Below are 72089 nucleotides of genomic sequence, written 5' to 3'. Positions count from 1 at the left end.
AGTTTGGCGTGATGCAACATTCTTGGAGGCCTCAGAGAGGACTTCCTGAAACTTCTGTTTCAATCCTTCGTGCTTGGCTTTTTGAGCATTTCCTTCATCCGTAGGTTCTTGAATATCTTTTTCCTCTATTTTTCACGTACTAATTACCAAAATACTTGTCTAATTATTTCTGATTTTAATGTTTCAACAGTTACCCAAAGGATTCAGAAAAGATCATGCTAGCAAGGCAGACGGGGCTAACCAGAGGCCAGGTACGACAGAAAATGGAAACTTATTTATGCTCTATTTGTTTAAGCGGAAAAAGTTTTTTGCATTTTCTTAAATTTGGTACGACAAAAAACAAAAAAACAGAAAACATTTTCTATGGTTAAAATAAAACAAGCTTATTTGAACATAAAATATTTTTCACTTTGAAAAGGTGAAAATTATTTTATGGACTAAAGTCTTATCAATGGCACCACATTACTACCACCGCCACGACCACTAGCACATAAGTTTCAAAGTTGCGACTAATCATAGGAAAACATTTTATACCGGAAACGTTTTTTTGGAAAAAAGTTTTTCTTAGCGAACATTTTCCTTTAGAAAATGTTTTTCTCCGAAACAAACGGAGCGGTAGTTGCTCTTTTATCAATACCTTAATAGGTACTAGGTGGACTTATTTTATTGTCCACATCATTTTTTTGGCATACTCATCGATCTGATGTTTTAATCAGGTTGCAAACTGGTTTATAAATGCCCGGGTGCGTCTCTGGAAGCCGATGGTTGAGGAGATGTACAAAGAAGAGTTTGGTGAGGTAGACTCCAAATCTTCACCCGAAAATGCATCCAAAGCAGCAAGAGACAAGTCATGGCCATCTGAGGATATGGTTGAAGAGTTGCAAGAAAGCACGACGACCAAAGCTGCAGATGGTGGGCAGTTGGGCCAATTCGATGACTCAAAGTCCGATCTTATCCCTGATGTGGGAATGCAGGGGTGCACGGCAAGACTAGGCTTTCAGAACGGTGCTTGTGGAGATAACAACATTGATTGTTTGCAGGATGACCAAAGACCTAATATGGATAACCATAATCTCTTACCGGATGGGATTATCAGTGCTTCTGCTTCGTATAATATCTCGGAGTTGGGTAATTTTTCAGTGGGCGAACACGTGTCGCTCGCTTTGGGGTTGCGGCATTGTGAAAATGATTCTCTGTCCATGTCCGGTGCGATTCAATTCAGAGGGGATTTCACAGCAGCTTCATCTGTGGGCTATGACACATCCGTTAAGCCAACAACGTATGATCACTAGCCCCCCACCTGTTGCCATATTTTTGTGCCATGAAAACTGATTTTCTGCTATTTTGCGATTGACAAATCAATCTTCTTGTGAGGAGGAAGCCGTAGTACGATAAGAAGGAAAAAATCAAAAAAAAGGGAAAGAGAAGAATTGCATTAGTTTGCCTTTCATCTTGTTTGTCAGCCCATTGAAAATGGAAATAAGCAGTGTAAATATGGATTATTGATATGGGCTTAAATACATACCATATGTTGTCTGTAATATAGCAAAAAGTTTGGTAAGATTGTAAAGATACAGTATGTGTATACATCTATGTAATTTTGTTGAATAAGGAGACTTGTACACTAGAATAAGTGTGACATTCATGTACCATCTATTTTGAAATAAATTTTAGTATAACCCCTCCAATGTGAAGTTATTTACTTCATTCCTTAACATTCAGATTACAATTTTTCATGTGGCACTAGTGATTATAATCACAAAAATAATTAACTCTTCTAGGGCTATTATGAAATCTCTCACTCACTCATGGGTGCTTTGAATTTTTGGAGACAGGTTTCCAGTGGTATTATCTTCCCTAATAACCATTAATGGGTTAGAGGGTCCTGTTTTTGGGGTGGTGGTGTCCCATTCAAGGTCCATTTTGATTATTTAAATAGTTGAAAATTAAGAAAAATATAAACAAATGAGAAATAGAAAAAATATTTACAAATTCAGAAAAGTACAACATTCATTTGCACAATTTAATACATAAATTACTTGTACTCTCATGATTTGCAATTATTTTTTTAATTTCTCACTTTTTTGATATTCTTTTTTTTAAATTATAGAATTTGATATGACATAAATAACTATATAATTGAATCACACATCTTTAAAAAATGATTGTAATTTGAGAATAGATAGTTTATTATTTTCATATAATATTAAATCATCTAATTATGAATATTATTTGATTAACTTATTTTTTTATATGAATAATTTATTTAATAAATTTTATAAATTAAACGGTTCAAATTATCAAAATAAACTCAAAGTGGAGGCGAAAAACTCCAATTCAACCTTCCATCCATTTAAGGAACTAGAGACTTCCATGGTGGTCAAGCTTGTATGGATTGAACAGGCATGGTCCGTGTCCGTAAATTCATCACGAATTTCCATTTAATGATTTGATTGGTAAGTTTTTGTGCATAGATTATTTATAGGAAATTAAATTGATTTGATTATGAATCTTGTTAAAGGCACAAATTAAAGATGTACTAAATAATTTCAATAATCTCTATTTATATTGGGAAGATAAAACAAAAGTAAAAATAAAATTGATATTATTAAAAAATTATTTTTTCCCCCATTTGTGTTAGGACAAAAACACAAAAACTACAATGTAGGTTTTTTTTTTTATTTTTTATTTTTAACAGTACTCACACAGTGAGAGCCCCTCAACATATTTGTGTTGCAAAATAAAACTTTTTGGTTGCAAAATATTTGTATTTGGTTGAGTTTTAAAAATTAAAAATTAGTTTGATACAAAAATAAATACAAAAGGATATTGTTAAATTATTTGTTTCTCAAAATAGAAAATTATATAAAAATACTGAGTGTTTATTCGTTTTTTTTTTTTTTTTATCAAACTAATTTTTTAATTTTAAAAAAAATTCTAAATATTCAATCAAATTAATAGTGTATTTTAACAAATTTAAATTAAAATTCCAACAAAAACTCAAAAAATGGTAACTATTAACACAATCACGATTCATGAACAAAAGTTAGCCGTCTATTTTCATTTGAACGAGTTTTGGGTTGAAGATTTTACTTTGGAGCTTCTTAATGCACTGTCTATTAGTATTTTTATACATAAATAAGTTATATATAATTTTTCTATTATGTTCTTACAAAAAAAAAAAATACAAAAAATAAGAGATGATAGGAAGAGATAAAATAAAATAAAATAAATAAATAAATGGACAATTTGGTCTCATTATAACAACATTTATTGAGTTGAGACAATTTTTAAACTTTTTATTCTTCCTGTACAAGTAGGTGCAACTATTCTCATTTAATACTTCCTTAGTCATATACTAACAAAAACCTTTGATTATTATATTTATGGGGTAGAAATGACTCACTTTATAAAACAGTAGTTTAGAAATTAATTATTTTAATAAGTTTCTTGTTTTTTTACAAAAATACATATAAAAAAAAAAGAGTAATATGATGTGATAATTTGTAATATTTTTTGACTAATTAAACAAGGCCAAAGTGTGTCATGCCTACAAATTTCAAAGAGACCTTTTTTAGTCAAGAAAAAATAAAACCATGCATGTCTCGTAATACAAGGTAGATAATATCTTAGTATGTGTTGCGATAATGTATTCGTACAATATCTTTGTGTGTGTTATGAGGTGGTCCATACAAACGGTGCCATATCGGGAAATCTAGCTCCACCATGCACACTCGGCAGCTGATGTGGTGGGGGTAAAAATCTATCAAAAATCAGTTCGCACTAGGCACTCACAAATTTTTAAGAGACATTTTCTCGTGGTGTTATGTGCTTCAACAGTGGAGTGGTTCATATAATTAAAGTTGTATATAATATGATCTAATTTGTACTGATATGTATTAATCCGTAACGTTTAGTTTACTAATTGCGAATTAAATTTTAAATTTTATAATCCGTTTTTGAAATCGCTCTGCTCCGCTATAATTAATACATATATATCTTTTAATGTCTAATGAAATATTAAAATAAAAATGAGTGTAAGAGAGATTTAAAATATAAAATTTGTTACAAATTAGTAGTTATATATATAAAAATATTATATAAAATTAGTTTGTTTTATATATATGAAAAATATTATGTAAATTAGTATTATATATTAAGCAAATGTTTGATAATTAGTCAGAATATTTTTCAATCCGCTAATCTATCCAAAACAATAATTTTTTAATCGGCCATTCATTACTTTCAAAATGCTCGAACCGCACTGTGCACATCCCTACATACAATATTCATATTATGTTATTAATTTTTTTTTAAAAAAATAATCAATATAATTTTAAATTTATATTCAAAATTAATTTAATTTTGAACAAAATAAATTATTAAATATTCTATTTAATACTCAAATGAGTGTAACTCACACCACATGGGAACCCATAAATTTATGAAAAATTTACTTATAAATCCCATCTTGAGGAATGGTGATACATTTAGTCCTAAAGATTTTCTTATAGATCAATTAATCCTATTATTTTTGGAAAGATAGATTCAATATATTATTTTAAAATTAGATTTTACGGTTATATTCTTATTTCTATTATGTTCTCTCTCTCTCTCTCTCTCTATATATATATATATGCTAGAAAGGTAAGATACACAATATATGAAGATCAAATTTATGATGAATTTTTAATAAAAATCTTTTTTATTTGGAAAACATTTCAAAAGGAATACAAAAATGATTTAAAATATGGAATTATTCAAACATTCCAAGAGGATGTGAAATTTTTTAAACATTTCAAAAAGAGTACAAAAACTACTTGGTAAGGTTTGGTCAAATGTATAATTTCAAACTGTAATACTCCAATGTAACACTCGAACGTACCACTCGAAAAAAAATCTTAGTACAATATCCTAATGTAACACATAAAAAAACTCCTTATTATACTTTTTTCAAATGTAACACTCCAATATAGCATTCCAAAAAAACTAACATTCTAATGTAGTATAAAAGAATTTCTTATTGTAACACTCTAATGTAACACACAAAAAAACTCCGTAGTGTTTTTTTTTTCCAAATGTAACACTCTAATATAACACTCTAAAAAAACTCCTTAGTGCAACACTCTAATGTAACACACAAAAAATTCTTAGTGTAACGCTCTAATATAACACAAAAAAAAAAAAAATTCTCAGTATACTTTTCCCGAAAGTAACATTCTAATATAATACTCTAAAAAAACTCCTTAGTGTAACACTCTAATATAATACACAAAAACTCGTTAGTTTAACATTCTAATGTAATACACAAAAAAATTTCTTAATATACTTTTTCCAAACGTAACACTTCAATATAACACTATAAAAACATTTATTAGTGTAGCACTTTAATGTAACATACAAAAAAAACTCTTTGGTGTACTTGTCCCAAACGTAATGCTCTAATGTAACCAAAATAAAAAAATAAAAAAAAATTCTTAGCATACTTTTCCTAAACGTGACACTGCAATGTAATATTAAAAAAAAAATGATTTGGACCTCTAAAAAAACACCTCTAATGCACCTCTAATTTGTCTTTTTCTTCTCCTATTTTTGTCTTTTACTTCACTTTTTTTTCTTTATTCCCGGACAGCTCATTAGAGCTGTACGGCAAGACCTCTAATTAGAGGTCTGCAGCAGGATTGATATTAAAAAAGAAAGAATGTGAGATCCAGTTTAAAAGAAGTACAAATATTCCTTAGGCTGTGTTTGTTTTCAGATGTAGAATGGAGGAGATTGATAGTGTGGGGATTGATAATGATGGGATTAAGTAAAATTGTGTTTGTTTTGATGATAGTTGTTGGTGTAGGGATTGTTAAATTATTTTTATGTAAAATAAATGTAAAATAATGAAAAAATACAAAAACATTAAACATTAATGTTTTAAAAAAAATGCCCAACATGTAAAAAATTTTAAATAAATAAATAAATTTCAAAAACAATAAAAAAAATAAAATAATGATTTTTATTTAACAAAAAATACAAAAAATTAAACATTAATATTAAAAAAAAAATGCCCAACATGAAAAAATAAAAAATAAAAAAAAAATTAGTCCGGCGAACTATTTTTACAATACTAAGTCTTGGAGGCCCATCCGAATCCCCTCTCGAAGAGGATTCATAATCCGTAACTTACTATCAATCCCTTCCCCATCTCTGAAAACAAACACAATGTTAATGGGTCTCACCTCACTGCCAATCCCAATTCCCTCTCTAACTCTCCAAACAAACGGTGCCTTAGTAAGTTTTGGAAAAATGTACAATTTCAAATTATGAGTGTTACACTTGGAAAAAATACACCAAGGAGTTTTTTACTATTTTTGTGTGTTACATTAGAGTATGTTACATTGAAGTGTTACGTTCGGGATTATACTGATTGAAGTGTTACGTTGAAGAAAAGTACCCTTTTTTTTGTTACATTGGAGTAACGTTTGGAAAAAGTACACCAAAGAGTTTTTTTTTAAGTATTACGTTGTTAAGTTTGAGAAAAATATACCAATGAGTTTTTTAGTGTATTATATTGAAGTATTACATTATTGGAATGTCACATTAGAGTGTTAGGTTTTTGTTCATAATGTGAGATTTATTAAAGAATGAGAGAAAATTCAAAACTTCTATAGTGCAAATTTTCCAAATATGTAATTTTACATTTTGAGAAACTCACTTTTATCCTTGAAAATTTAAACTCAAACATGTAAGTGACTATTATTTTATATAATTTCTACTTTAATGAGACCTTTTGTGTTCATAAGAAGAAAAAAGGACTAAATAGTTTATAATATTATATTTTGAGATTTATCGATAATTCACCCATAAATTTATGGATTATTTACCAATAAATCTTACCTCACAAACAATTATACCAATCAATCCCCAATTTAAACTGTTGAACCAATAAGTCCTATTACTAGACAGATCTGTTCCATTTGATCCTTTTTTCCATTTTTGGTATTGATTTGTGGACGATTGTGCCCTCAGTTTGTCGAGTGGGATGTGTTTCATGGGCAGACGTTTTCTTTTGGGAATGTTACACTATATTTGGTAAGTTGAATGTTGCTTCAAAGGATGGGTCAGCCACTTCTTTGTTAGGGTTTGTGGTGTGCCGTCGTAGTGTTTGTGCTGTGATGCCTGTGTGTTTCGGTGGCATATGCAGCAGTTCAGACCTCGACAATTTTCGTTGGTTTGTAGGTATGTCATGCTTTTTTTGCGATGTTGATTTATGTGTTTTGTTGATTTGTTTTGTGGACTAGATTTCACCAGTACGTTGACGTCATGTTACATAACGTGTTAGGCATGTGTATGAATTGGTCTTTGTGGGGGTATCGTCAATGCGAGTGTCTGTGGTGGTGCATTAGCTGGGAGGGAGATAGGATAGTGGGTTTCGTTTGGGGGGTGATTTGTCTTTGTGTGGATGTGTTTACAAGGTTTGTATATTGACTGGGATGTGGGCTGTGGGGACTGGAATGGTGGTGATTTCGTATGGGTGTTTTGTGTATGTGTATCTGACTGTGTTTTTGTGTTGTCACCATTATTAATTTCTGGGTGAGGTTGTGTGACTTTGCCTTCTTATTGAATTTCATCTTCTGAATGTGTCACCTTATTTTCTGTTACAGCCGATGGATACACATGTAATGTTGATCTGTTGTTACGGTAATAACAAAAAATAAACACAACCACACACAAAAGTCATAACAAAAAATAAACACACAAAAAAACATAACACCCTCCATTTTATGTGACCTGCGAAACATGAACAATTCAGACTCAACAGCATACCAACTCACACAACCAAATCCAACACCTAACAACAATACCAACAAAAACACAACTTACCACACCCCATGTAACACATTCAAACACTGTCTAGTTAACCCAACACACAAACCCACATCCATACAACAACCACCCCACTTCATACAACCCTGACACAAAACAAAACCCCCCATACCAACTCAGACACACAGTAACAACAACACAAAACCAACCACCTACCCTAACCTAACTCCAAAACCACAAATAAAAACTACAAAGTCACACAATCCACACCTACGTACCAGAACCACAACATATCCCATTTACTCTCTGCAGCACTAAAACAAATTGGAGACCCCACCCCTACATATGTAGGACAAATCATTAAAAAAGTATACCTTTTCCTGTGGTCCCAACTATTGTTCTACAATATATACTATTACATTGACCACAACTGTCAGCCACACAACCATCAAAAAACACACATCATCACAAAAACAGCCCACAAACCGACCCCCTTCAAAGCCAACGTACACGACAAACTATTCCAAAGCAAACACACTACGCATAAAAACAAAACCCACAACCAAACTGTCCCATCACACACCCAAGACCACACGCCCAACACCCACACACCCCAACACGACATCCACATCGCAAATACCCCTAAAACAAAACACACACCCCAAAAACTCCACGATTGAACATAAAAACCACCCACCACACCGGTAATCGTAACGAAAACACCAAATACCAAAGTAAGACATTACTACACAAGGATTTCAAAAACAATGTTAGGTGACATACCCTTTTCGACCATTGCAGACGTCTGACAAACCAATGAACACAGGAGAGTGAGACAACGGTTCCGAAATGTTAAACGCCCTACAATGTCACACAAATCGTAAATCAACGTAATGTTGCAATCAATCTTCAATATCGCTCCTCCTTCCCCCGAATCACGCAACGGAATATACTGTCAATCGAAATCTACAAAAACACGAAATCGATATATTAGGGTTTCATGATTGTGGGAAATACGAATCGGGTTAGTATTTTATACATGTGGGCATGTGGATGTGTAAAACGGGTTGTATTGCAGTTATGTGGGCAACCAGAATGTGTGACATGTGGCACTACTAAAATCTCTACTACCATTATAAAACCCCTTAGTACGCTTTGCTATTTTGTGACACGCTATTATGTGTCACGTGGCACAACTCAATCAACTTCCCACACCTTACAGCTCGCGTTGCCCCACGCGCCAACAGCACAACCATTTGCATCCACCAACAACGGAAACATTAAACACTGTGACAAATATGTCCTTTCACACAAGACAGGACCAAACGGAACATTAGAATAAAACTTGAGACCAAATTGATCATAAGATCAACTTATGGGATTTATTGGTAGTTTTCCCATGATTGAATAATGAAATCATTAAGAATATTTTTTATATTTTAATTTAATTTGATTTTAAACTTTATCTTTTTAAATTTTTGTTATCAAATTTAAATTTGATGAATTCTAAAAAATATTTCTCTCTTTATTTGATACACATTTGATAAAATGATTAGAAATTTTATACATGGAGATAAGCCTCTCTATTTATAGTTGTAATAAGGAAATGGTAAATCATCCAAGTAAATTTTATCCATACATTTGTTATACATTTTGATATTTGTTTTGTAAAAATGTACAAAAAAAAATTGTACTAGTATAATAATAAAAATACTAGACGAAGAACAATTCTAGAAATGTGTAATATAGTGTAGAAATCTTTGGTACCTCGAATTAAGTGGCCCTGAATGGCTCGAATTGAGTGGCCTTGAATGGCTCGAATTTGTGTTCACCGGACGACCAAGTGAAACATTTGTCTACCGCAACTGTCAGCCTTTTTGCCGGACGACTGGTCAGACGACCGGCAAAATGAAATTCGAGTCATTCGAGGCAAGTTCAAATTCGAGGTACGTAGCATTGCTCAATATAGTGGGTGATTCTAGAAATTCTAGGGGTGTGTTTGGTAACGTTTACGGTTTCAGTTTATATTTACAAAAAATTTATAAACTGATTTTTGTTTATGTTTAAAAAAATATAAATTACAAATGCGTTTGGTAATTGACAAAATGTTTAAAAAATTTTAAAAATATAAAAAAGAGCGAGAAGTGGCAAGTAGTGGCAAGTGGCGGCGGAAGACGGTGGTGGAAAGTGGTGACGATGGGTGGTGGGTAGTTGGTGGTGGTGGGTGGTGGTGATGGGTGGGTGGGTGATGGTGGCGGGTGGTGGATGGTGGTGGTGGTGGTGGTGGTGGTGAGTGGTGAGTGGTGAGTGGTGGTGGCAAGTGGGTGGCGGATGGCGGGTGGTGGCGGGTGGGTGGTGGTGACGAATAGGTGGCGGGTGGTGGTGGTGGTGGTGGGTGGGTGGGTGACGGTGACGGTGACGGTGGCGGGTGGTAGCGAGTGGGTGGTGGTGGTGGTGGCGGCGACGACGGGTGGTGGGTGGTGACGGCAGGTGGGTGGCAGATGACGGGTGGGTGGTGGGTGGTGATGGTGGGTGGGCAACGGTGGCAGGTGGTGGGTGGTGGTGGCGAGTAGGTGGCGGGTGGTAGCAGTGGTGGGTGGGTGGGTGACGGTGGTGGGTGGTAGGTGGCAGCGAGTGGATGATGGTGGTGGGTGGTGGCTAGTGGGTGGTGATGGCAGGTAGGTGGTGGGTGATGGTGGTGGTGGGTGGTGGTGGCGGATGGGTGGCAGGTGGGTGGTGGTGGCGGGTGGGTGGTGGTGGCAGGTGATGGATGGTGGTGGCAGGTGGGTGATGAGTGGCGGTGGCAAGTAGGTAGCTGGTGGTGGTGGCGGGCGGTGGATGGTAGTGGTGGGTGGTGGCAGGTGGGTGGTGGGTGGTGGTGGCGAGTGGGTGGCAAGTGGGTGGTGGCTGGTGGGTTGTGGCTAGTGGTGGCAGGTGGGTGGTGGAAGACGGTGGTGGAAAATGATAGCGGGTGGTGGCTAGTGTTGGGTGGTGAAAAAAAAAAAATTCAAAACTCAAAACGGAAACACATTTTTTGTGTTTTTATTTTTTGGCCAAATTTATAAACTGAGACCACTGATTTATAAATCAAAAATTTTACCAAACAAGTTTTTATTTGAGTTTTTAAAATTTTTGTAAATATAAATAGAAAACTGAAAACGTAAGTGTTATCAAACGACAGGTGTTTAGTGTTTATTTTTTTAGTTTTTTTTTTTTGTTGTTGATTTATTTTCTTTTATAGTGAATTTTTTTTTAAAAAAAAAAATCTAAATTTTACTCGGCCAACCAAAAAATTAAAAAATTTGAAAATTTTTTCTAGAAAAGACAACAATAATTTAAAAATAGTAGGATTTTTTTTTTGTGCTTATTTTGACTCATTTAATTGTTTTCTGAAATTTTTCAAAAAAAAAAAAAAATTTACTGGAAGGTTTTTCGAGTTTTTTTTTTTAAATATTCCAAAAAAAAAAAAAAACTAATTAGAGAATTGACCCACTTTTCAAATTATATAAGAAACTAACCTACTTTTTAAAATCGCATTTTGAAAATGCGATTTTGAAATTGAAATTGCATCTTGAACATGCAATTTTACCTTAAAATCGCAAGTTAAAAATGATGACATGGTAAAATTGTATGTTGAAAATGCGATTTCAAAAGCAGATTAGTTTTTCAAATAGTTTAAAAAGCGGATTAATTCTCTAAATAGTTTTTTTTTTGGAATATTAAAAGAAAAAACTCAGGTTTTCCTGCTGTACGGGTTGTAGACCTACTGCCCATGTAAGTGGTAGCTTATGAGTAGGAATGGCAACGGGGCGGGGTCGGGGATCACACTCCCCGTCCCCGATCCCCGATTGTGAAAATCTCCCCGGCTTCGATCCCCGACGGGGACCCTATCACCATCCCCATCCCCGCCCTCCAAAGGGGATCGGGTTTCCCCGACCTCGAAAATTCCCCCCCCAAACCTGTTTCAACAGCAACACAATCAACAACAACAACAACATCATCATCATCCCCAATCAACAATATCCCCAATCATCAACAGATCATAAAAAAAAAAAAAAAAAAAAAGGATAGATACACAGACGTATAAATACAAACAGATCTGAGATCTGTGTCACATAGAGAGAGAGAGAGAGAGAGAGAGAGAGAGAGAGAGTGGACGATCGGCAGCGATGAACGACGTAGGAGATCAGAGGAGGCGATGATGGTGGACGAAGGAGGAGGACAATCGGAGGAGGCGATGATCGAAGATTCGGAGGCGATGGTGGCTGTGAGTGCGACGATGGAGAAGGCCGATCGGATGAGGAGGAGGAGGCGGCGGTGGCCTGAAGGAGGAGGAGGAGGAGGAGGAGGAGGCGGCAATGGCGCATGTGACTAGAGGCGAAGCAGCCGACTGCGTGCGGAGAGAAGAAAGAGAGAGTGAGATGAGGGTGATGGTGAGAGTGATGAGAGAAATAGACTGTACAGAGGGGGGGTTTATATATAAATGGACAGGGGCATTATGATAATTTTACTTCGAGAAAAAACGGGACTGGGGACGGGGTCGGGGACGGGCCGGGTCCGGAGCTGTGAAAGTGATCCCCGTCCCCGGCCTCGGCCCGGAACTGATCGGAGATTTAATTTTAAATACCATCCCCAGCCCATTAGGGGTATTTTTCGAAAAAAAACCGCTCCTATCGAGGACGGGGTCGGGTCCCCGTCGGGCCGGTTTCAAATTGCTATCCCTACTTATGAGGGGGCCATCTGTTGAAAACTTGTATCATTTTCCATCTAAACTTAAATCGATTAAAAACTAAAAAATTATATATATAATTAACAAAAAAGATTAAAAACACAAGTAGAAGGAAGTAAAAAAATACTGTCTATTATTTTTTAGACATTTACACACAAGTCATAATTTATAAATTTATATTCCATCACTTAACTAAAATTTTTTAGACCTTCAATTCCCATTAAAATTTTAATAATCGGATTTGCCCTTCAAATAATAATTGTTCATCATTTATAATTATATATTAAGGAATATGATGATTTGACATTTATTTTGATTTTTTAAAATTTTAAAATATCAACTTTCAAATTGAAAATATTTATAAAAAAAAAATTATCTGCAAAAAAAAAAGCTAATTTTTTTTTTAATTTTAAAAATTGAATTATTTTTTTGTGTCAAACTAAAAATTGTGTTTACAAAGGAACATGATAGAATATTGATATGCAAAACTGAAAAATAAAAAATAAAAAACTATAAGAATAAAAAAAATTGATAATGTTCTCAGTTTTAAAACTAGAAAACACTAACAATGTTCTTGATTTTATTGAATAGTTGAATCAAATCAATAAATAGAAACACAAAAACGTTTAATCTCATGCTCTGTTTTTTTTATCAGTTAATAAAATAATTATCTAAAATATTACTATACAAAATTAATAATGTTTTTAGTTTTTAAAATTGAGAAACTATACAAAATTGATAATGTTCTTAGTTTTAAAAATTATTTTCTGTTTTACTAAATATGACTTATTTGTTCACAAAATTTTAAGTAGAACTTGAATTAGGATAATATTTGTAAATAGAACTTAACTATTTAACTCATTATTTTTTTGTTATTATTTTGTATCACTACTTACATGTAATTTTATAATTAACTTAATATTTGAAAAATTATTATTATAGAAAGAAGAAAGATGATGTGCCCTTTCCTAACTTGGGATCATGGGATGGAGGTCGTATTATATTTTAATATAAAAAAATTGCTAAATTTTTTAACTATATATAATCACTAAATTTATCTCTAATGATGTGTTAAAAATTGAGTTTTATATAATAATTAATTTTTTAACCAATCAATTATTGAAATGAAGTAATGGGTAAATTTAAAAGTTGTTTTAAAAATTTTAATAAACTTTTTCCGACTCAAATAAAAAATCAAGTCCTGACATATAGACAGAAGTGTAATAAAATTTTCTTGATAAGTTGAAAAAATAATTACTTTTTATAAATTTATGTATATATATTTTTAATTTTTATTTGGACTAAAAAATTTTGCTAAAAGATAGTAATTTTATTTGGAAACGAGCCGGATTCATTTTTTTCCCCTTAAAAAACACAATTAACGAATTGAGCAATTAGTTAGTAGTTGTATTATCGTTTCTTTGCCATACGAACCTAATTATACTTCTCACAATAGTTAATGAGACACAAAAAACATTGAGAGGCAATGCTCTCCCAAATTCAAATCTTAATATTAGTTAATAATAAAAATAAATAATATGCAGCACACCCCGCTTTCTTTCGCCTCAGCATGTTCAGAATTTTAATTCCTTCAAAATCTCCATTTTAACTGTTAATGTCTATATATCTTTAACAAATATCTCATCATTAATTCCTTATCTCTCAAAATTTAAACTTACCTGTCTTAGGGATTATTTGAAATGACCTAAATAAGTGTACATTTTGTCTTTTTACGAAAAGATGTGCAGAAAAATAAAGAGATGATGTAATGAAAAAAAGATAAAAAGATAAAAAATGTGTACATTATAGAACTTAGCCTTAATTTGTCTTTATAACATGTCCATTCTCAATATGGATTCCTCTCACATCTCTCGTCTATTGCAACAAAGGGGGTGTACATTATAGAACTTTCCTAAGGTCTCTATAGGATTTACTGATTACAAGGACATGGTATATAAGAACTTTGCTCTCTCTGAAACAAGAATGCAAACATTTCGATCCATCAAATGAAACATGTGGAATATGGTCATTGACACAGTTGTTTCTGACATGTTGCTTACACAGTTCCTATGCCAAATCCAATTGAACTGGAATAGTATTGCAATGCTAACTATTTTGGATGGTTATATAGACGAAGTTAAGAGGTAATTTAAGAGAGAATACACTATGAGTTGAATATAAAAATTAAAGTATATAGAATTTTTTTTATTTTTAATATTATATATAAAATTTATGATTGTGACAATCATTGATTTAGTATTGTTTTCTTATTTATATCGTTTCTTAAATTGTATTATGAATCTGTTATATATATATATGACATCTACCTCATTCATGGGTAAACCAAATCATTCTTTTCATTCTTTTTGGTATCAAAACTATGTTAAGTACCTAGTAATTTTACTTCACTGGCGAGCAATAGCTTTGCTTTAGCCACCGGCTAGACCTCAACCTATCCCACTGTCATATTTTCTTTCGGTATCATTTCGTGGTGATCTCCTCCTCTATCCACTAGTTTATTCTTATTCCATATATCTCTATCATATATATATATATTTTTTTACTCGCAATCCATTTTTGTGTTTCTCTTCCACTTTGTCTTTCCCTCGATTTCAACCTCAAATAGATTTCTAACTTCAAACCTATTTGAATTTGAGAGGAGTATTATACCTATATCATGATAAGCATGGTGATAAACTATGTGAACCACCTAAGCCGCCATTCTAGCGCACAACTGAAGTTGTCCCCTCTGGCGCACAACTCAAGCCATCCCCTAACGCACTTTCTAGTAAGTCGCCCCTTGGCACACTCAGTCATCTATTGTCATCATCATTCAACACCATTTCATAAGTTATGTGTGTGTCACGCTTACTGGTTCAACATCTAGTTCTCTACATCTGTCCGACATGACCCGTTAAACTGTTCTGACATTAATTCCGGTTAGTTCCTACAACAGTCCAACATGACCTCTTAAATTGTTCCAACATTGATTCCGGTCAGTTCCTACAACGGTTTAGCATGACCTTAAACTATCCCGACATTAGTTCTGACCAGTTTCTACAACAACCCGACACGATTATAAACTATCTCCTAGCGTTAGTTCCGACATCTGATTCCGACCAGGGTCTTGTTGGCAGCCGACCAGAGTATTTCCTGACTATAGATGCTTCGACAACTCTTCTAGGGCAATTCAGTCCCTTTTTTTTTTTTTTTTCTCTTCCTAGGGTGTGGTGCTGATGTATTAAGCACTTTTTGACCTTTTTTTATTTAGTGAACTATCAGATTTGTTCGGTAGCATTTATTTGAACTAGCCGTTGAATTTTTTTCGACTTCTTTCAATCATCCATTGTCAAGTTGCGATTGTTGAATATCTTCACACCAGCTTAAGGGAGAGTGTCGAATATAGAAATTAGAGTGCATAGAATCTTTTTATTTTTAGTATAATGTATATAATCTATGATTGTGTCCATCACTGATTTAGTATTATTTTCTTATTTATATCGTTTCCTCAATTGTATCATGAATCTATTATATATACATAACATCTACCTCATTCATGAATAAACCAAATCATTCTTGTTATTCTTTTCTCATTGGGGTGAGTAGCCTTGCAAACCGGAGCGGCACATAAGCCCTAACCAATGTCCCATTCTCCATATATTCCTGCAAATCCAAAAGAATGTTGTTGAGAAAAAATAAAGACAAACTAAGGATTAGATAATTGATTGCACATTATTATATTATTAACTCCATCCAATTCTGGAAAGGTAAAATCAAAATGTCAAAGATGGATCAAAATTTTCTCACTTTGCTTCTCTCATATGCCTCATCACATTGTCTGGGTTGATACCACCAGTTTTTTTTCTTTTTTCTTTTTTTCTTTTAATAAAGAAAAAACATCAACCATCTACAAATCTTTCTTGAGCACAAAAACTTACCCTGCAAACCTTCCGAACCTGTCACCTATTATGCCCACCTTTTAAAGGTTGTTTGCTCAAGGTATGGGCTGATGTTCAATTAAAAAATTTAGAAAGTTAGGAGGAAGGGATCAAGTTCAAGTCTTATTGGCCGCATCATGAATATCACGATTAAAGGGGTAACTTGAATGATTAGTCCCCAGGATTCTATCCAGGAGAGGTCTAAGGTTTGACTCCCCTCTACTTTGCCCGATTCATAGGCTTAGGGGTGGCATCTGAAAACTAAGTTTACACACAGGGTGGATCCAAAAGACCCTGTCTAGGCCGCGTTCTCAATCATCAAATAATAATAATAATAAATAAATATAAAAATACTAGCATGAATGATGTAGCAAAATTGACTGGACAAGGACATTATAATGTTTAACATGCTATTCCATATTTACTTGGCTGCACAAGACACTACACCAACACGACAATTTTTGAAAATTGTACGACATACACATGGGGAGGACACTCGAAATATATAATTTTATTTATTTATTAAAAGTCATATGTGAATATTTCATTCCAAGAACAATATATATAATATAACACTAATTTCTAAATTTAAATGAGGGATTAATTGGGTATAAATCTACATTGTCTTTTTTCTTTTCTTTTTTTATCTTTACATCCTAAGCTATTTTGTTCAAACTTGAATATCCCCAAGTGTCCAAAACATGTCCAAGTCAAAGAAGTATCTGACACATGTCGAACACCAACATGCCCGCCTTCTTAGAAGTGTTCATGCTTCTTAGACTTTGTTTAAAGTTTAAATATTAAACCAGTAAGAGCTAGTATCTTGTTTAAGCTAATCGTACTACCTACTTGAGATACTCTAGTGTTAGATTATTTTTTGATTGAATCAGCCTGTAAAATTTGATATATGATACATCTCGCCAGATCTTCATTGTAATAGATTATAAGATCAGCTTAGAGGATTTATATAAACAAAGAACAATATACATCTTTGAATGTTTTCAAACATAAATTATTAGGATGTGAAATTTGTTTGCATGTTTTTTTCTTCTTCCTTTTTTTCCCCCTTTTCCAATGTCAATGCATCCCCCCTCACACCACTGCTGGGTGACCTAAGGAATATTTTTCTGTTCTCTCGTCAACTTTCTTATCAATCTTCCCGCTCACCCTTTTACCTTCTTAATTAAACTATCATATCACCAATAAAACTATTAGTTCCTCCATAGAAATTGGAGGAATGAAAAAGGGATCCAAAAATAATGACATATTGATTCATGGTGCCCAATAACAATACTTACTGTTTTCTCGACCATTCCAACCTGATGTATCGTACTGAGAAATTCCCCTTTGTTGAATGGAATCAAAGCTTCCACCCATACCATAGAATCCTGGAGAAAGAAAAAATAGTATTGGAAAAAAGGAAAAAGGAAAAAAAACCTTACAAAAACAAGAAATGTTAAATACTGGGTGACATCATGCTTAACATAAAAAAACAAACAGAAACAACTATTCTGAAGGACACTGAAAAAATTGACATCAACTACCTTAAGTTTTTCCTGAACTGCACTGCAGAATTCATCTAATCCATCACCATTTATGGCAGAGATGCATACTGTGTCTTCTCTTTTCCCTGCTTCCAATTTGATTTTCAGAGGATCACTGGCTTTATCAACCTGTTGTAAATAAATGCATAAGTAATCTTGTGGCTTCCCTATAACACAATAGATGCTATGGCCATAATCAAGCTCTTGTCACTAACAAAACAATGAATGGTCAACATCAGCAAGAAGCTTCACATTCCAGATAAGCATCTCAGACTTGAAAAGAGATCAGTTTTTAGAAAACTAGTCGGAGTAACAAAGGCAAAACACCCTTCCCAAGGCTGGACAAAACGGTTTAAGGGATTGTTTGGGATGATCTAAATAAGTGCACTTTTTGTTTTTTTACGAAAAGATGTATAAAAAAGTAGAGAGGTGATGTGATGGAAAAAAGATAAAAAGATGGATTATTTAGGGGATGCCAAACCACCCCTAAGTCTACTGTGCCACTCAATAAATGCTTCAACCGCCAACCTATCACTTAATTTAAATTTGATAAATGAAATAAAGACACACACACACAAAGGGTTTAGGGACAGAAATCTTTAGTTTGACAATCATGAATATGTAGATAAAACTCTCATTTTGCATCTCCACTTTCAAGTATGTGAAGGATGCCGTTCACAAACTTGGCCAGTTTATCTTTGATTCTTTCCTCTCTCTCTTTTTTAGAGTGAGAGAGAGAGAAAGAAACGGACCAATGAGTGAATAAAAGGTCCACACAATTATTCACTCAATAGGTCCACACAATTATTCACTCAATATCATTCAATAAATTGAAAGAGAAAACAACAGGTCAAGAGACAGCTCGTGGGAACTCTGCAATCCATTGATTTAGTCAAAAGGCACATTTATGCTTACACATGAGAGAGAGAGAGAGAGAGAGAGAGAGAGAGAGAGAGAGACATCAAGTGTTGCAGTAAACTACTTTCATAACCAAATGAACAAATATATCACCTTGTTCCACACCATCAACTTTGGAATTGATGCTACATCCAGTTCACTAAGAACCTTGTCCACAGCATCTATCTGTTGCTCTGCCAGTGGATGGCTGAACTTGATAACAATATGTTATGAGAAAATAGTGTTTGTCAAGCAAAGATAAATCCTCTTCACTAATTCACCAAGTTATACCTAATATCCACCACATGCACCAGAAGGGATGACTCAGAAATTTCCTCCAAGGTTGCCCTAAAGGCAGCAACCTGCAGCAAGAAGCACTGATTAGGGAAGAACAAAGAAAAATGACATTATTTCTTGAGCTTCAAGTAAGTTTACATTTACTGGAACCTTTTCTTGAATAGTTAGTTTGAGACAAAAAGGAAAGGAAAGATACAAGGAGTTCTTGTGATATAAATTATTAGTAGCAATGATTGTCACATATGCAACTTGAAGATGTAACAGAGCTTACCAGTGTAGTTGGTAACTTTTGAATAAATCCAACAGTATCTGTAAGAAGAAACTCCTTCCCATTCTTCATCTGGATAGAGCCAACAGAACATATATGTGAGTTATACCCATAAAAAGGACGCTTTAAATCATAAGATATAGAGGGTACAATGTTGTCCAACAGAGCTAAAGATGGTGTTGCACGTAAATGAAATGGCTTTCAAAAAATGGAACCATTTTCCACATGACATTGATTAGTATATTGAGTAACTGCTCTTATATAATCATCAAGGGGGCAAGAAAAATAAAAATGTGTATATATACTTGTCATACAATCAACTCTTTTCAAGTACACCTTACTAACCTGTACCCTTCTAGTAGTCGGATCAAGTGTTGCAAACAGGCGATCTTCAGCGAGAACATTAGCCCCAGTCAATCGATTTAAAAGCGTACTCTTTCCAGCATTTGTATACCCAACCTAAAAGCATAGAACATTTCATATCTGTAAATGTTACCAACCAGTATCGAACAAATCCCCCTGCCCCCCAAACCGAGAGAGAGAGAGAGAGTAGGAGGAGGAGGAGGAGGAGGAGGGTATGGATCTACTCTATTCCAAGTTCATGAATTTCCCTACCAACGATACGACTGGGACAGGCACAGAAACACGCCGGTTCCGGTACTGCTTTCGATGTTTACGAACAGACTCCAGCTCTTTTTTAAGAACACCAATCTGTCAATGCAACAAAGGGAAAGTCAAATTTTAAAGATAATGAAAACATAGCTGCATACACTCCAGAAAGACGTGCATGACAAAATCTGCAACAATGTCCTTAAACTGTAAAACCTCGGATAATATAGATTTTGGGTGCACTAAGACGCTATGCTCAATATTTGCAACCCAAAATATTGTCATAAAATTTAAATAAACACTTGATAGCCCCTCCCCCCCCCCCCCCCCCCCCCCCCCCAAAACAATATTAAGGTGGCATGGAGAGGACTTCCAACTCTAGCTAAAGAATAATTATCACGGTTAAAATATTTACCAATAATTCACAATTGATTATATCCTCATTTTGAACAGAGATTTACCTCTAGTTGAAATACAAGGAGAAGAAATGAATACTTACATTAGCAAGCAAAAGTATAGTTATTAGAATATTTTCAAAAGTTAAAAAACGAAAAGAAAAGTTGGTCCTCTAAGTTTGACCATCTCCCAAGAGTCAAGCGAAAGTCCAGCAGGAGATGTACATGACAGCATGGGGTCCCTTTAAATGTAAAGTTTCCTCTTAGAAAGTATGCACCTCATAACTACCAAACAGCATTGAAATGAGTTTTTGAAAGGCATGTTAGAAATCAATGAAACAAGATAACAGAATACAGCTCACATATGTTAAGGAAGAACATAAATATTAAAATGTCCACACAACATGAATCATTTTAGACACTGTAAATTATACAAAAACCTACCACACAATCAACAAATATATAGATTGCTGGCAGCAGAAGAAAACTGCTTACTTGCGTACGTAAAATACGCTTGTCCACCTCAATTTGTTTCTCACCCATTCCTTTCACCCTGCCTCCAGCTTGACGCTCAAGGTGACTCCACATTTTTGTAAGACGAGGTAACTGATATTCCATTTGTGCTAATGCAACCTAAGAAAACTTCAGTCTTGTTAGTGTAAATGGACAACATAAATTCAGAAAACTATCTCACAGAAAAATGATAAATTTGCCTGTAAAGCTGCTTCATGTGTTGCTGCCCTCTGGTTGAATATATCCAGGATGAGAGCAGTGCGGTCACAAACTCTAACATCTCCTCCAAAAGCCTTTTCTAAATTACGTAATTGCCTGCAAATTAGCATTATAAACATCCCTTTGTAGCCGATAAAATCAAGACAAGAACAAAAACTGAGAACATTCATACGATGCAAAAGGTAGTACAAACTGAGAAAACAAGAGAAACTTGTATATGGTGTGTGGGTTGTGTCCAACAAATATGATGATACAAAAATCAGTAAGGATGACAGATTCTATTCCAACTACAGAAGCCAGAAACATAAGAAAAAAAGGAGCATAAGACAGGCCATGGCAACAAGAAAATAACTAATCGCCTGTAATTTAATAGAGAGTGCCACTTGATAGGACCATAGGAAGAAAATTAGCAATCACCAAGTAGCTGGGGGCATAAGGTCTTATTGAGTGGAAACAAGCATAACCTTCCACCATAAAAGGCTTTCTAGGCCAGAAGTACTCAAATGCCATCACGACAGCCCTTCCCCTCTTTGGAAAAAGGGAGGGCAAAAAAGGGGGAAAATAAATAAATAAAAAGCTGTAGGAACCTACTAACCAACTTATTTCTCACAGTCAGAGACCCAAGAAGAGTTGAATGAACCAATAATTCAGTATATGCATCAAGCTTTGGTCAAACTCAAGCTACTGAGATATCAAATACATTAAGTTGTTCTCAGATAAAGAAATTTTCCATTGATCTTAAATCTCAAAAGCTTGATCAGCAGGCTAGAATATTTAGGGTGCATAACCCATAGGAATCAAATTCCACTTGAAGCATATTCACGAATGAAAAGCAAAAAATAAAGAGAACGAAAGAAAGAAATTCAGTCATTAACAACTAACCCTGCTGACAGCTCATCGTCAAATATTACTGTCTCAACACCAAATGCATGAATGGCACTCTTGATTTCTGCCACCTTGCCAGATCCAATATACGTCCTCGAATTTGGAGTAGCAAGTCTGTACCATATGAAAACGAGTAGTCAATATAATTAAATTAACAATGAGAGATGTGACTCAGGCCAGAATGAAAAATACTACGCAATTACAACAATCTCAATCTAGAAACCTGCATGGGTCTCCAACTTACCATTTCTTTTTACGTTGTAACTAGTAATTTCAAAGATATAAGGATGCGGCCCAGGTTCAACTATATAGCATACGGATCCAAGCAGCTAAGTTAATAAAATAACATTTATTTATGTAATCAGTAACTTATCCATTTCTTTGGAGCTGAAGTGTACCCCAAGTACCAAGTATCAAGTATCAACTAATGAAAAATAGGCTACCACGGGTAATGCTTAAGCATGATAGTGTTCAAATCATTTATCAAAACCAATATATATAGGGAAAAAAAAGGGACCCATACTTGTCACAGATCAAACTTCAGTGGGAAAATATGGAGAATATAATTTATCACACTGAGCAGGATTAGACATCAGCAGCAATGAATTTAAGATATATCTCAATATAATACTCACTTCTGATGGGTAGAACCTATAACCATCAGTCCAGCAGTATCAGCCAACTGGGCCAGTTCCCTGAGTGACTCTTGTACGCCAAAGGAATCCTCCGTATCACCTTTGCGCTCAACACTCACAAGGTAGGCTTTCTCTTCAAAAACCTGATAATTAACCCAACCCATGTAATTTTTTTACCAGCAAACCATTATTTTGAACTGTTACTAAAATAGGAATCACAAATGTTGAAAATTAAGCTGTGAAATTTTGGGTTAAGGCTACAGGATCATATCAATTATAAAATTTTTTCTTTATTTTCTTTTTCTTTTCATAAATAACCAATTCAGCAGAACATAAATTATTCTAAACTAAAGATTTCCTATTATGTTTCCCATCGTTGGTGCTAAACAGAATTCAAAAACTCAAATGCTAAAAAGGAGAGCATAATTAGGGTCACTTTCTCGGGTACCAAACAGAAAAAGGAGAAAAGACAAACCTCCCTTCCGTTTCGGAGCTTGAATCTACTGTCATAGCCGTCCTCCTCCATATCTTCCCTCTTCTTCGAATACCTTCTCGTTGAAGCCTTGGGAAAATCTGGGGTAGTTCCTTGTTCCACCACAGTCTCTGCAACTCCTCCATTGATCGAAATCGCTGCTTCGATCAATGGAGTTCGCAGTGAAACGGTGTCGTCCGGAGAGATAACACCGACCCCTTCGTCTCGAGAATTCTTGAGTATGAGATGTTGTTTGAGATGAATGGATCGAATGGAAGTAGGGTTTGGAGGCCATCGAGAATCTGATTCGGGGATTAGAGGAAAGGGACGAATCGCCCAAGAGAACAAGCATGCGCTCATGATAATATATACCTCCTCCGTCTGGATGGACTGGATCTGGAGATACAGATAGTATGCGGATTTTATTTTGATATTTTCATTTCTTTAGTATTGTATTTTCTTTTCATATATCTATTCAAAATTAATCAAAAATATTAGAGATCTAAATAAATTAGGGAAATTTATCAATAAATCCCATTTCACAAACTATTAAACCAATTAGTCCCAACTTTATTCTTTTGTTCGGATAAGTCCTATCAGTGGGGAAGTTTATTTCTTGTTAATCCTATTTTTCATATTTAGTGTAACTGTGTGGACGATTTTACCCATTATTGTTTTGTTTCCATATACTGTTGGTGCACCCTCACTTCACCATCACTTCACCATCTCCCACATTATAACTCTTCCTCCCTTCTGTCTGCAATCATCAACACTGAACATCATCGCCAAACTCTCTCTCTCTCTCCTCCTTTTCCTCTTCATCTTCTTAGGAGTCCCTCTCCTCTGTTCACCGCATCTCCTCTAACGACGGCACTCCTCAGTTCACTGCCTCCTCCTCACCTACTTCAAGATCCACCACCAGAACCATTGCCCCTCTCTCTCTCAGATCGTGAAACCCTAGGCGGCGATCCATCCATCGCACTATTAGGTCCTACTCCGTAACCGCCTCTGTTACTCCTCCTCCCTTGCCGTTGTCGGAGACGAGGATTGGCGATGGAGGAGATGAATCGAGATCGGAACACGAGGTTGTGATAGATTTACGCGCGGATTTGAAGGGAATTTTGAGATTGAATGCTTGTGTGTAGGGTTTTCAATAAGATTGCTTCGTAATGGTGGAGTTTGAGGATGAAGAAATGAAGAAATTGAGGGATACCGTTAATTTGTTTTTGGAGATTTTGTGGAATTTGCGGATTTCTGAATATCGAGAAGCGTGTAATCGAGTGTATATAGGTCTGTGTGTATGTATATATATATATATATCTATTATGTGTGTGTGTCTGCCCCTCGTAATGTTTGTGTATATCTGTGTGTGTGTGTGTGTGTATCTGTGTGTGTGTGTGTGTGTATGAATCTATGTGTGTGAATCTGTGTGTGTGTGTGTATCTCTGTGTGTGTGTGTGTATGTGTGTATGTATCTGTGTATGTGAATCTGTGTGTGTGTGTATCTCTGTGTGTGTGTGTGTGTATGTATCTGTGTGTGTGTGTATCTGTGTGTGTGTATCTGTGTATTTGTGAGCAACGGTTAGATGAGGGTAATTACGTCCCTCACAATTAAATGGGACTAAACAGTTTACTAGAATAAAAATGGGACCAATTGGTTCATAAGTTTACATTTTGGGATTTATTGGTAAATCTCCCAATAAATTATTATTATTATTAAATATTATACACAATAAATTTAGGAAAAACTATCAATAAATCTCATAAGTTGATCTTATGATTCATTTGGTCTCAAGTTTTATTTTAATGTTCCATTTGGTCCCGTCTTGCGTGAAAGGACATATTTGCCACAGTATTTAATGTTTCCGTTGTTGGTGGATGCAAATGGTTGTGCTGTTGGCGCGTGGGGCAACGCGAGGTGTAAGGTGTGGGAAGTTGATTGAGTTGTGCCATGTGACACATAATAGCGTGTCACAAAATAGCAAAGCGTACTAAGGGGTTTTATAATGGTAGTAGAGATTTTGGTAGTGCCACATGTCACACATTCGGGTTGCCCACATAATCGCAATATAACCCGTTTTACACATCCACATGCCCACATGTATAAAATGCTAACCCGATTCGTATTTCCCACAATCATGAAACCCTAATATATTGATTTCGTGTATTTGTAGATTTCGATTGACAGTATATCCCGTTGTGTGATTCGGGAGAGGGAGGAGCGATATTGAAGATTGATTGCAGTGTTACGTTGATTTACGATTTGTGTGACATTGTAGGGCGTTCAACGTTTCGGAACCGTAGTCTCACTCTGCTGTGTTCGTTGGTTTGTCAGACGTCTGCAATGGCCGAAAAGGGTATGTCACCTAACATTGTTTTTGAAATCCTTGTGTGGTAATGTCTTACTTTGGTATTTGGTGTTTTCGTTACGATTATCGGTGTGGTGGGTCGTTTTTATGTTCAGTCGTGGAGTTTTTGGGGTGTGTGTTTTGTTTTAGGGGTATTTGCGATATGGATGTCGTGTTGGGGTGTGTGGGTTTTGGGCGTGTGGTCTTGGGTGTGTGGTGGGACAGTTTGGTTGTGGGTTTTGTTCTTATGCGTAGTGTGTTTGCTTTGGGATAGTGTGTGGTGTACGTTGGCTTTGAAGGGGGTCAGTTTGTGGGTTGTTTTTGTGATGATGTGTGTTTTTGGATGGTTGTGTGGCTGATAGTTGTGGTCAATGTAATAGTATATATTGTAGAACAATAGTTGAGACCACAGGAAAAGGTATACTTTTTTAATGATTTGTCCTACATATGTAAGGGTGGGGTCTCCAATTTTTTTTGGTGCTGCAGAGAGTAAATGGGATATGTTGTGGTTCTAGTACGCAGGTGTGGATTGTGTGACTTTGTAGTTTTTATTTGTGGTTTTGGAGTTAGGTTTGGGTAGGTGGTTGGTTTTGTGTTGTTGTTACTGTGTGTCTAAGTTGGTATGGGGGGTTTTGTTTTGTGTCGGGGTTGTATGAGGTGTGGTGGTTGTTGTGTGGATGTGGGTTTGTGTGTTGGGTTAACTGGACAGTGTTTGAATGTGTTACATGGGGTGTGGTAAGTTGTGTTTTTGTTGGTATTGTTGTTAGGTGTTGGATTTGGTTGTGTGAGTTGGTATGTTGTTGAGTCTGAATGGTTCGTGTTTCGCAGGTCACATAAAATGGAGGGTGTTATGTTTTTTTGTGTGTTTATTTTTTGTCATGACTTTTGTGTGTGGTTGTGTGGCATGTATGTGATATGAGTGTCATGCTAAATGTGTCTGTGGTTTTGTCTTGCAAATAGTGATAGGGTAAGAAGTCTGTGGACACGTTCATGTGAACGTAAACGTGTTGAGGGGTCAACTGGTTCAAATGCGAACAACCTTGGAGTGAAAATGCAGGGACGAATTCTATTCAAGCAAGCTAAAATAAGAAAGGGTGAAGATGCGCGGTCTGTGGGTAAGATTGTAATGGGGGGCCAGCCTAAACACCACACGAGGATGAACTTCCGTTCAAACATTGCAGGGATAGTGAAGCTTGTGAGTTTGGCAAACCTGCAGGAGGGACACTTGAATCAGTTGAAAAGAACACCATTCTGGGTTATGATAGAGGCGATACACGTCAACAAGTTGAACCATAACGAATTCAGAAAGTGTGATGAGTTAATATGTAAAATTATAAGGGCATACAATGAGCGGGATAATGCATTTAGCATTGGAGGTTCAATGGTGAAACTTGGTAGCAGTGACATTAGGTTAATCTTCGGATTACAATATGGGAAGAGGCGCATGGACTTGTCACCTGGACAAAGACCAGCATCGGACTTCATTCAATGTAGGTGTTCTGAAACTTCACGCATAACATCAAAACTAGTGAAGACGTTATTTTTAGAGGCTGTTAGTGGTCATACCAAACAAGATGAGGAAGACACTGCGAAGCTATTAGAGCTGTACATTTGTAGGAAGCTTTTTTTTGCCAACTTTGGGAGACAATAAGTTGGACATTGGTTCGGTACTTGAACAATCTGAATACCATACGGATGTATGACTGGACAGGCGCAATATTGGCAACGTTGATGGGGTCAGTGAAGGATTTTCACAAAACGCTGGGGAAGGTGACTAGCTGCGTGGTTGCGTTGTTGGTAAGTATGTGACGGAATTCATTGTTGTTATTGTCTGGTATGCATGGTTGGGTTTATTTGCAAGTTTAATTTGATTATTGAATTTTGTGATGTGTGTGTCGCAGTATTGGTTATGTGAACATTCTACAATAGTGGAGCCTGAAACCGAAAACATGTTTCCAAGGTTCCTTAAGTGGGGCATTGGAACACTGCTGACTAAAGCACAAGGGGTAGAATTTGCTGGTTCTGTCACGTTTCAGGTATGCATGGCATTGGTTCTCAATCTGGTTGTTGTGGAAGTTTGTCAGTTGTAGTCTGATAATGACCTTTGTAATTTGAAAATGTCATTGTGTTTGTGATGTGAACAGGTGAAGACTGATCATTTGAGATCTCTTGAGCATGAACGAGAAATAATGGGATTAGATGTCGAAGCGGTTGACAGATATGTGGCCGACATTGTTGACATTAGCGCAAACAATGTTGGTGGTGATGATGATTTTGTTGACGGAGTTAATGTAATGAAAGAGACAGTTGATGTTGGAATGCGGGGTGAGAGTGTTGAGGCACGTGGGAACAACAAAATTGGCAAGAGTCATGTGGGTAATGTGCGTGATGATTTAGTGGGTGTGTTCGGCGCTGGGATGGATGTACAGCGTGAATCGTTAACTGCAATCACAACACTTCAGCTGCAGAACAAAAACAAGGACAATATGACATCACTCCTTCAAGAAGAGATTACTAAGTTGAAGAGTAAGAGCGACTTGCAGGCTGTGAACATAGTTGGCGGTTTTGAGAGTGTTTTGAAGATGAAAGATGAGGAGCTTGAAAAGTTGAGGAAGGAGAATGGGGAAATGCAGAAAAAAATTTCATTATTGGAAGACCAACTGGAGGACCGTGACGTACATGTTGTCACGCAAGCATTCCGTGACGCTGGAAATAAGCAAGTTGCTGGTGGATGTGGCACGGGATGCAGTGGGTATGGTGGGTCTTTTTTGTGCGATGTGTCACCGTTACGTGCAGTCAATGATTGTGCATGGAAGGCAGGCAATGAATCGAATGAGGTGGAGCTGCATGATCCAATGGATGTCCAGCAGTGTGATGCGGAAGTAGAAGTGTTGCCATATGTGGGTGAAGGAGTACCGTGGTTAGGCGTGCAAAATTCGTTGGTACGTAACATTAAAGGCAAAGTGAGGAAGGAGCGGAAGTTGGCAGACTATGAGTACCTGTTATTGGGGGTGCGTGATAGAATGATGGGATCAGAAAGTGATAATGTTGGAGGAGAGAAGGACTGTGTGATTGGTAATGCCGTTATAGATGTGGATGCAGTTGAGGTAGCAGGGAATAAATGGTTGGGATTTGATATCAACAACCGGTTAGGGGTGTGGAAGATGATGACATTTGAAGAGAAGACGAAGATCAAACAAGCGTATGATCGTAACGGCAACGGGTAAGGTTTTTTTTATTGTTTCCCTTCATTATGTTGCTGTGTGTACATCACCGTTTTATATGGATTTTAAACAATTTGTTTGTAGGGCTATTGTGTGGGTAGACGGTTCGACCGGCGTGACAGTAGACTTTACAGATTTGAAGGGACTGGTTAGACAAAGCAGTGTACGGGGCAATGTACGTTTAAATTTCTCTTAAATGAGTTATACTTAGCGTTTGTTAGTTGTAGAGTATGAATGTAGCAAATGGTGGCAGCATGCGAAGTGGTGGATTTTTTGTTTTTTTTCTTTTTTTGAGGCGCAGTTGATTTATGCAACGCAGGTGATTGATGCTTATACGGAGCTGTTGAAAACTGAGTAGTTGAAGCTATTTGGAAATGATGATCAGGCAGACAAATCCTATTTTTTCAGTAGTGTTTGCCTGGTGAGTTGGTGTGGGCGAGTGGTAAGTGATTATGTTGTGGTTATTTATAACGTGGTGTGGTTGTTGCATGTGTGCAGGATATGGTAAAAAGTGCAGATGTGGAAGGCTTTGATAAGTTTGTGCGGAAGAATATTTCTGCCGGTACCATGTGTCGGTTCATTCATTTCCCGATGTGCCATAATGGACATTGGACACTTGTCGTATACGATACTGAGAGCGGTGAGTAGAAGCATTACAATCCGATGCGGCAGCGTACGGAGAGGGTAGACGTGCATTACACGGAAGCGCTTTTGTTGGTAAGTTGTTAAGTAATGCTTATTGATGTGTGGGTGGAATTTATGTGTTCATACTTGTATGTGTTTTGTATATGTGGCAGAAGGAAGGGGTGACGAACGTCATGAAACAGTCGCTGATTGAGTTGGGAATGAATGTTCTTAGCATCGAGGCTGATTTCGACCATGCGCTAGAGGCAGTGAGTAGGTGCCCACAGCAAAAAGCAGAATCGTAGGTGTGGTAGTTGTGAATGTGGTGACCTATTGTGTGGGTGTGTAGTTTTGTGTACTTCGTACAGTTTTAGTGATTTAACGTAAATGTTGTTCAATGCAGGCTTGACTGTGGGATAATTATGTGTGCTATAATGCGACAGTATGTGCACCATTGGGATGTGGAACAGACACTGCAAGGTTCCAACTGCAGTGTGTTGCGTGCAAATATGGTGAAGTCTTTCGTCAATGATCCGGTGCGGGGGTTAATATAGTATATATCTCTGTTGGTGCTTTATTTGGCTGATGGAATTATCATTAAATTAAAAAAAAATTGTGAAATGTTCATATGACAATTTTTTGTTAGAAAGGTTGTTATTCTCGTGTAGTTATTTAGTTTTGAAACATATATTTAGTAGTTTTGGTTGTTGGTTTTTGCAGTTGTTGTACGTCTGTTTTTTGGTGTTAACATACAGTCGTTGTGCAGTACTTATCATGGGTTTTGAATGAAATAAGTTTTTAGTTGGACAAATGATTTGGTGTGTTTTTTGCTGTGTATGTATGTTGACGGTCATTGTTATGTGCATGATACTTGGGGAAAAATGTCGACGAATGTAGCCAAGTTTCTTTGGAAACGTAGCGAAATTAGTACGTGAAGTTTGATTGTGTTGAGTGGTGTGTTACTGTGTGACTGCTTTTAGGTGGCGTAAGTCATGTATGTGGTGATCTTGTATCTATGATGGTATAATATGAAAATGACAGGATATAATATGAAAATGACAGGGTATTATTGGGCGGGTTGGCATGTCGGTTTTGTTGGGTGCGCGTTTATTTGTCGACCTTAGGTGGGGTGATTGTGTTAATGCATGATGGGCAGTCTGTGGGAGATCGTGGGTTCGGACAGTGTTTGTGTGGATTTTTACGTGGATGTCTGTAATGTTTGATGGGTTATTTGTTTGTACATGGTACATGTGAGACGGACTTGTAGGGAACAAATGTTGTATATCGGAGTGGTGTAAGGCCTGTTTTGAAAAAAGATGTTGGAAGTGTTATGGTTATGTAATGTGGTTTTCAATTGTGAATGTGCCATAATGTTGTGAATCAATTAGACGTCAACTTGTAAAACGAAATAACAGGATAATAATAAGGTTTATGCGTTGCATGTTACGTATCTTAACATAACAACAGAAAATGTTGTCAAAGCTGAAAACATGCTGAAAACATCAAAAGTGTTACGGGTCATGGTGTGTGGCAAACCGGATTATTCTGATTAAAACAGAATGACTATAAAAATGTTGTAAATATGTGGCTGCATATAATGCTAAATTGGTTCTTTGCACATTTTCCTGTTGTGGTTCCTCAAACGTTGGCAACGGCTGCATCTAATTTGTTGAACTTCTTCCCCCCTTGAAAGCATTTGTTTTTTTTTGGGCCTTCCCGGTGGTCGTTTGACAGCTGGTGGTTGTATGATGAAATCTTCAATGCTAAATGGTGGTTTCTCAACAGTGGGTATGGGGTTTATGTTGCAAGCGTAAGAAGTCCGGTACTTCGACACATGGTAATACGGATTGACTAAATCATAAAGGTCAAGTCCGCTGTTGCGAATAGCAACAACAGCGTGAGCACAAGGGAACCCTTTGATTTGCCACTGGAAACATGAGCATGTGCGCTTCCCACATCAACCATTACTGATCGGAAAGAGTGGACTTTGAAAATCTCATTGTTGGACTGACTTAGAAGCCATGATCTGCTTTTGTTGTATGCTTTAACTAACCGATCTTCCATCTTCGGGCAAACAACACCAGGCCACGAATGCGCCTTGTGTCGGTGTTTGGACATCTGTCGCATAATCTTGGTCCAAATACTGTCAACCAATTGAGTAATTGGGAGGTGGCGTGCTTCTCGTATCCATGAGTTGAATGACTCGACGACATTGGAACTCATTTCGCCATAACGCGCACCGCTGGTGGGATAGATACAGTGACTTTGTTAGATAGAAATATACATGGTGACATTGCAAGCATGACACAGTACAAATTTGGTAAAATTAAAAGTGGTGACTGTGTACCGGAAATACGCATTTGCCCAGTACTATAGCGGTAAATCTTTTAAGAAAGCTGGTGCCACCTTGGGACCAGCCTTTATGAACTCCTCCAATTTTTGATTGAATGCAGTAACTGTTGGTGCATACGCACAAGATCGGAATTTCGACAACAAACACGCGCGGTATGAACTGTTAACGTAGCGTAATTTGTCTTGCAAGTTACGTTGCAAATGTTCTAAGCAAAATGTATGATGTGCTGTGGGAAATATGACTGGGATTGATTCCAGCAGGCCTGCGTGTCGGTCGGATAAAAATGTTAGTGCTCTTTGGCCATTTACAACGTTTGCGAGGTGTCCCAAAAACCAAGCCCAATTTGTTGTGTTTTCGGAATCAACGATGGCTATGGCTAAAGGGAATAGACCTGCATGCAATTAATTTGTCAAAAGGTCAGTCGAGTATTTTCTTGTAGAATACTGTGTACATTCATATAAACAGACATGATCGAATGTGGTGAAACATGTTGCACATGGTAAGACAAGAACGTCATACCTTGGTTGCCATCTTTCGCTGTGACGGCTAGCAAGTTCCCCTTAAATTTTCCCTTTAGAAACGTCCCATCCAAAAAAAGCATTGGTCGGCAATGGGCGAAACCATCAATACATGCTTTGAATGATATGAAATACCTTGAGAAACGGTTGTGTTGTTCGTCGTATTCAATGATGATATAACTACCTGGGTTGTTAGTCATAACTACATTGTTGTACCAACGTAATTGGTCAAACGAGATTGAGTGTGCATCGAACATTTCACTACGGGCTTTTTCGACACCTAACCAGGCAACCCGATAGCTAACCTCCAAGCCGTAATCTTTTTTCAAGTCGTACACAACATTAGTGGGGCGTGTGAGGGGTTTGTCACGCACCCATTCAGAAATGACATCAAACACTAAGTCAGAACCAGCCCTTGGGTTTTTTGGTGTCCGAACGAAAACACCACAAGTGTGCAAGCCATTCCACTTACGTATATAAAAAAATCCATTGGCATGTAACACACGTGCGTGTACGGACCACATACATCCTTTCGATTCGTGCATCATGCATATTGTTGTAATCTGAACAGAATCATTCTTAATATATTTGAACCGAAATCCGCACTCCACTGCATACTTGCGAAGAACTGTTCGAAATTCAGCAGCTCCCCCTTCAAAACTTTGGCCAACATTTCGAATTCCGTTCGCCCATGGAGCAGACAAAAAAACCTTCTCGACGTAGGGACAATATTTGTCCAAACAATCTTGTTCGTCATCCATATCCGACTCGTCAGACAACATATCCGACACACATGGACTAATCTGTACATTGTTGTGTGGATAGTGAACATTTTCTGAATATCTCGCACGTGGTACCTCAATGATAACATTAATGCATTGCAACCGGAAAGATCGAGCAAGAGAGATCATGTTCTGCATATCGACATCATTCTGTAATGTGAAGTTATTGTATCCTGGCATTTTGAAGAAAAAACACAGATTGGCAGGTGTGAGTCCGGAGAATTTTTCGTACACATGATTCACCAAGTCCTGAAATCGGAATGGGGCTTCCAAATTGACAGCGGCATTTGTATTACCGTAACAACAGATCAACATTACATGTGTATCCATCAGCTGTAACAAAAAATAAGCCGACACATTCAGAAGATGAAATTCAATAAGAAGACAAAGTCACACAACCTCACCCACAAATTAATAATGGTGACAATACAAAAACACAGTCAGATACACATACACAAAACACCCATACGAAATCACCACCATCCAGTCCCCACAGCCCACATCCCAGTCAATATACAAACCTTGTAAACACATCCACATAAAGACAAACCAACCCCCAAACGAAACCCACTATCCTATCTCCTTCCCGGCTAATGCACCACCACAGACACCCGCATTGACCATACCCCACAAACACCAATTCATACACATGCCCAACACGTTATGTAAGATGACGTCAACGTACTAGTGAAATCTAGACCACAAAACAAATCAACAAAACGCATAACTCAACATCGCAAAAAAAGCATGACATACCTGCAACCCAACGGACATTGTCGAGGTCTGAACTGCTGCATATGCCACCGAAACACATAGGCGTCACAGCACAAACACTATGACGGCACACCACAAACCCTAACAAAGAAGTGGCTGACCCATCATTTGAAGCAACATTCAACTTACCAAATATGGTGGAAATGTCTGCCCATAAAACACGTCCCACTCAATAAACTGAGGGCACAATCGTCCACAAATCAATACCAAAGATGGAAAAAAAGGATCAAATGGAACAAATCTGTCTAGTAATAGGACTTATTGGTTCAACAGTTTAAATTGGGGATTGATTGGTATAATTGTTTGTGAGGTAGGATTTATTGGTAAATAATCCTTCAATCATATCCTAATTATGAAAATGGTTTATAGTTGTTGGCTTTATTTTATATGGATTTAATTTTAAAACTCAGTTTGGACAGTTCTCTTGTCGGTATCAATATTTCTCCCACGCCACCACGCTCAATTACTATTGCAATGGCTTGGATAGTAGAAGTCTTGTTACTAAGACTTAAGATACGATATTAATGATCCGTCAGAGATAAACCTAATATATATTTTATCTATTGTGTTAACGGGATACAATGGATTGTTCACATCCTTTGGCATTTCATATTCACTTACGTTTAGGATTAATCATCTATTACCTTCTACTCTTTGCATTTGCTTTGTTACACTTCGTTTTAAAGTGTAATCAGTTTCATTAGTACATGGGTATGAGTTGTTTTGGCCAGTCAAACATAACCCACTGCTTGTCAGCTAGATATTATACCAGACGTTACTTAGTCAAATTGGATTTTATCACCTACAACTTGTCAGTAAGATGTAGTACCACCACCAGCTACCATTGGAGCAAGTTTATCACCATCTTCATCCCTACAGCATCACCTGGATCGAATTGTCAACCAATTGGTACACGAGGGGACTGGGTTGAGAACTTGAGAGTATTCCGATAAATCACCACACTGTTCTCTATTTTAGTTATTTGTGAGGGGACTGGGTTGAGAGTATTTAAATAAATCACCACACTATTCTCTATTTCAATTATTTGTAATGTTTGATCATTTATTGAGTGCTTATTGCCAGATTTTCTAATTTAGTGTTAAATAAAATTACTATCAATATAAAATTAGTCCAAATAATAACAATATAGTTATCAATCAAAACCAAAATAGTAATGGCACCAAAAGGAACTAAAAACTTAACAATTTTGAGGTCATTTATATAAAATTAGCTCATTTCTTATATTAGCAGACAATACGCGATTAAAACAAAAGAATTGGTAACCATCTGGAAACAACCTAAAAAAGTTAGTTTTTGTTATAAAAAATAATAAAAAAAAATCACATTTTTTTTAGTTAAAAAAAAACAAATATCATTTCAACTTTTTTCACTCATAAAAAATATTTTTATTTAACAATTTCTCAAACACAAAGAATTGCATGCAAATAATAAAAATTTAAGAAATATATATTAGCTACAAAATGAACATGTGACAATGTATATATATGATAGAGAAAGTTAATGAGAGAGATGTGACAAGATATGATCACATAATGAAGAATAAATGGAAGATTAAGAGAGATTGAGAATAGAAATGATAGAAATACAAAGGAGAAAAAAAAAGTTTTAATAATGAGTGACAATGAATGAATAATGACATGTCAGTTGTCATTATTATTATTATTATTATTATTATTATTATTTTCAAAGAAATCTGCTTGAGAAGTTTTAGTCAATTAAAGCTCAAAATCATAGGAATTAACATATGGATTTGGATTAAAGTTGTCTTGAAAAAATATACGTGTTTACTACATATATATATATGACGAATATTAGCCTCTCAACAAATATTGTGAGAAGTATAATTGAAAGAAAAAAACAAAAAAACAAATATATAAAAAATGGGTGATATCTCCTCCTTTTTCCCGCCACAAAGAAACTATCGTTGGTATATTTTGCCCTTCTTATTTGTGATCGGAGAATTATACTGTATTGCTTTTTCAATATTTGTGGCTTGTGTTGACCCGTTAAACATTTGAGCCTTCTCAAGGCTACTGCTGTGATTGGCATGATTGTGCAACTCAAGACCACAATCATTTTATTTTGAGAGTTGGAAAATAAGCATTGGAAAATAAACCTTTGTTATTTTGAGAGTTGGACAATAAGCATTGACATTTTATTTTGAGAGTTGGAAAATAAGCATTTGTTCTTAGTGATATATACATTTCTCTTCTGTCCGATTTAATAAAATTGTTTGACTTCTAATGTTTCGTGTCCACTTGGTAAATGGTCTATTGACAACTACTACTTCCGTTTCAAATTGTTTGTCTATTTAATTTTATAGCATAAGAAGATAAATTGTTTTTTTTTTTTTTTGGTGAACAAGATTGAGCCTCCTTTAAAAAGAGAAGGTTTACCTCATTTTTGGGGCTTTATCACTACTAAAAAAAACACTTTTTTGCGACCGCCACATGCCGTCGCAAATAATAAAAATACAGTCACAAAAGACTTTTTGCGACGGCCTATGCGACCGCACATGGGGGACGCAAATGTGGGGGTGGCAAATACTTTTTGAAACCGCAAAACAACGGTCGCAAATAATTTGCGACAGCCTAAACTACTTTTTACGACAGCTATTTTGCCGTCGCAAAAAAAATTAAAAAATTAAAAGTACTTTTAGCGACCATTGTTTTACTGTCGCAAATAATTATTTATTAAAAAAAATCATATATGAGTTTGCTACAACAAAAAAATCAATTATAACCACCAAATAATTTTTTGTAAATGAAAAATAACAAAATTAACAAATTAATTAAATTTATAATATCCATTTACCATCCTTAAATACACTGTACTAAAAAATTCAAGTCTTCAAAAAAGAAAAAGAAAAAAAGAGCAACATAATACTTGGCTCCCAACATCAACCGCTTGATCATATCAACTATTCCCTCAACAAAATCTACAAAAACATATATCAAACTTGACTTGAAAATTTAATGCACTTCGATGTGTTAGTTTAGCTTGAAATAATCAAAATAAAACCATGTCAGCGACCTCTCCCTATGGCAGGTTCAATGTGTGTGTTTAGCTTGAAATAATCAAAATAAAACTATGTCAGTGACCTCTCTCTATGGTAGATCAGTGATTTGCAACAAGAGTTTCAATTACCTTGAAAGCAACTTCAGATCATATGGGTGTTATTAACTTACAACAGATACTATGATTTGGAAAACACCAACATAAGAAAGACAAAACTTGAATTTTTTTTTTCTTTTTCTTTTTAAAAAGGGCACATTTGATATTGAAATATATTGGTTGATGGATCAAGCATAAAGAAAAGCAAAAAATATTAGACATAATACTTACACCCATTTTGGATTAGGAGATCCACAATTTGCACAAAACCCATTGCCTGAATGACGCAACAGATTGTTCAGCCTCTCTTGTGGGTCTGATTGATAAGACATGGATTATGCAAGATACACATATCGTTAAACAAACTATAGAAGTGAAAATTTCTACTAGAAGCCATACAATATAATACAATTCAGAGAACAATAAGACTAGCACAGTCATTATAGCAGATGAGTGAATTACTATGAGAGAAAACGTGTATGCTTTTGTTGAGAATCAAAACCATATGACAGATATTATGAGTTTGAAAAATCACTCAATGGAGGGAATAGTTATGAATTCACAATGATATAGGTAGTAAAGCAGAAGAAAACAGATAACACAAAAGTTGACAAGAACAGTAACTCATGTGAGTATAAAATAACTTAAATCTGTCAAAAAAAGGAAAATATTATTGTAAGCAATTAGCCCTCCACCAAACACCTCATCCTCCCTCCAGCACCAAGACAGACAACCACTACAAGCATCCCCATGGTGAGATTTTCAACATGTTTAATGAATTTTGGGAATGTGTTTAAATCTTTTGTTTATGAATAAATTATGATGGGATCGATGGTCGGTTGAGGGTACGGTACTATTATGAGGATACACAAGACTTTTGAACCATAATTTTAATTCCAAAATATAAAGAAAATTATACTATATAATGTGGCAATAAAATAACTAATTTTGGGACAATACACTAATACAAATAGATCAAATTGTTTAATGTTATTGGATTTCCCGAAATTCTCCCTATTATATTCTTGATAGTGTATCCATAGTATTGTCTAGTTGAGATGAAGCAAACACACTTCAAATTGGTCAGGGGTATGGAAAGTAAAATATATGCATGACAAAAATATTGATGAAACAACAAAATATTAAAAAATAACATTAGAACAAGAAAGACGAACATTAAAGCTGAATTACCAAAATAAGGCATCTGACCATCCCTCTGTTGGCAATACCAATTTGTGGAGGGGTCTGCACATAAGAGGTCATAGAGGCAAGATCCCAACCCTATAAGTACACCATCATTAATCAAATATTGACACAACAACAATAAATATAGAGTTTTTTCATGACTGAGTACAATAATTTTCTCAATTTGTAATTCTCGGAGCATTATCTCTTGCTTTTTAAGATGAATGAACATATAGAACTGTAATAATCATCCAGCTTTGACAAGCAACGAACAGTAGTAAGTAATCAAGTTCGTCCAGATGAGAAAGAAAAAGCTAACAGAGCATGAAAAAGCTAATAGAGCATAATAGAACCAATTTAATCACGAGAAAAGGAACACATACTCACATCATCAAAATTTGAAAACGAGTTAAAAAAATATCAATGATATTTATAAATAAATAAATAAATAGAGATTCTCAGCTAGCAAACAACCAAATATGTCATGCATATGAAATCATACATACTGATACTACTGCAACCAAGTAAACCAAAAGATTCATGAACTTAAATTGGAGTAAAAAGAACTATGAAGAAGTGCTATTTTCCTTAAAAAAAAAAGGCGTGATACGAAATCAGCAAGGTGAAGACATGTATCAGAAGGTAGAGAGTTAATTCAACACAAATGAACTAACAAAGAAGAACACTCTGCATCAGAAATACCTAAAGGTACCAATCCTGGGTGGAATTTATTAATAGAGTAAACATAAGTGGAAAGGGTTACCACTGTCTACATTGATATACTTTAAATAATCAGCTAGAAATCAGTAAACAAATCCCTTGGCATATCAGATTGATCAACAAAATTGTAGCGAAATAGGTTAAGAGAAATGATGAAATTCAGCCTTCTAAATAGAGGAAAAGATGCTAATGAATCTTGGGGTAATGTTTTAGGAGTCCAAAAGAATTTTCCTTGTATATATTAGAATAAAATGTTGGGGTAATGTTTCATGTATATGATTTTTTTATTTTATTTTTTTATCTTTAAGTTCCCAATAAAAATGAGAGCATATTAGTAATCTTCCAGTACAAAGTTTACTTTATAAAAAAATGGAAACAGTATCATTACATTATATGTTAGTGTGGAGGATTTTATTTGAGAAGCAATAGGGTTGCCTTCATAAGAAATCCAGCACCAAATGCTTTACGCTCATCATATTCAAAATAGGTGTTTTGTGGTGCACATAGTGATTGGCCATAGACATTTTAATATTCCTTAAGAAAACAACAATCTAACTATAATAGACATTTGAGGGACTGAATTATATAAAAAAGTAATTTTATTTCACAATGATGGCACTTCAAAAACTCACATGATTTTGTAGACAAAAAAGATGTGAATCCTCTGAACTTGCATCAAAGGAAATTACCAAGATTCCTGATCATTACCTGCAAAACCATGTTGGAGAAGAAAAAAAATCATTTAATTATTCTATTATTTTAATCAAGCAACTAAACTCATTTAGCATAACCTATGACTATAAGATAGGTGAAACGCACCAAATGACCCATTACCGCCGAGGACCCAACTCAACATTAAAGGCATTGCAAGGTCGATAAAAAAGCGCCCTCCAACTCTTCCTGGATGTGGTATCCTAAACTTTGTCAAAAATTGTAAAACATAATATAAGCTGTAATGAAATGCATGCAGAACTCCACGGAAAGCTCGAGTTTATTTTAATTAGATAGCAGCATGTGCTTATCACACTCCTACCGATAATGGGCCAAGGCCGACACCCAAATATGCCTTGTAAGTTGAGGCCATGATCGCAGCCATTCGTGCCAGTCCATGGATAACAGCAATCCGTAGTCTTCTTGAATCCTCATAGCTGGGGAAATTTAAAAATTAAATAAATTGTTAGGTTTTATTTCTTGGCAATCCCGTTTGACAAAACTCCTTTGAGTTGTAATTTTATTTCGCATTTTTATTTCAGTGAGGCTATGAGTTGTTAGATGCGAATCCAATACGAATCAAGCATTTCAGAGAAGTTTGTGATGATAAAGCTTTCAAGATTGCCACTTCGTTGATTATGACGGGGATCGAGCTGCCCGGTCAGCTCGCGGGGGTCCAGGGGGCAGCGCCCCTTGGCGGGTCCGGGGCAGCGCCACGGCGGGATCGAGGGGCAGCGCCCCCGAAGCAAAATGCAAAAATGCATTCCAAATTGCCTGTCTGATCATGTTATTTTTTTCTAGTTTTTCTAGTTTTGGCCTTCCCGCTCGAGCGGGGAAAGGGACGCTCGAGCGGGGATTGGAAGCTCTCAGCATCTCTGCAGTCGCCTGAAAAAAATACTGGATGGTGTGATTCGCCGCTCGAGCGGCAAAACCGACGCTCGAGCGTGGAGCCTGTATGAAATCACAGAATTTGAAGTCTCCGCTCGAGCGGGGAAAAGGGCGCTCGAGCGGACCGCGCGATCCAGATTTCCAGATTTGATTAAAGAGTTGGTTTTCTTCTGAAATTAGGATTTGCTTTGGTTCTCTATAAATACTTGGTTTTCTCCCAAAACTAAGTAATTGATTGAAGTCCTCCAGATCTTCTTTTTGGTTCTTAAGGATTATATCTGGGGATATTTTGTTTTTTTTTCTTTGATGTTTTTATTGAGTTTTCAACTCATGATTTAAAGAGAGTACATCAAAGGTTTGTTTGATATATACAAAAGAGAGTGTTGTTCTTCAGTTGTGTATTCTGAAGAATTCGAGCCTGAAGCTGTGGTGGAATCCAGAGTGGCTCATCAGAAAGACAATTCCGTGGTGAAGATGGGGTTGGAAGAGGCACATAGAGGTTGGTTCAATTAGGCGTTGTGGATTCGCTAGGTAATTGAGAGTATACCTGTGTAATTCCTTTAATTCTTCTTAGTGGATTGTTCTTGTGGCTGTAGCCCGTGGTTTTTTGATCACAGTTGGAGGTGTCCAATTGTGGTTTTTTCCACGTTAAAACGCTGTGTCTCTTTGTCTTGATTGTTTGATTGTTTGATTGGGATTGTTAAATTCTGCTTAAAATTGATACATAATCACAAATCAACATCTAGGGGATTTCTAGATTTTTCATAAATAAATAAAGAAGAAGAAGATAGTCACTAAGATAGTGTTTTGGCATTTTAAGAGTTGTATACTTTTTAAAATTTGATTTCATTTGTAAGGTTATTAGATTCTGGGGTGAATGCTCATATGAATCAAATTTTACTTGGATTTTTTGACAAGGAAAAATTGCATTTACCTTTTTAGAGAAGAGACAACATCTATAGGACTTCCTGACTTAATGAGTCACTGCCAAGCCTTATCAAGCTCCATTGCCAAAAATCATCTCCAAAAAATTGTTAACATACATCATCGCCCCAATATCAGCATAATGTGTAATTTTTTATTTGCAAACATCATGATGTTTCTTTCAAAAACAATTTTCAAAACAAGCTTTTATGTTTAAAAACACTTCCTAACAGTTGCAGGTGGTTTCATTGGTATTTTTTTTCTTGGTTTATTGCCCTTACATGGTGGCAATAGAATTGAATAAATTTATTATTCATATTCTGTCAGTGTATAAAATAAAATAAATTTAGATGAGCTTATGTAGCATAGTCTGCAACATTGTTGACAGGACTGGTTGTTAGTAATGGCTTCCTCAGAGTTTCCATAATATGAATTCCTATGCAGTTTATCAAACAGTAAAGCATTTCTACCCAGCAACAATGAACTTTGTTCTAAATATGGATTCAATTCAATCAGAAATCCTTAAAAATTATAAATTAAAAAAAAAAGCGGACCAAAATTTCCAAGGAGCACATTGCAAAATTGTTCCAAAAATTACAAAAATCAAACCTATACAGCACTTTAGATCTTACTTATATGCGTTTGTATATATATGTGTGTGCGTGCGTGTACAGACAAAAATAAAATAAAATTAGATACATATAAAAACATACAAACAAAACCGGAGAGAGAGAGAGATTATGAGCAAGTGGATTTGTTACGAGCTAAAATATTTGTTGAACCAAAAAATGCCTCATTTAATCGATTACAGTGATACATGTGTTGTGAGATGTAATTTACACCGTTGTGAGATGGTGATACTGTTGTAATTTACACATTGTTGTAATTGAACAACACATCGGTGATACATTACATGGATATATGTATAGAGAGAGAGAGAGAGAGAGAGAGAGAGAGAGAGATAGAGAGAGTACGAAGAGCAGAGAGAGACAAATAGTTGAATCGATTAATGTTTCAATTTACACATTACAAATTAATCAATGAAGATGTGTCAAACATTACAGAGAGTAAGATTCGAGCGATGAAGATGAATCGATGAAGATATGTCAAACATTACAGAGAGAGACAAAGAGAAGTGTTTAGGCTTACCGATTATGAATCTCAATTCTGAATCGATCGAAATCTTCATCAACAGCAGATTGAAATCTTCAAATCTTTATCAACAATCGATCAAAATCTTCAAATCTTTATCAAAGTGAGAGTCGAGCGACAGAGACAGTCAGATTCGAGCGAGAGAGTCGAGCGAGAGACATGTTTTGAGAGAGAGAGAGAGTTCAGATTTGGGAAATAAGGAAAAAAAAAGGGGGGACGGGTCAAGTTTTTCATGATTTGGGGTTTTTTTATTTTTTATTTTTAAGAACACGATCGAGTCCAATTAAAAAGAGATTTTGATGTGAAAAGTGATTTTTTGCCACCGCAAAACAAACGGACACAAAAAAATAGACGTAGAAAATGATATTTCTAGTAGTGTTATTTTGTTCCAAAATTGGGGGCCCAAGACAGTTGCTTGGGATGACTTAATATTGGGAAAATTGTAAATCAGCGGATCTCTTGAAAATAATTGTAAATTCACAAAAAAGTTTAGAACTTTAATTATTAAAGTTGATAAAGTATTGCACTAATTTATAATTATTTTGAAAACATCCCATTGAATTGTAATTTCTTGTATATAACTAGTGGCCCTCAATGCTTGACAAAGCTTAGAAACATGAATTTGGTTAGTGTAATAGAACTACTATGGCCATGTTTGATTAGTAATTCGTGTTTAATTGTGAAAGATAACATCATCCCAAAGGATGGGATTTCTACATGGGAGGTAGAAAAACTATAGAAAGATTATTTTGCTCTCACTTTATCAAAAAAAAAATAAAAAAAAAAAATTATGTAATGAAAACTTTTATGTATTTTTATAAACTCAATACCAACTAATTAATATGAGATTCACAATCAATTGTATTGGTTGTAATTTTTATTTTTAGGATTAGATCCCGATAAACATTCTATCCAACTAAATTGACGAAATTTTCTCATCATGCAACTAATAATGTAATACAAGTATATAATTTGAATTATATATTTTCATATCTATTGCAAAACAAAGTAAACAAGAGAAAATATTTATTTTATTAATTCAGTTGAAAAACCAATCTTACACTAACTCTATAAATTATTACTCTCCTCATTATTAATTTTGCTAATTAAACATGTGCTAAGTGTACAAGCAAATGTAATTAATCTTACATTTTCAACATAATATTAATGCATTAAAGCATTTCCAATCCTTCATCTATTTTTTTCATCAAATTTAGAAGTGCTCAAAAACCATCTTTGGTCTTTCATCAAATTGATAAATACATCAAATTTGAATTTGATAAAAATTTTAAAAAATAAATATTGGAGATGATTTTTTTTTCCATCAAATTTAATGAAAATAAAAATTTAGTATAAGAAGGAAAGTAAAAAAAATAAAATAAAAAATTTGATAAAAAGGTTAAACTTGACCTATCGCTTAAAATCCCAAATCTGGTTAGATACATATAGCTTGTCTTACTACCTAAGGATGTAATCAGTTCGGTACGGTTGGTATTTAAGTAAAAAATTACACCGAATCGATAATGTGGGTTTTATTATTTTGAATACCGGTACAGACCGCTTTTCCCATCAAACTGCACTAAACTGAACCGATTGAAATGGTTCGGTTTAGTGCGGTTTAATCGGTTTAGGATTTTTTAAACTTGAGCCACTTTTAAATATAATCATTAATCTATATAAAAATATTAAATTGGTTATTTGTCTACCATTTTAAACATATCCAATCCATCCATTTAATGCATACTTTTCAATTCCTAAATCATCAAAAATAAAAACAAAAAAAGTTTAAAAATACTAAGGTTTCAAGAATAATGAGTTAGAGTTAAGATTATATATAATAATAGTTTACAAATTTAGGTTATAAAGATGATAAGGTTAATTAACTAATGTTAATAATTTATTATATTTATTAATATCATTATATTATTAGATTATATATATATAATATATATACAATATATGTTGAAGTGGTTGGTTTTGGTTTTGATCGGTGCACAAGGTGCTTAAACTGATACCGAATCGAAAATCGAAAAAATTCAAATTTAAAAACCACACAGATTGATTCTTGTTAAAAAATAGACCAAATATAACTGGTTTGATCCGGTTCAATCGATTTGCTCCCTTTTTTTCGATTTTTCCGATTTTTCTTACATTCCTATTACTACCATTTCATAACCAAGTCTCCTTTTTCTGATACAGGGAATGAGACAAAATTTTGATTTTCAAATTGCCTTATTTAAGGCTTAGTTTGGGATCTTTAAAAAAATTTAAAAAGTCAAAATATTATCAAAAAAGTTAAAAAGTTATCACTATTCACCAAAAAAAATATAAAAAAATTAATATATATATAATATTAAAATACAAACCAACTTCACACCACTCTAGGTACTTACCTGAAAGGAAAGGCAGTGAAAGGAATCAAAAAAAAAATTACATATATATATATATTCACTAAGTTGGATGGAAATGTTTTGCCCGTGGGGGCCCACCACGGGTCCCATTTTGATAATCCGAACCATTCAATATGTAGAACTCATCCAATACTATATGTCTGGAAAAAATCATCGGATATCGCTAACTATATGATCAAATTAGTTTTGTATAAAAATGGATAATGTTATAATTAACAGTTAAAAAAAAAACTAACATGATCAGATAGCTATCGATATCCAATTAACGTGATTTTTTACAAACATATAGTACTCGATGAGTTCTACACATTGAATGGTTCTGATTAGCAAAACGGGACCCATGGTGGGCCCCCACGGGCTGAACAACACCGTCCAATTAATGTCCGAAAAAGAGGCAATTATTTCTCATCTCCTAACCAGACTACACTACCCAACCTGTATGGCCTACATCGCTAATTTCTCCTACACACTTATTTATACAATTTTTTAATATATATTTTTTCGTAAAAAGTTAAAAAATTAACCCAAACATCTATTTTTTTTCCTTTAACTTTTTAATTTAAAAAGACAAAAAATATACTTATTTAGGACATTTTAAACGATCCCTATGAAACAAAGAAGGTAAGGGGCGAGGGTGCGAAACTCAAAATTTTTTTATTTAAATTTAAAATCAAATTATAAAAAAAAGGTAAAATGTTAAAAATATTCATAATAATTTCGCCACACAATTTTATTCTAGTCATTATCTCACACAATTTTACATGACAATACAGGCACCTAGGACAAAAACAAATCAAATCAGATGAGATGCATGAAATATCATCCACTAGAAAATACTTTTACATCTCATAGATAGTGTGACCTTATTTGTCATAACTTAAAAAAATTAAAAAATTATTATTTTATTTAAGTCATATCATCTTATTTAAGTCATATCACCTCTATATCACATCACTTTAAACTCAACTCATACTAAACTTATATTTTATAAAAAATCAAAAAATATACTTATTTAGATCACTTCAAAAAGTGCACTTATATAAAATTCATCAGATAGCATACTAAGGCATGATTTGGCAACAGATTAAAATAGTTCAAAAATTAAAAAATTATTAAAAAAGTTGAAAGAGTAAAAAATTAAATTCTATTCCAATTCTCTTCACCGCTTTCATAAAATTTTAAAAATAAAAATAAAAAAACTTTAATTTTTCTTTACCTTATATTTTAGTCAAAATCTAAAATATTACTTAAAAAAATCCATTTTCTAAATTAATTCCAGATAAAATTCATCATATCAAACATTCATTTAAAATTTGTAAGAATTTTTTTAAAGTTATCTGCTATAAACCATAATGTCATAATGTGGATAGTTCCTGTTGTTTCAGACGAAATTTTATCGCTTTGAAAAAAAAAATAAAATCAACAAAAAGTAAAAGTAGAAGCATGAAATATGCTAGATAGTACATTCTATGAACATATAAGAGAGAGAGAGAGAGAGAGAGAGAGAGAGAGAGATTAGATAGATAAATAAGATTTATTTACTACCAAAGTCTCCCAAAACAAACTGCCCAAACCTGAAACAACCCTCTAAAAGCAAAGCACTTCTGAAATCAAACAGAAATCCAATCACACAAACCGGACACAACAGAAAGCAATCTCGAAAAATCTAGAAATTCCTTAAATGTTGATTTGTGATTATGTATCAATTTTAAGTAGTATATAATAATTCCAATCAAACAATCAAGACAAATCGACACAACGATTTTATGTGGAAAAACCACAATTGGACACCTCCAATTGTGATAAAAAAACCACGGGCAACAGCCACAAAACAATCCATTAAGAAGATATAAAGGAATTACACAGGTATACTCTCAATTACCTAGCGAATCCACGCCCGAATTAAACCAACTCCTATGTGCCTCTTCCAACCCCGTCTTCACCTCGGAATTGTCTTGACGATGAGCCACTCCCGAATCCACCAAAGCTTCAGGCTCGAATTCTTCAGAATTCACCGAAGAACAACTCTCTCTTTTGTATAGAACAAACAAATAATCCTTTGATGTATACTCTTTAAACCATGAGTTGAATACTCAATCAAAACATCAAAGAAAACTAGCAAAATATCCCCAAATATAAACCCTAGAACCCAAGAAGAAGATATGGAGAAATTATCCTAGATTTGGACTGAAACACGTATTTATAGAAAATTGTCCCGCGATCTCCGCTCGAGCGTCGGATTGGCCGCTCTAGCGGACCTACGCTCGAGCGCAGAAAGTTCCGTTCGAGCGGGAAAAAACAACATCCACTATTTTTGCAGGCGAATTAAACTTTTGGAACTCAGCATTCTCAGCTCGAGCGCGGGAATGTCCGTTCGAGTGGACAGGCAACTTGGAATGCATTTTTGCATTTTGCTTCGGGGGCGCTGCTCCTCGACCCCGCCGTGGCGTTGCCCCGGACCCGCCAAGAGACACTGCCCCTTGGACCCCCGCGAGCTAACCGGGCAGCTCTGTCACGACCCCAAACCGCCCCTAGTAGAATGGTGCCGTGACGGCCAGTAATCCAAGATTACCGAAGGCCAACTCACAAGGATCACACATAATCAGAGTATAAAATATGGGGCTTACAAGTGCGGAAGCAATATATATTGAATCTAAGTAGTCCATGAGAGCCGTGCATAAGTTCAATGAAATGACATACATCTTTACAAAGTCTTACAACTTAGATACAATAAGGAAATGAGAAACAAAATACATCTTGACCAAAAGGCTTCTCAAGCCGACATATACAAATACACATGAAATATAAGCTAAGAAGCATGATCTTCAAGATGTTACAAAATGCGAATCCAAAACACGTCGGCAATGCACCCAAAACATATCAGCAACACATCTAGGCCTCAATGCCTTCTTGCTCAACACCTACATATATATATAGAGAGGGTGAGCTTGGATACTCAGTGAATGATATTAGAAATAAAGGTTTTGCATGATTGATATCCAAGATCTCTTCCAAAACAATACATAGCATACTTTACAATCAAGGGGGGAAAATCAAGTTCGTTTGCCGATCTTTCAAGTTCCTTGGATGTTAATAACATCTACATAATACATGGGGCGATGACATTCCAAGACAAGGGTGCAGTTGCATTATAGTCCCCTGGCACTAAGGACTTTCAAGACAAGAGTGCAGTTGCATTATAGTCCCCTGGCATTAAGGACTTTCAAGACAAGAGTGCAGTTGCATTATAGTCCCCTGGCACTAAGGACTTTCAAGACATGTCATCAAAACAAGATAGTGCTTGATATACAAATAAGGATAATCATTCATGCTAAATCAAATACTTTTCAAAACAAAGCAAAGCAAAGCTTATCCAAACGTATAACATAACTTTATTAAAAATACCACTCACATAGTTCTTCAAACGTCGGGGTCAAGACAAGCCCAAGTCCTACAAACACATGGCAAAGCCTATTGAATGCACTTTCAAACAAGCTTCATATGTATACAAATGATCTCGGAAAAATATGCTGGGTACCAACCAGGTCTAGGCCGAGGTTCCACACCTCCTCGCCGAGGTGTGTTCTCGAGGGCCACATTCAAGGAAAAGAAGCCGGGGAAAATCTGGGTTTCCCTCTGCTGATGAACATGAAGAACATGAAAAATGTGAATGCTCAATCACAACCTGTTATCACAAAATCTGGGATTTTTCATGCTACGAGTTCGAAAACATGGACTTGGGTACCCATACTTGAAGTTCTTGCGAAAACAAACACAAAAACATGATTCTCAATGCAAACTTTCGGATCAAAACAAGACTTTTTCTTCAAGAACACATGAGTACTATTTTCTCTTTCTAAAAACCAGCTTCAAATCAATGCATGTCGTGCAGAACAGGTTCGATCGTGCAATGTAGCTAGATAGGCACAAAGAACAACAAGAGTAAGCCAAGGATCTAACCTCAATACACGAATCTAACGGTTCGATCTCTTGGAATCAAGCTCGAAGATTTATTTTCTCACTCTAAAACTTCTTCTTCCTCCTAGAGCTTCTCTCTCTAAAAGGCAAGGATATGATACCAAATGATAGGTTCTCTCACTCGGTTCTGGGCTTAACCCTCTGCTAGGACACATGGCGGCGACTGGTTGGGTTTTCCCTCAAAAGGTGGCTGACAGACCAGACAAAAGCATGGCGAAAGGGTGTTCAACAAATAAAGCGGTATGGGCTCTCTGGCGAGGCAATGACATCGGCTAAGAACAAGGCGTCGGCAAGTAGGGTGACAGTGATCTCGGCTAGGAAGGACAACACTTGACCTAGTTGTGCCACACCTTGGCCTAGATGTGCCACACCTCGGTCTAGGTCGTACCAATCTAGGAGTAAGATCACTTGGGTTCAAGGATAACATCTCAGCCTAGATGATACACATCTCGGCCTTGGTGATGCACACCTCGGCCTAGATAATGACATCTCGACCAATATGCCAGGACGAAGGTAGAGGTTAACCAAAGTGGTTCCAAGGTGGTTCTAGGCTTAGGATGACCTCGGCTTGGAATAACCTAGGCTTAACATGACTTAGGCTTGAGACGGCAAGGAAGGAACAAAGCATGCACATAACACTTAGTCAAAACAAGATAAGATTCATGAATGTAAACTTAATAAGACAAGGTTATGCAAGTGCACATGAACATGACTAAGACATGAATGTGGGTTATTACAGTTTACCCTCCTTAAAGAAGTTTGGTCCCCAAACTCAAGTTACCTTGCTCTACGAATAACTCCGGATAACGGATTTTCATTTCCTCTTCCTTTTCCCACGTGGCCTCCTTGCCATAATGCTCCTCCCATTCGATTTTTACCATCGGTATCGACTTATTCCTCAACTGTCTCATTTGTCTGTCAATAATTCTCATCGGCTTCTCCTCGTAGCCTAGGTCTTCATTAACTACAACCTCGGAATAATCTATTACATGTAGTGGGTCTCGGATATATTTCCTCAACATCGAAACATGGAACACGTTGTGGACTTGACTCAAATCTGGCGGCAGAGCAAGTCTGTAAGCAACGATGTTAACTCTCTCAAGAATTTCAAATGGCCCAATATATCGGGGTGCCAGTTTACCCTTCTTCCCAAATCTCGAAACTCCTGTCATCGGTGAGACCTTCAAAAATACACGATCCTCAATTTCAAATTCTAACTCCCTCATTCTCTGGTCGGCATAACTCTTCTATCGACTCTGTGCGGTTTTAATCCTCTGCTGAATGAGTTTAATCTTTTCAATTGTCATTTGAACCAACTCAAGGCCAATTAGAGCTTTGTCTCCTACCTCAGTCCAACATATCGGCGATCTGCACTCCCTTCCATACAAAGCTTCATACGGCGCCATGCTAATGCTGGCTTGGTAACTGTTGTTGTATGCGAACTCCACTAATGGAAAATGCGATTCCCAACTTCCTTGGAAATCCAATACACACAGTCTGAGCATATCTTCGAGTGTCTGAATCGTTCTTTCCGTTTGCCCGTCGGTCTGGGGGTAAAAGGCTGTGCTAAATCTCAACTCGGTTCCCAAGGCTCCTTGTAGACTCTGCCAAAATCTAGAAACGAACTTTGGATCTCGGTCTGACACAATGGATATCGGCACGCCATGAAGCCTAACTATCTCATTCATATACGATTCAGCAAGTCGGTCAGCATTGAATGTAGTCTTGACAGGCAAAAAGTGTGCTGACTTAGTAAATCTATCAACTATGACCCAAATTGAGTTCATACCTTTTTGCGTCCTCGGCAAACCTACCACGAAATCCATGGAGATGTGTTCCCATTTCCACTCAGGAATTGACAAGGGTTGAAGAAGTCCTGCCGGTCTCTGGTGTTCTGCCTTCACTTGCTGACAACACAGACACTGAAATACAAACTCGGCTATCTCTCTTTTCATGTTTGGCCACCAAAAAGTCCGCTTTACATCTTGATACATCTTGGTGCTCCCTGGATGAATGGCAAACTTGGAGTTATGGGCCTCCTGCAAAATCTTCCTTTTGAACTCTGGGACGTCGGCCACGCACAATCTTCCTTCAAACTTAAGCACTTGACTTTCAATGGTGTATCCTGGCCTCAGCTTGGTGATGAATTCATCAATTACCTTCTTGAGGAATTTATCCTCCATCTGTCTGGTCTTCACTTCCTCAATAATGGTCGGTTCCACTGAAATCATTGTCAGGCACGCCAAACTTCCAACTAACTTCCGGCTCAATGCGTCGGCTACGGAGTTTGCCTTACCTGGATGATATTGAATCTGCATGTCATAGTCCTTCAATAGCTCAAGCCATCTCCTCTGCCTCATATTTAACTCTTTTTGAGTGAACAAGTACTTCAGACTCTTGTGGTTTGTGAAAACTTGGCAAGAAGTTCCATACAAGTAATGACGCCATACCTTCAAAGCAAAAACCACGGCAGCCAGCTCTAAGTCATGGGTAGGATAGTTCTTTTCATTGGGCTTCAACTGACGAGATGCGTATGCTATGACTTTACCTTCTTGCATTAACACGCAACCCAAACCCTTATGTGAAGCATCACTGTAAATTTGAAATTCCTCATTACCTGATGGAAGTACAAGAACTGGTGCTGTAACTAACCTCATCTTCAACTCCTGGAAGGCTGATTCCCTATCATTGGTCCATTCATATGCTGCTCCCTTCTTAGTTAGTTGTGTCAATGGTACTGCAATCCTCGAGAAGTCCTTTACAAACTTTCTGTAATAACCTGCCAAGCCCAGAAAACTACGAACCTCGGACACGTTGGTCGGCGTCGGCCAATTCACAATGGCTTCAATCTTATTGGGGTCAACTGATATACCCTCTTCATTAATCACATGCCCTAAAAATGAAATGTTGAAAAAGCCAAAACTCGCATTTACTCAACTTGGCGTACAACTTCTTATCTTTCAAGATTTGCAGGGCAAGTCTCAGATGATTCTCGTGCTCACTCGTACTCTTGGAATAGATCAATATGTCGTCAATAAAAATAATTACGAACTCATCTAGATACGGCTTAAAGACTTTATTCATCAAGTCCATGAATGCTGCTGGGGCATTGGTCACTCCGAAGGGCATTACCAAAAATTTGTAGTGGCCATATCTTGTCCGAAAAGCAGTCTTCTCAATGTCCTCGGCTTTAACCTTCAACTGATGATAGCCCGACCTAAGTTCAATCTTGGAAAAGACTCGTGCTCCTCGTAGTTGATCAAGCAAATCATCAATCCTAGGCAATGGGTACTTGTTCTTAATGGTCACCTTATTAAGTTCTCTGTAGTCAATGCAAAGGCGAAGTGTGCCATCCTTTTTCTTAACAAATAGAATGGGTGCTCCCCACGGTGAAGTGCTCGGCCTAATAAATCCTTTATCCAACAATTCTTGTAATTGCAATTTCAGTTCTCTAAGTTCGGCTGGGGCCATCCTATAGGGTGTTTTGGAGATAGGTTGTGTTCCCGACATGATGTCCACAGTAAACTCTATTTCCCTATCGACTAAGTGGCCAGGCAACTCATTTGGAAAGACGTCGGGGAATTCCTTAACAACGGGTATGTCGGCTAACCCAACACTTCCATTCAAATCACTTAGTATACTGCACAAATAACCCTGACACCCTTTTTGGATCAACTTATAGGCTTTCATGGATGAGATTAAGTAAGGTGGGGGTACTACTCCTTTACCCTGGAAAATGACCTCGGCTTGGCTTGGGGTCTTTAATGTGACGCTCTTAGTAACACAATTAATGGATGCATGATTCGCTACTAACCAATCCATTCCCAATATGACATCGAAATGAGTCATGCTTAATGGCATCAAATCAACTAACAACTCTGCACCCTCAATCACAACAATACACGCCCTATAAATGGATGCAACAATCATATTTCTCCCAGATGGAGTAGACACAGATAATACATAATCAAGGGGTTCTAATTTCCTATTCAACTTCTCGGCGAATATAGCAGACACAAATGAATGCGTAGAACCCGAATCAATCAATACGTATGCATCTTGAGAACAAATTGGAAGGGTACCTGACACTACCGCCTCGGCACTCTGGGCGTCTCCTGGTACTAATGCAAAAACTCTGCCCTGCCTCACCTGTATTCTCCCGATGTTGTTCTTCTGTGCAGGGCCCGAGGTGCTTCCATTCCTCTTTCCGTCGTCAGCCTTTGCTTTTGGGCAGTCCTTCACACGATGACCTATCTCGCCACACTCGTAGCAAGCCCCTGTTGCCTAACGACAGACCCCAAAATGTAGCTTTCCACAACTCGTACACGTCGGCTTAACATTACCTTCCTGATTTGAGTTGTTAGAACTGCCCATATTCATCTTCTTCTTGGCATTGAATGGAACTCGGCGATTATCATAATTCTGTCTCTTCCTCTGACTCTCACCTGAACCCTGGTATCGGTTCAAGTTAGCTTCAGCCAGGATGGCCTTGTCTAGTACTCCGGCGCACGTCGGCATATTGAGCATGTTGACCCGATCTTGTATCGGTCCACGCAACCCACTTTCGAACTTTCTCACCTTCTGGTATTCGTCATCAATCATGTGAGGCGCATACCTCGCCAATTCAGTAAAGGCACGATCGTATTCTGCCACTATCTTGTTCCCTTGTATCAGATTCTGGAACTCCGTGGTCTTTCGATCTCGGACGCTAAGGGGGAAATGTTTGTTGTAGAACAACTCCAAAAATCTGGCCCAAGTCAAACCCGGATTACTTTCTCGGACCATCATCCACCACCTGCGAGCGTCGTCGTCTAATGTGAAGGCTGCCAGAGATACCTTCTGGGCGTCTGTACTGGGGAAGATTTCAAACAACTTCTCCATTTCTAAAACCCATGCCTCGATTTTTATTGGTTCTATACCTCCTTGGAATCTCGGCGGTTTCATTTTCTTGAACTCTCTAATCAGGGTTATCGTGTCGTTTCCATACAAAGCTTGCTGTGGAGGCCCTTGCGGCACTGGAGGAGGTGAAGCTGTATATCGGCCATTCGTCTGCTCGGCCTGCGTGGAAGTGGTACCAGTATCCTGTGGCCTAGGTTGTCTCAACTCACGAACCAAGCCTTCGACTAACCTTTCCAGTCTCTCCAATCTATCTTCGGAATGATCTCGGCCAACTGGAGGTCTACCTCTCCTCATGACGCTAGGAGGATGTAAAATGTGACTTTAAAACAACCGAACAGATAATACGTATACAAGTAACAAATGTGCATGCCGAAATGATGCGCACATAGCCAAGTAGCAAACAATATGATGCAATCCTAACATCATTCTAAGGGAAATCCTATGCTCTTTAGGACTCAAGGTGTGTGATTAACGAACTATAAGGAATGCGGGCTCTGATACCAATCTGTCACGACCCTAAACCGCCCCTAGTAGAATGGTGCCGTGACGGCCAGTAATCCAAGATTACCGAAGGCCAACTCACAACGATCACACACAATCAGAGTATAAAATATGGGGCTTACAAGTGCGGAAGCAATATATATTGAATCTAAGTAGTCCATGAGAGCCGTGCATAAGTCCAATGAAATGACATACATCTTTACAAAGTCTTACAACTTAGATACAATAAGGAAATGAGAAACAAAATACATCTTGACCAAAAGGCTTCTCAAGCCGACATATACAAATACACATGAAATATAAGCTAAGAAGCATGATCTTCAAGATGTTACAAAATGCAAATCCAAAACACGTCGGCAATGCACCCGAAACATATCGGCAACACATCTAGGCCTCAATGCCTTCTTGCTCATCACCTACACATATATATAGAGAGGGTGAGCTTGGATACTCAGTGAATGATATTAGAAATAAAGGTTTTGCATGATTGATATCCAAGATCTCTTCCAAAACAATACATAGCATACTTTACAATCAAGGGGGGGAAAATCAAGTTCGTTTGCCGATCTTTCAAGTTCCTTGGATGTTAATAACATCTACATAATACATGGGGCGATGACATTCCAAGACAAGGGTGCAGTTGCATTATAGTCCCCTGGCACTAAGGACTTTCAAGACAAGAGTGCAGTTGCATTATAGTCCCCTGGCACTAAGGACTTTCAAGACAAGAGTGCAGTTGCATTATAGTCTCCTGGCACTAAGGACTTTCAAGACAAGAGTGCAGTTACATTATAGTCCCTTGGCACTAAGGACTTTCAAGACATGTCATCAAAACAAGATAGTGCTTGATATACAAATAAGGATAATCATTCATGCTAAATCAAATACTTTTCAAAACAAAGCAAATCAAAACTTATCAAAACGTATAACATAACTTTATTAAAAATACCACTCACATAGTTCTTCAAACGTCGGGGTCGAGGCAAGCCCAAGTCCTACAAACACATGGCAAAGCCTATTGAATGCACTTTCAAACAAGCTTCATATGTATACAAATGATCTCGGAAAAACATGCTGGGTACCAACCAGGTCTAGGCCGAGGTTCCACACCTCCTTGCCGAGGTGTGTTCCCGAGGGCCACATTCAAGGAAAAGAAACCGGGGAAAATCTGGGTTTCCCTTTGCTGATGAACATGAAGAACATGAGCATGAAGAACATGAAAAATGTGAATTCTCAATCACAACCTGTTATCACAAAATCTGGGATTTTTCATGCTACGAGTTCAAAAACATGGACCTGGGTACCCATACTTGAAGTTCTTGCGAAAACAAACACAAAAACATGATTCTCAATGCAAACTTTCGGATCAAAACAAGACTTTTTCTTCAAGAACACATGAGTACTATTTTCTCTTTCTAAAAACCAGCTTCAAATCAATGCATGTCATGCAGAACAGGTTCGATCGTGCAATGTAGCTAGATAGGCACAAAGAACAACAAGAGTAAGCCAAGGAGCTAACCTCAATACACGAATCTAACGGTTCGATCTCTTGGAATCAAGCTCGAAGATTTACTTTCTCACTCTAAAACTTCTTCTTCCTCCTAGAGCTTCTCTCTCTAAAAGGCAAGGATATGATACCAAATGATAGGTTCTCTCACTCGATTCTGGGCTTAACCCTCTGCTGGGACACGTGGCGGCGGCTAGTTGGGTTTTCCCTCAAAAGGTGGCTGACAGACCAGACAAAAGCATGGCGAAAGGGTGTTCAACAAGTAAAGCGGTATGGGCTCTCTGGCGAGGCAATGACATCGGCTAAGAACAAGGCGTCGGCAAGTAGGGTGACAGTGATCTCGACTAGGAAGGACAACACTTGACCTAGCTGTGCCATACCTTGGCCTAGATGTGCCACACCTCGGTCTAGGTCGTACCAATCTAGGAGTAAGATCACTTGGGTTCAAGGATAACATCTCGGCCTAGATGATACACATCTCGGCCTTGGTGATGCACACCTCGGCCTAGATAATGACATCTCGACCAATATGCCAGGACGAAGGTAGAGGTCAACCAAAGTGGTTCCAAGGTGGTTCTAGGCTTAGGATGACCTCGGCTTGGAATAACCTAGGCTTAACATGACTTAGGCTTGAGACGGCAAGGGAGGAACAAAGCATGCACATAACACTTAGTCAAAACAAGATAAGATTCATGAATGTAAACTTAATAAGACAAGGTTATGCAAGTGCACATGAACATGACTAAGACATGAATGTGGGTTATTACAAGCTCGATCCCCGTCATAATCAGCGAAGTGACAATCTTGAAAGCATTAACATCACAAACTTCTCTGCAAGACATAATTCGGGTTGGATTCGCATCTAAACACTCATAGTCTCATTGAAATAAAAAGTGCGAAAACAAATACAACTTAAAGGAGTTTTGTCAAACAGGGTTGCCAAGAATAAAAACTAACAATCTCCCCATTTGGCAATGCCGTGACAAAACACACTTAACAAATAAAATCCTAATCACCCCAACCCATTACAGCCAACAAAAAAAAACTTCTTTTTCAAGGTCATGATCTGCAAAACAGCTATTAGTGCCACAATCTCCAAAACAACTATTAGTCCCACAAGAGTATATGAAAAAGTAATAAACATATGGCTAGTTTATCTTGAAGCATTTGAAGCATGAGATGGAAAACATGAATAGATGCGACTTGGAGATTTTAAGAACATGTAGCATGGATAGATGGATAGATGAAAACTAAGACATATGCACCCAACTCATGACATGAATACATGAAATACAATCTTCTCCCCCTTTTTGTCACGAATTGACAAATGAAGCTCAAACAACAAAAGCAAGATCATAAACCACATAAGCAATGATATGATGATGTAAATATCAGGGGCATGCAAAAAGGAAATAACAAGCAAACAGTGCATAGCAACATGCAAAACAACTAAAGCCAATCTCCCTTACCAAACAAATCAAAGTGTCCATGCTAACAAACTCTTGCAAAGATAAACCAAACTCCCCCTTACTAAAAACAATGAACAAAAAGAAAACGACAAAAATAATATGGTGGAGCAAGTAAGGAATTTCAGAGTAGTACCTTAGAACACACAAGACTATCCAAGAAGCACAATTACTTGAAAACACAATGTGCACAGTCTATAGAAGATTCCTCATGAAAGAAAGTGATGCATTATGTGAAAAACATAGATCCCATGAAAAAAAGTGTATGTGTGACTCTTGGAGTTCGACAAACACTAGATTCAATCCTAGTAGTGATCTGAAAGTTGGACCTCCGACAAGAGAATCTAAGCACAACAAAGGAAAGTCAAACCACTAGGAATCAAGGGGTATTTGGTGAGTAAAGGCGGAGGCTCCCCTTCAATCAATGAATCTTTTATTTTTTCCTTTTATTTTTTTTTTACATCTTTTTCTTTTCTTTCTTTTTTACATCTTTTTTTTTTTGTTTCTTTCTTTTGCACATTTTTTTCTTTCTTTTGCACACTCATTGGCGGCTGACACGCTTAAGAGTATGGAAATCGAACCAGAGAAGCATGGATATAATAAGGATGGTCTGGTTGGTGACTCTGAGGTAGCCTTTTCCTCATGCCTGGACTACAAAGAACAAAGGGGAAAGCCATGGAGATGCAAAAAGATGGAAGATGGTTAAGAGACTCAACATCACCCATGATATGCTAGTATAGGTCAATTCCTCTCGAAAAACAAAAGATACAATGCCAGAAGTCCATAGAAAAAAAAAATCACTAAGGCGAAAGACTCCGATATTTGCTAATCCAAAAGTGTGTACAGAATGAGACATACTAATCAAAAAACACACACTCCAAAATGAGTAATGACCATAGGAAGCACACACATATTAACATGTAATGGATATTCTTATCAATTCCAATATGCACCAAGGACTACTCAAAAATTTTAAGCTTGCAAAACCATACTAAGAAAATCTTTTTGGGATTTTTTTATTTTTTTATTTTTTTTCTTAACCAAAGAAAGACAAAAAACGAACAAGCATACATTTTTTTTTTCTCATTAAAAAAAAACACACAGAAACCCAAAAGCTAAAACAAATAAACAAATTAACACAAGTCAAGTTTTCTCACCCAAACCACTTTAGTATGAAAAAAGTTGTGAGAATTGCGGTTCTTGAGTGGTGTCTTGACGTTGCGGTTCCCTTTCCCTTCAATGGGAACCCGTCTAGACTTGGTGTCCAACTTCCTATACCTAGGTCTAGACAAACAAAACCTCTGTTCACGTTTAGTCTCAAGCAAATCAAAATAACGAGGTCTAATATGACCCTTAACCTCATTACCACCAATGAAGTGTCTCTTATCTCATGAGATGTTAGAATTTCTTCCATCTTTATGAGACACTCTCTCATGCAACTTGTAACAATAAGGGCGAATATGACCATGCATACCACAATGATGACAAATAAAAACAAGGTGTACAGGGTGTACCTTCTTTGCTTTTACCTTACCAACTCTAGGAAGATTTAGAAGTCTTTCCTCTCGTTGAATCTTGTGCTCCCCCTTCCCTTGAGTTCTTGTATCATGAGACGTGGATGCATTCTGTTTTTGCTCTTTCTTACGTCCAAATCCAATGCCACTCTTGTCAAAATAGATTTGTTGAGACCCAATGATATCCTCCAAAGTCTTTGATCCTTTGTTCCAAAGACCAATGGTAGCCATAGCACACTTGAGTTCTTCCTCTTTCTTGATCATTAGTTATTCCAAAGCAACTTGAGACATCTCAAGAGTTTCAATTTTTTCTTCATATGTTGCATAGATTTGTTGTAGCTTGTTTCTCTCTGTCTCACAAGTCAAGAGTTTTGCACAAAGAGCTTGTCGATCATTAGCTATCTTGATGGCATCAATTCTAGCCTCGAAAATCTCCTCATGTAGTTTGACATTCTCACTTTCACATGCTGTGAGTTTCATAGTGAGTTTGTCATTCAATTTGGATAACTTAAGAGATTCCTTATACAACTTTTCATAAGCTTGCTCAAGCTCTTCATCATCACTTCCCGAGGATTCATCATCAGTGGCATTCTCAACCAGGCTCTTCGGATACTCTGTTTGTCCTTCAGTTTCGGAAGCCGCCATGAAAGCAAGGAATTGTTTATATCCCTCTTCGCCTTGATCTTCATTGTCACTTTCATCTTCATCAGATTCTAATTCATCATCCCAAGTGATGGCGAGGGCTTTCTTCTTCTTCAAACGAGTGGGGCATTCTGAAGCAAAGTGGCCAAATCCTTGGCATTCATAGCATTGGACTCTTTCAGAGTTCCCTTGTATCTTTTCTTTCTCCTTCTTGGCTATAGAATTAATTTTGAGTTTATCTCTGCCTTTAGATTTATGGGTATGAGTAGATTCCAAAAGATTAGGATTCTTTTTCAAAAAAGATTTTTTAAATTGTTTAACAAAAGCAGCCGTAATCTTGGAATCTATCTCACAATCCTCATCAGAATCCTCTCCAACTCGATGAGCACTACTAAAAGCAATATCTTTTTGTTTCTTTTTGAAATTCCTATGTGCCTCATAAGTTTGGAGATTTCCAACCAAGTGATCCAGCTTGAGGTTGTCAACATCTTGAGCCTCCTCAATAGCCGTAACTTTTGGTTGGAATCGATCGGGCAAGGATCTCAAAATTTTTCCCACAACTTTGGATTCTGGTATTTTTTTCACCTAAATTGAAGCTGGAATTTACAATGTCACTCAACTTCGCATATAATTCATCAAAGGTCTTACTATCTTTCATTGAAAGGTTTTTGAAACTAGACGTGAGCCTTTGAAGTTTTGAGCGTTTAACAGAAGGAGTTCCCTCATGAATAGTTTGTAAGATATCCCAAGCCTCTTTTGCGACTTTATAATTACAAATACGACTAAACTCTTCAGGTGTGACAGCGCAAAAGAGAGAATTGATAGCTTTACTATTCAGCTACTATTTTGGTAATCAATTGTGTCCCATTTATCAATTGGTTTGGGGAAAGTTACTCCATCAACGGTAATTGTTGGTTAGGTCCACCCATTCATGATAGATTGCCAAACTTTTTCATCTATAGATTTCAAAAACGATCTCATCCGAGCTTTCCAAAAAGAATAATTGGATCCGTCAAGTAGGGGTGGTCGAACCGTAGAATTTCCCTCACGAATTGAATCCATTACCACAAATCAAACAAGATCTCGCTCAAAAGTTTTAAAAAACAAACGAGCAATCCGCTCTGATACCAATTGAAAAATCTAGAAATTCCCAAGATGTTGATTTGTGATTATGTATCAATTTTAAGCAGTATATAACAATCCCAATCAAATAATCAAGACAAATTGACATAACGATTTTACGTGAAAAAATCACAATTGGACACCTTCAATTGTGATAAAAAACCACGGGCAACAGCCACAAAACAATCCACTAAGAAGATATAAAGGAATTACACAGGTATACTCTCAATTACCTAGAGAATCCACGCCCGAATTGAACTAACCCCTATGTGCCTCTTCCAACCCGTTTTCACCTCAGAATTGTCTTGACGATGAGCCACTCCCGAATCCACCAAAGCTTCAGGCTCGAATTCTTCAGAATCCACCAAAGAATAACTCTCTCTTTTGTGTAGAACAAACAAATAATCCTTTGACGTATACTCTTTAAACCATGAGTTGAATACTCAATCAAAACATCAAAGAAAACTAGCAAAATATCCCCAGATATAAACCCTAGAACCCAAGAAGAAGATATGGAGAAGTTATCCTAGATTTGGACTAAAACACATATTTATAGAAAATTGTCCCGCGATCTTCGCTCAAGCGTCGGATTGGCCGCTCAAGCAGACCTACGCTCGAGCGCGGAAAGTTCCACTCGAGCGGGAAAAAACAACATCCAGTATTTTTGCAGGCGAACTAAACTTCTGGAACTCAGCATTCTCAGCTCGAGTGGGGGAATGTTCGTTCGAGCAGACAGGCAACTTGGAATGCATTTTTTCATTTTGCTTCGGGGGCACTGCCCCTCGACCCCTCTGCGACGCTGCCTCGGACCCGCCAAGGGGCGCTGCCCCCTGGACCCCCGCGAGCTGACCGGGCAGCTCGATCCCTGTCATAATCAGCGAAGTGACAATCTTGAAAGCATTAACATCACAAACTTCTCTGCAAGGCATAATTCGGGTTGGATTCGCATCTAAACACTCATAGCCTCACTGAAATAAAAAGTGCGAAAACAAATACAACTTAAAGGAGTTTTGTCAAACGGGGTTGCCAAGAATAAAAACTAACAAATCTTTTTTGTAATTTATTTTAAGCTGTTATCATCATCATTAAGCTTGTCCTATATCCTTAATTGATGCATCTTCTTCATCTTCTCCATCTTGTGTTGGAGGAGGCTGTCCATTTGGAACTGCTTTAGTGTTCAGCTGTGCTTCCAAGTCATGAAAGTGCCTCTCAATTCTAGAATCCATGATGTGAAGGGTACGGTTGTTTAAGAGGCAAAAATATTAGTAATATTATATATATATATATATATATAAACAAAATTTAAGAATAAGTATCCATGCTGCGCTGAGGACAGTATTGAGGGTGTAAACACCTTTTCTGTGTGAGACATAGTTTGGTTTGTGTCCATGCATTTTCAAGGTAAGATATGGTTTGGTCTGCACCTTTTATTCACATTATCCATTGCATCCATTGCATCGTACTTTATCTTGTTGCATTCATCATTAGGATTCTTATTTTTCCCCAGCAAATCATTCCTCACTTATATCATACCACCCAATTACTTGTACTCTTTTTGCAAAAAACATAGTTCTGCAAGTGCTCGCACCCCTTTCACATTGAAACATGGTTCTGTTATGAGTAAGCATCCATGCTGCGCTGAGGCTAGTATTGAGGATGTAGGCACTTAACCTGTATTAGGCGTCGTTTGGCTGTGCCCACTTCTTTTCTATATAAAACGTAGTTTGGTTTTGCATCCCTATTTCTTTATGGTATTCGTGTGTTTTGTACTGCTTATGGTTTGATTACTTCGTTACATTGTATATCATTTGCATTGTTTCGTTACATTGTGTATCATTTGCATCCTGCCCCTGAACTACGCTGGTTTAATTCCTTGCAAAGGGATACGTAGGCAACTTTCGGGTTCAACCAACTGCATTTGCATTTTATTTGTTTGCCCAAGTGTTGCGGCCTTGTCAAAATGGGTCGTCTTCGAGTTTTGACATTCACTCACGTCATTTCATGACTTCAAGCTCTGTCAAAGAGGGGCAACTGTAGACACCCTATTTTTGACCGCCCATAAGACTTGGGTGCCTCAGGTTGATCACTCGATGATGAAAGTTATGCTATACAAACGTTCGATTTCTTTAGCAAGAAGAGCTTCTAAATCCCAACCTTACACCCCATTTTTAACCAAAATTATTTTAGACCTTAAAACCCCATTTTTAAAAATATTTTTCTAAATGTTTCTCCGATGTTTCGAGGCTCGTATTTCATTTAAAATATTGCACTTTTCGGTAAACCGAGTAAGGAGAAAGTGGAAATAAATGAAAGGGAGGTGAACTCTTTGAAAAATCTTTAAAACATCTTATTTATAGGTTTGGAGTTGAAAAAAATAGGAGGGAGGGAAGAAAACTAGTTAGGGAAGAGGTTGGGCATCAATTTGTTGAGAAAGAAATGAGCAGCTTTCACTAAATTAGGTCTATCTCTTTGCATACTTAAAATTAGGTCTATCTCTTTGCACACTTAGAATTTAGATGTGAGGCTACCTCCATTGGAAAGTAGACTTCCAAACCTTCAATTTAGACTCAAGAATCACCTAAAACTGAGTTCGGATAAAGGAGATATGTCAGTTTTAAGTAGGCTTGAGAGTAATTTTTTGTGGCCGGCCAGTCACTAAAGTAAACGGTCGGCCACTAATAATGTATGGCCGACCAGTTGTGAAAAATTACCTCCTTTTGAGTGGATTGGCCAGCCAAGTGTCCTCACAAGCCAAACTAGTGGCCGGCTAGCAAGAAATAAGTGTATTGATGTCCCCTTTCGTGGCCTGCTGGCCACTTGTGCCAAAAACTAGATCTTTTTGCCAGCTGTGCCAGCTATCTCTACAGGTGCATGCATTGCACTAGCTGTCTATATACAGATATTTCCAACTGAGTAACATGTTTTTCTAAATATAAGGGACCTTCCCTCTTGGTTTTAGGTTAGAAAAAAAATTCTAAAAACTCTAATACTTGCATAGCACTCTCTCTCTTTATTTTGCAACCTATACACTCTCTCTACACTTTCTAAACCAAAAATTTAGCTCTTCTTGTTGAGCTTCTTGAACTCAAATCTCAGCCCTTGAAAGTGAGAACTTGTGGGTTTGTTAACAAAAGAGTTACTATGCTTCAAGAGGTATAACTTTGACTCTCTTTACTTGATGTTTTTGGGCTGTTTTTCAATTCATGAGTGGAGTGCTCAATTCATGACCTTCTCCTTTCGTACCTAAGTTCTTGAGCCGAGACACTTTGGTGATGACGGATAAGTGGCATTTGACATGAGTCTCGAATTTCTTAAATTTTCCAAAAATATTTAGGTGGCGACTCTGTAATCTGTCAAAGCAGTCAATTTTTGGCATTTTGATTCAAAATTGATTTTTCAAAAGAATTGTTGGATTTAGACTCATTTGTGTTTATTTATTTCACATTGCACTTGTGGAATCAGATTCAGAACCACGAGAGTCTGAACTGTAGGGCTAGTCATATCCGAAAGGAACACGAAAAGCAAACTATAGTATTCGAATTAATTTATGCTCATCTCGACTAATCCCATAATAACTCTTATTGAAATAATATAATGGTTTGGACCAAAAAAAATTATATCAATTTTTCACATTGTATCAATTTAATCTAATTGATAACGTTCATTTAAAAATTAAATTGAACAGACTTTATTCACTATTTTCAAAATGATTGAAGGGTTTACATTTAATTTTAAAAGTGATCCATTCCCTTTGAATGGACTATTTTGTTTTTAATCTTTGTCATTTTTCTTAGTGAATATTATCAATTGTACTAAATGGATACAATATGAAAAATTAATACAATTAAAGTTATAGACTAATATAAGAATCAAATTACTACGATCGCATAAATAACTTGCCCAAAATTAATAATAATATTAGGATTATTAATTTTTAACATTTAAGTATTGTTTGCAAAATTATCATTGGAGATGCTCTTAACCACAAATCCAACCTTGTAGTAGGAGCAATTTTGATGATTTTATTTTGAAAAATAATAGTAATAGTGAGAAAGGAAATTTATTCATTAGTAGTGATTAGAAGCCGTATTTGCCTTTGTTGCTCATGAAGCAAAATGGCCATTGCCAGAAATAAATTTAAGATTAATAGTCAAATAATAAAGATAGTTTGGCAGCACTCAATTCCGCTATGACAATGTGTATTTGTTAATAATTATAACCTTCTTATTTCAAATCAAAATATTTATTATTACTATATCTCATAATTTTAGAAATGTCACTAAATTAAAAATACGTATAAAATAATTTTTCATACAAAATAAGACTGCCACCACAAATATTTGTATATCCATTGTATGCACAAAATTAATTGCTTCCATGGATAGAAAGATAGGTGGGATACTGTTACTACAAATGTCAACTGTTAAGTGTACATAAATATATATCATCCTTTATTAAACTCACAAAGTCAGTAATAATGACATACCAATGATATATCACATGTTTCTAGGGTTTTTTCGTTTCTGAGCACCGTTGGGGTGGGAGAGGGGGGCTTCGGCCTCCGGCCGCACCTCTCCTCCTCTCTACCACTTTTTTCTTCAGTTTCCCTCGGCCTTTTCTGGTCAATAAGCCTTGGAAGCTTAGCTTTCCATCTTCTCCCTCCTGGTGAGGTGTTTCTTTCCCTTTCGGTGGACTTAGTCTGGTTTTCTTCACTCTTCATTCCCTTTACCTTACCCCAGCCGAAGCCTTCACCAGATTCGTCGGCTCCATCCTCTTAACTTCACACCGGCGTCGCCACCACCACATCGCCACCATATCTACCTCCTCTTGCCGGATCTACTGCCTCCACCATCGGGCCTCCTGGGTTCTCCTCCTCCAACCCGTTTGGTGGAGATCTGCTCCAGATCTGCTACCGATTCGGTCGGTGGTTGAGTTTTGGCTTTCTTTTTGTTTGTTTTTTTTAGTTTGGTTTTGTATTAGGAATCCATCTGTGCGTAGTGTTGCTTACCCACTTTGTGGATGTATTCTATGATCTATCCTCGGCATGCTCTACGGCCGTCTGTCGGCCTCTGCTTGCAGTACGAACACAAGCACTTGTTGTGTCGTTGGGCATTCTTCATAGATTTACTCCTGTATTTTCTTTGATTTTTCATCTTACCTTTGTTGGTGTAAGTTGTTTTTTTGGATGGATTCCTCTCCTTGTAGCTGCTGTTGAGCTATTTTAATGGATATTCCTATTTTTCTGATCAAAAAAAAAAAATGATATATCACATGCTGGAGTCAATTTGGATTTGAAGGCATCTACTAGTAGGACAGAACTAAAATTTTATTGTTAGAGGGTTAAAAAATAAATGATATTTTTTATTATATATATAAATATACATGTATTTATAATATTATATATATACACCGAAAAATAAAATAAAATAAAACCAAACACCATAGAAATAATCTCTAATAAGATGAAGAAATTTTTTGGTACAAAATAAAAAAAGAACGCAAGATAGAAAAAGAATGAGATATATATTTTTTATGTTGAGAAATCACTTTATTTATAAAATAAGGTATATATTTTTAAAAGTGTTATTACAAACGTAAATTTTAACAAAAATGGAGGAATCATGACCCCTTATATCTTCTCCTAGTCGATCCCCGCTCCTTACACAATGTATGCTGCATTTTATTTTAATTATTAAATTAACAAGAGATTATTTACCAATATAAACAATATTAGATTAAAGGGGAATTTTTTTTGAGGTCTCTCGTATTAAGATTTTATAACATAAAAGACATGAAATATTTTCATAATAGTTGGGGTCCCTCAAATTTTTAAAGAGAAATTTCGAAGCAAAGAAATTTTGATTTAGAGAAATTTCGAAACACAGAGAAATTTGTCTGTGTTTTGAAATTTGTCTGGTTTGCTTAATTTCTTTGTATTTTCAAACCTTCTCTATATTTTTAAATTTTCTTGATTTGAAATTTCTCTGATTTACTCACAATTTTCTCTATATTTTGAACAAATCAGAGAAAATTAAGCTACTCACAATCCAAATTTTTTATAATTTTTACAAGAAAACACCATGCTAAATTCATCAAAGAACTTAAAATACAAAATCTAATTACAGTGTAAAAAACAGCAAACACTACACATCCCAAAATATCAAAAATAAAATTCAAAGTTAGAAATCCAGGGAAAATCAAAAAGCAATATAAATTAGTAGGCGTTTAACGTGAGCAAAAAAAATTGAAATGAAAAGAAAATTTGAGAGAAAATCAAAAAGACAGCGAGCCAGAGAAAATCAAGCATGGCACAAAGAGAAAGGGAGCCCAATGTGTTAAAAAAAAATTAATCTAAAGGAGATATTTTAGTGCCAAAGAAAATTCATCTCAAAGGGAAAATTACATAGAATGAGAAAACTAATAAATGAAAATCAAACAAGTAATCTAAATTAGTGAGAGTTCAATGTTTTCGGAAAAAATTCAAATGCCAGAGAAAATTCAGCTCAAGGAACAACTAACCAGTGAAAATCAAACAAACAATACAAATTATTGGCAGTTTAATGTGGTCAAGAAAAATTAAAATGCCAGAGAAAATTTAAAAAAAAAAAAAATCAAAGAGACAACTGGCCAAAGAAAATCAAGCAAGGCACATAGAGTAAAGTGAATCCAATATTTTCAGAGAAAATTGTGATTCCAGAAAAATTTCATCTCAAATGGAAAATTACACATAAGGAGACAACTAACTAGTGGAAATCAAACAAGTAGCATAATTTGATAAGTCAGGGAAAATTCAAATGTTAGATAAAATCAATCAAGGCACTAATGGCAAAGAAATTGTAGAGAAATCCATCTCAACCAAATTACTAGCTTTAACAAGACCAAGCAAACACATAGAGTAAAGTGAATCCAATGTGTTCAGAGAAAATTGTGATTCTGGAGAAAATTCATCTAAAGGAAAAAACTACACACTATGAGACAACTAACCAGTGAAAATTAAACGAGTAACATAATTTGATAGGTTAGGAAACATTTAGGGTATGTTTGGTTTGTGTTTGAGAGATGTGTTTTAGAGATAGAAAGTACGAAAAGTTGTTTGGTTTGGTTTTTTTCAAAAGATGTTTTGGAAAATTATTTTGAGAGAGAGTTTTGGAAAAAGTGATTGATTTGATGTGTGTGAGTGAGAGATTTGTTTGGAAAACTTGTTTGGTTTACAAGTTTTGAGAATTTTTTTTGGAAAAATTTGTTTGGTTTGATTACTTTTAACAACTTATTTGTAGAGAAAATTTCTCAAAATTTTTTCAGAAATACAAACCAAACGAACCCTTAGATGCTAGAGAAAATCAATCAAGACACATAAGTTAATGTGATTATAATTGTGGTCACAGAAAATTCATCACATGAAGGCATGGTTTTGAAAACTAGACCGAAAATTCGTCTAAACCAAACTACTAGTTTCAATAAGATCAAGCAAGCACATAAAGTAAAGTGAATTCAATGTGTTTAGAGAAAGTTCAGATATATGAGAAAATTATAGATAGAATCACATAATAAGCTTTAAGAAGATGCAAAATGCAATCGAAACCCTAATTAATCTGAATATTATTATGAAATAGAAACCTTAATTAATTGAAGAATATTATAAAATGCAATGAACTATATTATAGAGAAAACTAGTTCAGGAATAAAAACACTTACTAGAGTGAGGTGGTGATAATGAAACCCTAATTACAAATGGAGATGAACCGAGTTAAAGATGAATAAACTCAAGGATGAAAGTAAAATGTGACAGAGAAATTTCTAAGGAGAAATCTCAAAGATTTTTGCAGAGTTGAAACCCTAGCTCTGTTGAATATGATTGATAGAGTTGCCATGGCTTTGAAGATGAAGGGACCCAAGTGGAAAGCTTGAAGAAAGAGAAAAAAGAAGGTGAGGTTTGAATGAGCAAATCGAATTCAAAGAGGAAAATCCTGAGATTGAAGAAGCCATTGTTGTTTGTTTCAATTTTGTTATCGTTCTCCATGAGAAAGAGAGAGAGAGAGAGAGAGAGAGAGAGAGAGAGAGAGAGTCACAGTGGCGGAGGAGGATGCGGCGTGGGATGTGGAGGAGGAGGCTACGCCGGAAGAGAGGAGAGAGAGAGAGAGAGAGAGAGAGAGAGAGAGTGATATATGGGCGTAGGTGAGGGATCTTAAGTTACAAATATATATATATATATATATATATATATATATATATATATATATATTACTGACCTCTCCCATTACTAAAAATTGAAGAGGGATGTTAATTAGACCAATTTTCCCAAGATTAAATTGTACAATCAATTATATAAAATTTTTTTTATAAGCCAATTATATCAGAAATTCTAATAACATATACCCACAAACCCAACAATTACTTTATTAATATAAGAAAGTATCCTTTAATGTTCCATAACATATACCTGCAAATCCAATACTAACACTCACTACATCAATACAAGAACGTGCCCATAAAAATACAGACCTTGATCTCTCAATTAAGGGGCATTCTGATATGAGAAACTACATGAGGTTAACATTACTTGAGTTTTACTCGAAGTTTCAGACTTGTACATTATCTTTTAAAATGTTAGGAATGGGTTTATCGAGCTCCAACAGTACCTCTCCGCTAAGATAATAACCTAGAGTACCTATCCGCTAAGATCATACCATAGAGAGAAGCTCAACCCTTCATGGGAATGGTTTCTTGGTCATCTAATTGGAGGTACCATTCATATGAGAATCTGACTTGCTTTTTCTCCATAAGCAAGGGGGAACAGTTGCTAATCGTGTAATTTTTACTTATTTTTAAATTTCATTTGCCAATTTTTAGTAAATATCAAGTAGGAAATGCAAGCCCCTCTCTTCTTGGAAAAGTCAAAGAGTAAAGCTAATAGGTCACTCTTTTAACATTTGTTGCTTCAAAACTTGAACTTTTCCCAATTCTCACATCGGATATACAAGTTTCTGAGTAGCTCATGGCCTGGTTTGAGGGGAACACAATTCTTTGTGATAAGAAAAACCCTACATGTAATTACTGTTGGGCAGCAATGTAATGACAGTTTAAGGTTTTGTTTGGTTGGAGATTTTGATGAGAGAAATAAAAAGGAAAAAGGAAATAAAAAAATAAAAAATAAATAAAAATGGATAGAATTCAAATTTCAAGCTATGTTTGGTTGATTTAGAAAATAGAAAAAGAAAAGAGTCTAAAAGTGAACTTAAAAGACAAAAGGTAGAATTGTATTTCTCTCTCACTTTCTTTTCCCTTATATTTTCCATTATAACTAAACAAAAAGTGAGATTTTATTTCATTTTCTCTTTCTATTTTTCTCATCAAATTCTCCTATTAAACACAGCTTAAATAGATAGTTTAAGTTCAAAACACAATTATATTTAGGCCTCATTTGGGAACAAGCTATTTTAGTAACTTTTTGACTTTTTTGCTAAAATATGAGGTAAAAAAATATATATATATTTGAAATGATTTTTCAATTTTTTACAAAAAGATGTACAAAAAGTAGAGAGAAAATGAAATCTTTGATTTTTTAGTATAAGTTATTGACTTTTCATTTTTTTAATAATTTTTTAACTTTTAAACTAAAAAATGATGTTGTCAAACGTAATTTTTACATGAACTCAGTGTACCAAACTTAATTAATGAGGTTCATTATTGACTTTGAAGGGCTGTAACCCAACCCAAGTCCTTATCGAAGGTTGATTGAGCTAGTTCAAATAATGTTTGGACTTGGGGCTAAGTATTGAAATAAAATAGAAGGTGTTGGGGGTGATGGCAGTGGTAGGGACAGGGACAATGACAATGGCGGTGAGGGAGTAGGGTGGCAGAGTTTTGTTTCATCACTAAAATATGTCTAATAATTCTTACTTCTCCTAATAAATTACATTCATACTATGTTAACTGGATTCTGGATTGATTCTTGTTAGCAGGATTTAACGGGACTAAGAAAAAGTAGGCATTATTTAAAAAAATTTCTTTCCTTATTTGTTAAGTCATAGTAATTCAAAGGTGATTTGCTTATTAATTATTATTCTCTCATGCCACATCATACCTTTAACCATATTAATATGTATATATATTAGGGGTGGATAGCAAATATATCGATCCGTCCAAACCGATCGAACCGAACCAATTCGTCGCATTTTGGACGGATGCGTGATGACGAGCAGATGGTTACAAATTGATTTTTTCTAATCCGCTTAGTTTTAGACGGATGGCGGATTTGAGGTTTCTTTAGCCGCAACCGAACTGCCAAACTGCAAGCACCCCTAGTAATTCGTAAGACTTTGTATTTTCAATTTGTTTAGATATTTTGTTTGTGTTTTCAATTGAAAAATAATTTCAATATTCTGTTGAAAAAGAATTTTTAACTTGAATATATTTTTTGAATTAAAAAAAATAAATCTATTATTTATCTATATTTTTTTGTTTTTAAATCTTACTCTAAAAATAATATATAAAAAAGATGATATATATGTTGGTTGGTTTTTGTTTTCAAAAACAGATATAGATGTAACAATACAAAAGCATACAATCTCTGCCACTGCTTTGTTCATGGTTTTGATAGTTTGAATTGTTTTTATATTTTAAGAACCACAGATTGTAATACTTTATATGGATGAGGCATGCTGTGATTGTAATATGTGGATAAAGCATGCATCAATTGTAATATTCTAAAATTTCAAACTTTCTTTCTTTGGATGAGGCATGCAGTGACTGTAATACTTTTTTAAGTCATTGACTGTAATCTATATATATTTTTTGAGGAAGTGCACAAATTGAATTATGTTGAAAATTTATAAAATTTTAAACCACCAAACCGATTTGCATCAATCTGCCAATCCACTCAATTCACATCTGCCAGATTGGCGGACGAATATGGATTGATTTTCTCCAATCTACCAATCTGATGGATGGATAATAGATTAGAGGTTTTGTGGTCGCAACCGACCAACGCCCACCCTTAATATATATAAATATTACTCTCTCTCTTTCATAATAAAAGTCCCTTTTAGAGATTCGTACTTTTTAGTAGGACATATAATTATTATTTTGAAGTCAAATTAAAATATATTAATTTATTATATTGTCTATTTTATTCTCATTATTAAATATATTTATAATTATTTTTAAAGAGTAGTTTTAGAATTCTTTGTAATTTTATATTTTGACTTTTCAAAATAGATAAATATTTGAAGATATCTAAAAGATGGATGAACAAATAATATGGAAAGAAAGGAGTAATAAAAAATGTGGGTGAAGTGGTTTATATATACTAGAGTAATGTTAAAAATCCTAACGTTGTGTTTGGTTAGAAGATTTAGAAAGAGATTAGGAAAGAAAAAAAAAAAGATAAGTGAAATGTAAATAAAATATATTTATATTTCACTTAATTTCACATACCTTTTTTTTTTTCTTTTTCAAATTTCTCCCAAAATTCTCCAACCAAACACAGCTTAAAA

The 72089-nt window shown here is 36.0% G+C and overlaps 2 protein-coding genes and 1 long non-coding RNA gene across 6 annotated transcripts in view; 1 reads left to right on the top strand and 2 right to left on the bottom strand.

The window, feature by feature from the left end:
* Positions 1-1688, top strand: part of LOC114297839 (BEL1-like homeodomain protein 3) — a 4961-nt gene extending 3273 nt beyond the window's left edge. For both annotated transcript variants that reach the window (XM_028242317.2, XM_028242318.2), the window contains exons 3-5: positions 1-100; positions 191-251; positions 717-1688. The exon at positions 1-100 is cut by the window's left edge and continues 274 nt beyond it. In XM_028242317.2, coding sequence (XP_028098118.2) covers positions 1-100; positions 191-251; positions 717-1292 — 737 coding nt within the window. In that variant the 3' untranslated portion in view covers positions 1293-1688. The remainder of the gene's footprint in view (positions 101-190; positions 252-716) is intronic.
* A 14257-nt stretch (positions 1689-15945) lies between these two features.
* Positions 15946-23734, bottom strand: LOC114297842 (GTP-binding protein, HflX). Its single transcript, XM_028242321.2, has 13 exons — positions 23220-23734; positions 22745-22887; positions 22107-22223; positions 21206-21320; positions 20988-21125; positions 20104-20199; positions 19834-19947; positions 19492-19560; positions 19215-19285; positions 19038-19131; positions 18027-18155; positions 17781-17870; positions 15946-16207 (listed from the first exon to the last, which is right to left on the bottom strand). The coding sequence occupies exons 1-13, from the start codon at positions 23574-23576 to the stop codon at positions 16124-16126; spliced, it is 1617 nt and encodes a 538-aa protein (XP_028098122.1). The 5' UTR covers positions 23577-23734; the 3' UTR covers positions 15946-16123.
* A 12901-nt stretch (positions 23735-36635) lies between these two features.
* On the bottom strand, positions 36636-42926 carry LOC114297854 (uncharacterized). Of its 3 annotated transcripts, none has more exons than XR_014365243.1 (5): positions 42552-42926; positions 39913-40027; positions 39714-39779; positions 37206-39587; positions 36636-36798 (listed from the first exon to the last, which is right to left on the bottom strand). It is a non-coding gene; the product is annotated as an uncharacterized LOC114297854 (long non-coding RNA). The 3 variants fall into 3 exon arrangements; XR_014365242.1 differs by lacking the exon at positions 42552-42926 and adding an exon at positions 41413-42339; XR_014365241.1 differs by lacking the exons at positions 39913-40027; positions 42552-42926 and having other exon boundaries at positions 39714-39878.
* Positions 42927-72089: the final 29163 nt, after the last annotated feature.

This window comes from Camellia sinensis, chromosome 3 (assembly GCF_055761805.1).
Source record: "Camellia sinensis isolate YWXY chromosome 3, ASM5576180v1, whole genome shotgun sequence".
NCBI classification, from domain to species: domain Eukaryota; kingdom Viridiplantae; phylum Streptophyta; class Magnoliopsida; order Ericales; family Theaceae; genus Camellia; species Camellia sinensis.
Note: the sequence above shows the minus strand (reverse complement) of the source record. Positions and strands in the feature narration are given on the sequence as shown.

Coding starts and splice junctions, on each gene's coding strand:
- LOC114297842 (XM_028242321.2), bottom strand. CDS start 23,576: ATGAGCGCATGCTTGTTCTCTTGGGCGATTCGTCCCTTTCCTCTAATC. Junction 22,888..23,219: donor AGCTCCGAAACGGAAGGGAG/GTTTGTCTTTTC, acceptor GTTAATTATCAG/GTTTTTGAAGAGAAAGCCTA. Junction 21,126..21,205: donor CACATGAAGCAGCTTTACAG/GCAAATTTATCA, acceptor AAGTTTTCTTAG/GTTGCATTAGCACAAATGGA.